This window comes from Vombatus ursinus, unplaced genomic scaffold (assembly GCF_900497805.2).
Source record: "Vombatus ursinus unplaced genomic scaffold, bare-nosed wombat genome assembly UNPS02014797.1, whole genome shotgun sequence".
NCBI lineage: Eukaryota > Metazoa > Chordata > Mammalia > Diprotodontia > Vombatidae > Vombatus > Vombatus ursinus.
In genome coordinates, this window is record NW_020954575.1 from 6,452,593 (window position 1) to 6,524,681 (window position 72,089).

Consider the following 72,089-nt stretch of genomic DNA (forward strand, 5'->3'; position numbering starts at 1 on the left):
CAGCCCTGTATCCTTTTTCCATGTCCCTTCTGCAGTTAAACTCCAAAGAGGGGAAACAAGAAGAAAAATCAGACTGGACTTCTTTCCTCTGCCCCTCTAGTTCTGAGAGGGTTAAGTCCCCGGGCCCCTCAGTGCCAACAAGAGTCGTTTACACTTCCCTGTCCCTCCTGTTTTGCTCACAGCCACCCGGAGGAAGTTGTTTGAACTTGCGAGGGCCTTCTCTGAGAAGACCAAGATGAGGAAGACAAAGAGAAAACAGTTGTTGAAGCACCAGTCGTATCCTTCCCAGCTCCTCCCTGGCCAGGAGAGAGAGAGAGAGAGAGAGAGAGAGAGAGAGAGAGAGAGAGAGAGAGAGAGAGAGAGAGAGAGAGAGAGTGTGTGTGTGTGTGTGTGTGTGTGTGTGTGTGTGTGTGAGCGCTCAAAATAAAGGATATGAATGTGGTTTTTTAAACCAGGTGAGGCACCTAACTGGATTCTCTGTGGCTAGCTACTTCCCCTAGTCATTCTGGGCTCCCGAGCCCCATTTCTCAGTCAGTTTAATTCAGCCTTTGGTTTCTGATTGTCCCTCATTACCAGTAGTTCTCCTTTCATATTGCCTAGCCCCAGTGTTTGAATGGTGGGGAGGTGAGATGAGGACAGGACTCGGGAATGGAGAGGAATGGAGATAAGCCAAGGGACCATCTCACATCTGCTAAGGGAGACTTGAAGCCACCCCACAACCTTTGTACAAACGATCTCATTTTCTTGTTTCACCAATTGAGGTGATTCGTAAACCTCTCCACCTCCTCACTTCAGATACATCAAGCTCAAGCCCCATCTTTTGTCTCATATGCATTAATAAGAGGGTTTTCTTTTATTCCTATCAAGTCCTTGCCTGGGTACAATACAGAGTAGGGACTCTGGAGTTAAAGGAGATAGATGAGCATGCTGAATAAGGAGTGAAGGTCCTTGAGAGTGTTATGAGAAATGGGAGTCACAGATTATAATATGGCAAGAGGAGACATCAGTTACCTCATACCAACCATCATGCTCTGTAGTCAATCTCTCCTTCAAGGAGGAGGAATCAAAGGGGAGAGAGGATAGGATAACTTCAGTAGAGGAACTCTGGGATCTAGACTGGGAGCCGGTGGGTGGAGAGGGCATGGATAGGCAACTAGTAGGTGGTGACTGGAGGGAGCAGAGTGGGATGTTGACAGCAGCACGGGCCAGACAACTGAATGGTTTTCCTGAATGCAAGGGCAGGCTGGGGACTGCAGCATCTACAGCTAATCTCCTGGATGACGTGGAAGGCCATGCCTGTGGTGAGGATTTAACCTGCTGGGACTGAGAAGGAAGGAGGGGCAAAACTTCCAGGAGTGGAGAGCTGATGTTTGGGTTCTTGTCCAACACGGTCAACTCCTTGAAACTGGTCATTCTCAGCCAGGATGCTGGGAGGGTTCTATGCACATTGCAAGGTTGGGGATGCACAGAGAGACTGGAGAAGGAGCTCAAGGAGAGTAATTAGTAGAAGTTTGCCAGCTGGAACCCAGAAGCACTAGATAAACTACCCTGCTCTCCAAAGCTCCAGCCACTAATAAAGCCTCGTGTTGCTTTCACACATCTTCCCTTGAAGCACACAATGACAAAAGAACTAGTAAACTTGAGCTAAGATCAAAGGGTCATAGGCACCTCAGAGGCCATCTAGCCTGTCTCCTTCATTTTACAGTTGAGGAAACTGAGGCCCGGGGGGGGGGTGGTTAAGTGTCTTGCCCAAGTTTACACAGATAGTAAGCATCACAGGCAAGATTTGAACCCAGATACTTTGACTTGAGTCAGTGTTCTTCCCACAGCCATATTGTGTCCAGGGTAGGATAGGTAGGCCATGGACTCTCTCATCTGACCCCAGTAACCTTCAGACTGAGTTAACATGAAAACCTTTGCTGCTGCCCTTGGCTCCAAAACAAACATGATGGTTCACTCAGCTTGAGTTATCCTAAACTTCTGAGGCTTGGGTGGGCTAAAAAGTGCTGCTTCCTCCTAGCCCACAACCTAATCCCAACCTCATGCTTAGGCTACAAAGACAGAGACACCTTGTTTGATGCCTATCCTGGGTGACTGAGAAGTTTAGTCAGTGAACACCTCTAGGAGGCTGCTGTGAGAGAATTGTTTGGATGGTTTTTTTTTTGTTTTGTGGGGTTTTAGCGGGGAAGATAGAGGCCAGGGCTCAGATTTAGGATATAGAAGAGATGTCCTTCATGGAATCACAGAATTTAAAGAGTTGGGAGAAACTCTAGTGGCCAACTGGTTCAAACCATATGTGAATGGAACCCCCATGAGAACATACCCGACAAGCGGTTGTCCAGATGCTGCTTGAAGACCTAAAGACCTGTTGCATTTTAGTTCGGTCAACTCTTAATTATTTGCTTTTATGGAAAGAGATAGTGGTATGGATAGTGGCCATCCATGGCTAATAGAAGAGTCTTATGTGATGTGGAAGGATTTGAATGCTGGAAGGGACCTTAAGATCCTCCAGTTCAGTTTCTCCAGTTTTTAGTTGAGAAAACTGAGGCCCAGAAAAGTAGAAATTACAGCTCTCAGGTCACATGTCTAGTTAGGGGCAGAGCTATGACTAGACCCTAGGTCACTACAAGGTCATAGGACACAGATGATGTCATGGTGTGAGGTTAAGTAATAAGGTCAATATATGTGAAAAGCATGCGGGGGTCGGGTGGGGGGAATGGAGGTATTTCTCTTTCCTAATCTGGGAAGACTTCTTATTGTGGTGGGTCTGTGCCTGGGCTACAAATGATAGGGAAGGGTGAGACCTACCTTTCTTGCCTTTCAGATGAAGACTTCCGGGCAAGGAAGCAGGAAACACTTAAGGAAGAGGAAGCACCCACAGAAGGGCAGTAAGAGGTAAGCCAGGGTGTTGCTGACACAGTTTGAGACTGGAGGGTCTACAGGGCATCCTTCTAAGTCAACCCGTATCATCCCTGAGAGTGCTGAATTTGGAGGCAAACTCCAGCTGAAGTAATGGATCTGTACCTGGGCAAATGATAAGTTTAAATCCCAGTTCTGTTTCCTACTATATATTTTGACTGTGGGCAAGTCTCTTAACCTTTCTGGGTCTCAGTTTCCTCATATGCAAAATAGGGGGTTAGACTAGATGGCCTCAGAGGTCTGTTTTAGAGTCTGTGATTCTCCTTCTCTTCCCAAATAGGTATAACCTTTCTGGGGTCCTAGACTCTGCTTTGGGACCACTTTTGGTCAGCAGCTCACTGATTATCCATTCTCAAACCACATATTTATTTAGCCCTCACTCTGCTCAAGGCTAGTTGCTATGAGAGATAAAAAGATGAAAAAGGCATGGGACCACTGGGTGAAGTGAGCAGAACCAGACAACATTGTATACAGTAACAGCAACATCATGCAATGACCGACTTTGATAGACTTAGCTCTTCTCGGCAATGCAAGGGTCTAAGACAATTCTAAAAGACTCATGATGGAAAATGCTATCCACATCCAGAGAAAGGACTATGGAATATGAATGCAGATCAAAGCATACTATTCTTCCTTTTTTCTCTTGTTTTTTGTTTTTTTTTCTTTCTTGTGGTTTTTCCCTTTTGTTCTGATTCTTTTTTTACAACATGACTAATGTGGGAATATGTTTAATATGACTGTACACGTATATGTAATGACATACATGTACACATATATCAGATTGCATGCTGTCTTGGGGAGGGAGCAGGGGAGGAGAAAAAAATTTGGAATTCAAAATCTTATAAAACTGAATGTTGAAAACTATCTTCACATGTAATTGGAAAATATAAAATACTACTAAATGGGGAAAAAATAAAAAATCTTTTAAAAAGACATGGGACCTACTCCCATGCATCTCATAGTTCAGACCAGATATGTACACAAATAACCACAACACCGAATAGAATGTCAAAGGGCATCTTCACAGGCACAAAATTCCAGGTGAGTCCAAAAGAAGGAGAGATCACTTCCAAGAAGAACCAAAGAAGACTTGATGGAGAAAGAGGTGTCTGAGCCAGGCCCTGAAGGATGGGTAGGCAGGGATTCCAGGCAAAGGGCACAGTGTAGAGAGGGACACAGAAATAAAAAACCAGCACCACCTGAAGACTTTCTTGAAGACTTTGGTGTCCCAAGCCATTCTTTCTCTTCCTCTTACTGTGGCTTTTCTTTTTCCCCTCAATGGAGCTGGCCTTTTGGGTGTGAAAAAGGATGCATTGTTTCTTCCCTTCAGCTAGATTTAAGCACTAGAGACAGAGACAGCAGCAATAGAAGACTAAGCCCTGGGGAGGTTTAAACTCAGCAAGTCACAGAATTTCAGAGTTAGAAGGGATTTTAGCTGCCATGTCATTCGACTCATAATTGAACAAAAATCTCTTCTACAACACACTGAGCCAGTGGTCATCCAGCCTTCACTTAAAGACCTTCAGTGTGGAAGAACCCACTCTCCCAAGCAGCCTATTCCATTTTTGAACAGCTCTCATTGGTAGGAAGTTTACCCTGACATCGAGTCTACATGTTGCTGCTTTGCAATTCCCATGCATTGCTCCTGGAGCCAAACAGTCTAATCTAATCTGAGAGTCTGTTCTGTCCTTAATGTGACAGCCCTTCAAATACTTGAAGACAGCATTCATTTGCCTTAAGCCTTCTCTTTTTCCAGGCTAAACGTCCACAATTCCTTTAACCAACCTCAGTCTACTCAAGAAGAAAAATTATCCAAACTTGAAACATTTAGAGCAAAGGTTCTTCACCTGAGGTCTTTGACCCTATTTAAAAATATTTTGATAACTATTTCAATATAATCAGTTTCCTTGTAATTCTATGGTTTTTATTTTTATGTATTTAAAAACATTTACTCTGAGAAGGGCTCCATAGGCTTCACCAGATTGCCGAAGAGCTCCATGAACAGAAAAAGTTTAGGAACTCCTGGTCTAGAGAACCAATTGAAGGTAGCATTTTGGAGACATCCGTTCTCCCTGGGGCTCTGCTTAGATAAAGTGGGCCTGATCAACCATCTAAGAGAGCCACCTCCACCTGCTCTGTTACAGCTGCTCCTCATTCAGAGCTGTCCCTCTCCATGCCTCAAGATTGGTCTAGTTTCTGGATTGTTGTCACCTTCAGCAAATGGATAGCATAAGTAGATTGTGTAATGTTGGAGCATGTACAGTAGTGTTCTATATGGACATTATGAAGGATGTTCTATCCCTTAACTCAGGGAGCTTATAGGAGAAGAGGTAATAAAATAAACATGCAGAATACTGGGCAAAGACCAGAGATACCTACAGCCTGTCTGTGTGAGCACTGCTCCCTCAGCTGGACCCTCACTGTAGCCCAACAGTCCTTTTAGATGTCTCTTCTTGACTCCCTGTCATACTCCCTGCTCTTCAGTCTCCTTCCCCCAGCAGATAATGTGACCTCCTACTTGTGTGAGATGGATTCATCTAGTGTGAGCTTCCTCTGCAATCCTTTTCCATATTTCACAATATCTCTTATCTTCATGCATCCTCTCCTACTTTCCTCTATTCTCACAGGAAAAGAATCTCTTCTCTTTGCCAAGGCTAACCCTGCCCATTGTATTCTGATCCCATTCTTTGACTGTCTCCTCCAGGATATCTCTCTCTCACTCTCTCTCTCTGTCTCTCTCTGTTTCTCTATCTCTGTCTCTGTCTCTGTCTCTCTCTCTTTCTCATCTTTGTCTCCCTCTGTCTGTCTGTCTCTGTCTTGGATTTTCACTTTCTCCGTCTCAACTGTTTCCTTCCTTCTGAACCACAAACAGTGCTCAGAACTCACCAGTCCTAAAAAAAGCCTTTCTTCATCCTTGCTACTCCTTTTAATTGCTATATTTTATCTTCTAACTTCAGTGCTAAAATTCTCAATAGTCATCAACATTCACTCTTCTTTATGAACTTATTCCATTTATTTATTCCTTTGTTCTATTTGATCCGACTTCTTTCAATTTCCACCTTGATCCAAGTCACTTGTGACCTTCTAATATTTAAATCCAATTGGTTTTCTCAGTCCTTATCCTCCATGACTTCTCTATAGCATTTTACACTACTTGATAACCTTCTTTTCTTGGCTTCACTATATGCACCTGTTCCTTTTTCTGCCTCTTAATCCCTTCTTTCTTTTTTTATTTCTAGTAGCTCTTCTCCTTCCCCTAAAATATGAGTGTTGACAAAGATTCCATCCTTGGTACTCTTCTCTTCTCTTTCCACACTCTCCCACTGCAATTTCATCTACTCCCATGACCTCAATTATCATTTTTATGCCATTACTCCTCAAATTTATATTTCTAGTCTTTCTTTTCTCTCTCCCAAATGTCTCATTTCCAGCAGCCAATTAGACATCTCTTGTAGCTGGTAGATATCTCTACTGAAACTCATCATGCTTAAAAATGAACTTACCATTGCCTTCTCCAAACCACTTCCTCTTCCTAATGGCCCCATCCATATCTATTAATGGAACCACCATTCTACTAGTCACTCATGCTTGAAACCTCAAAATCATCCTTGTTTTTCCCTCTTTTCCCCCATATCCATAAGTCCTGTGGTATTTATTGCTTTTACATGTGCACTTCCAGCCTCATCAAAGCCTACATTGCCTTTAAAAATTAATTTTATTATTTAAAAATATTTTTATGCTTTATTGCTGCCTTTTGTTTTTTCTATTTTGTTTTTTCTACAGTTATTTCTAGCTATTCCCCTCTCCCACTCAGTGAGTCTCCCTTTGTAACAAAGAAAAACCAGCAGACACATCTGACTGCATATGCAATATTCTGCATTCACAGTCTCCTATCTCTCAGGAAAGGAAGGAGGTGCATTTCTTGGGGCCAAGATTAGTCATTACAATTACTCAGCATTCAGCTGTCTTTTAATGTCTTTTTTTTTTCTTTCCCATTTATATTATTGTAGTCATTGTGTTGATTGTTTTCCTGGTATTGCTTACTTCACCTTGTGTTAGTTTATACAAGTTTTCTCATGTTCCTCTGAATTCCACATATTCATTGCTTCTTATTGTCCGATGTAATTGGACAATTATATTCCTAATATTCCATTACATTCGTTAACCACAGTTTGTTCAGCTATTCCATAATTGATGGACACCCACTTAGTTTCTAGTATTTTGCTGCCACAAAAGCTGGTACCAACATTTTGGTAAATAATGGGGCCTTCTCCCCTCTATGTTTGACCTCCTGGGTCAATAGACAGGGATTTTTTAATCACTTTTCCCCTCATATAATTCCGAATTGTTTTCCAGAACAGTTGGACCCTTTATTACCTTTTGCTCAAACTATCAAAATGACCTCATAACCATTCTCCAAACTAGTTTCTTTTCCCTTTCAGTCTACTCTACTCATGGCTACTAGAAGGATACTTCTAAGGAAGCTCTGCTTATGGTTTTCAGTCATGTCCAACTCTTTGTGACCCCATTTTGAGCTTTTCTTGGCAAAGCTACTGGGGTGGTTTGCCATTTCCTTCTCTGGGTCATTTTACAGATAAGGAAACTGAGGCAAATAGGGTTAAGTGACTTGCCCAGGCTCACACAGCTAGTAAGTGTCTGAGGCCACATTTGAACTCATGAAGATGAGTCTTCCTGACTCTAGGCCCAACACTCTATCCACTGTTTAAGTTATTCCCGGACTCAAAAACTTTCAATAGCTCCCTATTATCTACTGAATGAAGTTCAATTTTTTGCTCTTGCCCCCATATACTTAGACTCCAGTCAAGTTGGACTATTCACATGTATCTAATCTACTTGTTCCCTCTACCTAAAAATCCCCCCCCCACCACTGTCATCTTCAGCTGTCAAAACAAAAGCCCAGATCAAATACCACTATTTGCACGTGAAACTCAATAGATGGAAGAACCCCGGGAGCTGGGAGACCATCGAGAACTCTGACAATCTCCAAAGAAGGGTGCTCAAAATCCTTTCCTTGTTAAGTTCTGTCCATGAGTTCTGGGTCTCCTGCCGGTCTAGTGCTCAGGGATACTCACTTAGTAGTGGAAGCCATTTGGAAATCCTTCTCTTTCACCTACTCCAACAAAACCTTTTTTATTTTTTTTCCCCAGGTGCTGGAGTTCACCGGAGATGAAATGTCCTAATGGGGCAGCCCAAATAGTGAAGGCCTGTCCTTAGCTGCCCAGACCTGCTGCAGTGAGACGGAGGGTGTTTGAGCATTGAGGCACCGAGTTTCTCTGCTCCTCCGAAGCCTTGCTTCCAGATGCCTCTTGTCCTTCCCCTCTTGTGCAGGGTTTTGGAACTTTGGTATTGCCATATTGTGATTGGAGGAAGCACCTGGGGCCCCAAGGGCAGCAGCCAATCACAGTCTTCTCTTGTAGCTGTGTTGTTTTAGGGGCAATGAGCAAAGGGGAACTTTCCCCTCCGTTTTTTTTTTTTTAATGTCTCTCTGTAGCCTCTTGGCTTCCCTTTCCTCCCTCCCACCATTCCTCTCCTAAAGGAGCAGGTCCAATCAGTGGGAGGGCTGGACACATAAAGCACAGGCCCAGGTTAATATATGGGCAAGGACAAAATGGAACCTCTTCTTCCTCCCTCAAGTCCCCATCTCTCTCTCAGACTAGTCTAGACTCCACTGAAGAGTCTGAGACATGACCTAATCCTCCCTGCCCCACTCCTGGCACCCTGCTCTCTTCCTTTCCTGGTCCCCTGGCCGCTGTTTTTCAGGACGAGACCCATCTTCCATCCTTGTCCCCTCCCCAGAGATCCCTCAGCCAAGATGAAGGAACAGTATCAGATGGGAAAACCACCCTTGGACTGGGGTAGCCGAAGGGGTTGATGATCTGACACAAGGACCCTAGAGCCACTCGGTGGGAGTGGTACGAGAAAGCCTGCCTGGGAGTAGTTTCCCCAGGGTCTACTCTAAGGTTGCCACTTCTTTCTCAGAGGAAGGGGCATAGAGGGATAGCTTTAGAACCGGAAAGGCCCTTAGAGTCATCCAGTCCAACCCATTCATTTTCCAGATGAAGAAATTGGGGCCCAGAGAAATTAATTGATTCACCGAAGGTTACACAAGTTCTTTGTTTTGTTTTGTTTTTTGGCAGAAATGGGATTTGAACTCAGATTCTGAGTCCAAGCTCAGAGTTCTGTGTTCAGTATTCTTCCCACTGTGCCATAAGCAGAGAAACAGTGTCACGGGGAGAGCTATCTACTGTCACATTGGAGGGTGGTGGCGGTGGTGGTGGTGGTGGTAGGGTACCCTCTATAACAGTCTAGAGTTAGGACAAGGGCAGGTTGGAGCACTTGCTTCCCTTACTCCTGCTGGGAAACAGAATGGAGGCAAGTTGTCCAATGTGGAATCAGTGGAGGCAGAGAGATTTGGGCATGGTGACAGTGCTCTGCTTTGGGATGACTTCTGGGCTAGACGCCTAAGTTTGGGATCCCCTGCCAGGCTAGGCTGGTGTGGGAAAAGTGAAAGGAAGGGAGAGGGGCTCTAGGATAGAATCCTGGAGTCTAGCTGGCAGTGGAGAGGGCGGGTTTCCCCTATCCTCAGGGGAGCACTGGTGTTAAGCTGACTGCTAGGTCCTGAGGGAGGCTCAACGCCCATAAGCAGAAAATGTTAAACTGTGAGACCTTCGGAACTAGAAAGAACAGTAGGGGAACAGCTATTTTTTCATGCGGTGTGCAGGGGCAAGGGGTGGAGTTGCCCTGGTTATCACCCACTTATCCCTGAAAGCTGGCCTCAGAGCAGAGGTGCAGGCTGAGTCCTGTTTGGGGTGGGGAGGAAACCTGTTCTCAGGAGGAAGCTCTCCGGGGGGCCTGCCTACCCACCCACTCGCTTACCTCCTCACTGTCCCAGGGAGTTCACTCTCTTTGCCTCTTCACATTAGTGGGTTGGCACTGGGATGGGGAGAAGCTGATCTGAGGAATCTAGAAGCTAGGAAAAGAAAGAGCTTTGAGGGGAGGGGCTTCCAGCTTCACTAAAGCATTAAATCTCTACTGCCCAGTGTGGAGCCTGGGCTTTGTTGTTAATGGTGGGGTAGTAGGAGGAAGTCTATAGCTGATTTAGGGGGGACCTCTGTTAGCACTAAGCCAAGATAAAGTGATGAGATTATTCTTATAGTATTCTTTCCCCTAGTGAGGAGAGAGAGAGAGACAGAGAGAGAGAGAGAGAGAGAGAGAGAGAGAGAGAGAGAGACTATGTGACTATGGGGGTGGGGAAGGGTTTACAGACTCATGATTTTTCCTGCTCCAAAGTTGCAGTGCTTTCTTCCCCAAACCTTGGTGGGCCCAAAGAAGGAAGGATTCCACAGTGGGCGGCCCCCCTGGCCAGTGGTTGGGCCTGGAATGTGCTCAGGTCTGCTAGCTGGCAGGCCCAGGCCCTGGAATGTGCCTGCAGCTACCAGGGGGAGAGGAACCGCTTATGAAATGTAACCAAGTTTGGAAGAGTGTGCAGAGGTTGCTAGGGGTGAAGCTGGAGTGGGGCCACAGGTAACAGAAGGCGCCTTGGCACAGGAATGAATAATTCACAGCTGAGGAGGGGAAGGCCACCTTTTTTTCCTCCTTTTTCTCCTCCCTCCTTTTTGCTCTTCTCCTCCCTTTCCCTCGCAACTGCCAAGCTCTCCTCCTCACCCAGGTCCCACCAGCAAAAGGATCTGTTCGGTTTTGAGGTTTCCCCCAAGGCTTCCCCATCCCCTTTTGCCTTCCTTCTAGCTCTGCATGGACAAGGAGAAGAGAGCAAGGCTCCAAAGTTGCCAGACCCTTCCATCTAGAGGCCAATGCCCCCACCCCCAGTCAGCCAGAGGGACAGCTCTTGCCCCTTCCACAATAACAATTTGGAACAGGTTAAAGGCCCAAGAGAAATCTGAGGGTCCTCACCCTGGGGCTCCTGGAATCTATTATTCCCCATCAGACAGGGAAAGGACCTGCCTTGGCAATCACATTATCCAAAACTAAATGGAAAACAAAACACCCACCCTGCCCCAGTCTCTCTTGAATCTCACAAGAGAGGGGAGAGAAGGATGCTGAGATGAAAGTAGCCAAAGTAAGCTACATTCAGAGACTCATTTCTCCTGCAATTGAAAAGTTCACTTCTCGCAAAGTCTGTGCAGTGAGGAATATATGAAAATTCTTCAAACAAACAAACCCCCAAGCACTTGGGGAATTCCTAAGGTGGAAACCCCATCTTGAGCTTTGTGAGTGCTGGTTGCTATATTAGGTTTTGTTTCCACACGTGTTGTTGTTGTTGTTTTTTCTTAAAGATGTTTAATAGGAATTCGTATAATAAAGTCATGGTGTACTCTTAACTTCCAGTCCTGGTCTGAGCTGAGTGGGCCCAGCAGGACAGCAGGAGGAAGCCTGGGGACAAGACTGACCTCAAGGGACCTGAGGCCCAGGACATCCACTTCCTTTCTTCTTCATTTCCGGCTTCTTTCCCATTTTCTTGCCCCAGCTTTTTCTCCAGGAAGGTGCATTTCTTTTTTTTTTTTTTTAATTTTTAAGGCTTTTAAAAAAAATTTTTTTAACATGTGTTTTTAAAACTTTAGGTTACAAATTTTCTCCCTCCCTCCCCACCCACCCTCATTGAAAAGGCAAGCATCTTGATACAGGTTATAGATGTATAGTCATGTTGTGAAAAACTAAGTATATTTCCCTTCATCCTATCCTGCCCCCCATTTATTCTATAGGAAGGTGCATTTCTAAGGGATTAAGAGACTCCTTGCACAAGGACGGTGATACCTGTTTCCAGGTTGGTGGACTCCTAATTATCTGCTTGGCTTCTCCCATCACCAAGCACCTTTCCCCAGGCTGTCCTCTTCCTGTCACCCAGCCTGTGTTTGCTTAGGGAAGGTAAACTACTTTTGCTATTAGCTTAAGCAAAACACAAGTGGGAAGTCTGGTCTCTTACAAAAGCATTATATAATTTTATTCCCAAGTCAAACACGAATTTTTTTTTGTTAGATTGGGGTCTTTTGGAACAAAGTCACTACAAGTGCTGGATCACCTAGTACCTGGGTCCACTCAAACACAGGTGTTTGGAACTAAGACAAAAAAAGGCAACAAAGCATGTATTGGTTGTTTACTATGTGCCAGGCACTATACTAAGTGCTGGAGATACAAGTAGAAGCAAAAAAGAAACACAGCCCCTGCCCTCAAGGAGCTTATATACTATGGGGGGAGACAACACAGAAAATGAAACTAAGAAGAAGTGTAGGGTGGAAGGTATTGGTGTGGGGGCACAGTATGGAAGTCTAGAGTCAGAAGGAGAGCTGGGAGGGGGCATGGCTGGCTGGGGTCTCTCCCCAAAATAGAGGGGCCCCCCTTACAAGGAATTCACTAATAGGAGGAGGGGGCAGGCATGCCACAGGGATGAACTAGGGTGAGACAGCAGCTGAGTCATGAAAGTGAAGTTCAGGAGGAGTATAGGCTTTGGAATCAGGTTCTGGGATGAGGTGATTTTTAAGATTTCCTCTATTCCAAGGATTTTTTGACTCCAGAAATCCTTGGCCTTTTCTACTTCTGGGAATGGGGTGATTGCTCCAGTTGTCCCCACTATGGATGACTAGAGCAGCTTCATCTTCCCAAGGGAAGGTCTCTCTTGCTAGCCAGGACAGACGACCAAGTAGGAGAGGGACGGAGGAAAGGGACAGGGGCTGGTTTGGAGATGAAGGAGAATGCTTCGGGCAGAGGGGGCAAAGTGGGAGAAGGCAGCTAGGATGGAGCAGCACTGAACATGCAGAGAAGAAATAGGCAGGTGTCCACAAGGTCATGCTGTGAAATGCAGGACACCTACGCAAAAGCATCTCCCTAGTGGCTGCTTTAGTTTGCCTTTGCCACCATTAGAATTGTTTGAGTCAAGAAACAGGTTCTAAGAGGGGGCCATTAAAATGCAAATGTTAACTAGAATAGTAACATATTAACTGGGCTAATATCTATTATCAGAGGAAAGATTAGTTCCTGTTTTCCAAACTGCTCTGTGGAATTCCGATTCTCTGTGCACCAGAAATAGGGGTTCCACGAGAATATTTCAGTTCATTCTTATTAAGCAACTCCCACGTGTAAGAAGGGCGAGATACAAAGATAAAAGCAGCGTTCCTGTCTTCAAAGAGCTCACCTTCTTGGGGGAAGGGGAGGGGCAAATAAAAAGCATATACAAGTAAATACAGAGCATATGCGAAGTAATTTAAAGAGGGATAGTTGTAATCATAATTTGGATTGGGGAGGGGAGCTGGGGCCAGGAAAGGCCTCACGTTAGAAGGTAATACCTGAGTTGGTCTTGAAGGAAGTGAGGGATTGGTGTCTGGGTAGAGGAGGTGAGGAGACAGTATGTTCTAGACTCCAGAGAAGCCCAAATGCAGGAGATGTAAGGTCATGTACCAGCACCAGCTAACACAACATTTTGACTGTGGCCAAGAGTAGGGAGTAATATGAAATAAGACCAGAAAAGTCGGTCAGAGTCAGATTGTGAAGAACTTTAAATGCCAGACTGAGGATTTTTCATTTTATCCTAATAGCAAAGGGGAGACATGAAAGGTTTTTGAGTAAAGATTTTTTCCCTTCTAAAGTATAAAATGTATACATCAACATTACTCATGTGCAGTAATTTTTGGTATAAAATAGCTTTAATTTCCTCAATTTTGCTTTAACATTTTCCCCACTTCCTCTTCTCTCTGTCATTCTACCTGTGGTCTGCCCTCTCCCCCTGCCCCCCAACCCAGCATTTATGGGTTCCCTAACATTTCAAGCCCATAATTATATTAGGGCTAAATTCATTTGGGAAATGCTGGGTTAGTTTTCTGACTTATCTGAAAATGGGTTAATTTTGATGGGAAGGGAAGGGAATGGAAAAGTGAGTTTGGTGTTTTTTTGGGTGGAGGGGGCAAGTGCTGCCCAGAGTCAAAATGGACCAAAGGAAGGTGCTAAAGACTAAGCGAACTCCCACCAACCACACTTTGGCTAGGGTTGGTTCTGCAGCTAAAACTGAGCCTGTTCCTACCTTCTGTCCCCTGTGCTCCCCATAAGCGCGGAGTGTGTGGAGGACTGTGGACATAGTGGGCGTGTGGGGGGGGGGATAGAGCATGGGAAGGGAGAAGGGGACATCTCAGTTTTCATTTCTGATGGCCACAGGTAGTACAGAGGCCCTGAAGTCCAGCTGGCAGTCAAGATGGCCTTAGGTGGAGGGTGGGAGGGGAGGAAAGTGGTGAACAGAGTCAGTGAGGCTGGGGAGGGGAACCCAAGAGTCTAGAAATGCCTCTTTCAGAACAACAGCCGTTCTTGGAATGTCTCAGAAGTCAAATTCCTGGAAATGCTTTCTCTTGTGAAAAGCCTATTCAATGCCGGAGCGATAGCCTTGGCATTAGCTGCTCTATCTATAAAGAGTTCCTGGGACAGGCCAGCTGCAGAAGAAAGTAAGAAAGTCAAGAGCAGCTGGGAGGATTGACTGCCACCTGGTGGCCGATGATAGAAGCAACAACGCCTGGATGCTCCAAAGGTTGAATCACCCATTTTCCCTACAGTAAGCTAAAGGCATCTAGATTCTAATCTCTTTTTTTCCCCTATGGATCAAAGGCACATAGATTCAGAGGCAGAAAGGACTTCATAGGTTATCTAGTTCAAGCCTCTCATTTTACAGGTAATGAAACTCTGGTCCAGAGAATATCTTGCCCAAGGCCACACAGGTAGGGCCAAAACTTTTAATTCTCTTACAGGTCTAGACTTAGAATTTTGGGACTAGACAAGATCTTAGAGATCATTTAGTCACAGAATATAAATCGGAAGGTTCCTTAGAGGCCAGCTGGTCCAATACATGCTTGACTGAAGATATTCTATTGCCACATACCCAACAAATGACGGTCACCTAGCCTTTCCTGAAGACTCCTGATGATGGGAATTTTTACTACCTACTAAGGCAACTTATTCCACTTTGGGAGAGCTCTAATTGTTAGAAAGTTGCTTTTTTTCTTACAGAAAACCTAAATATTTATTTTTGAAGTTTCCACCTCACTCCTAGTTCTGCCTCTGGGGCCAGGTGGAACAATTCTAATCCCTCTTTCGTGTAACAGTCTTTCAAATGCTTGAATAAAGCTATCATAGCTTCCTTAACTCTCCTCTTTTCCAGGCTAAATATTTTCACTTCCTTAAACTTAAACCATGTGTGCTATGATCTCGAGGACTTTCACCAGACAGCCAGGTGACAAAGTGATGAACCTGGAGTCGGGAAGAGCTGAGTTCAAATCTTACTTCAGTTACTTATTAGTCATGTGACCTCAGACAAGTTACTTAACCTGTCCACCTCAGTTTCCTCATCTGTAAAATGAGGAATAATAATAACAATGCCTTACCACCCAAGCTTGTGAGGGCAAAATAAGATATTTGGAAAATGCTTTGCAAGCTTTAAAGTGCTATATAAATGTTAGTTATTATTGTTATTATTATTCACCGATTTGGCCACACTCTCGGGGATAATTTCCTCTAGTTAATGTAATGAAAGACATTGGTCTTTTCTAAAATATGGCACCAAGATTCGAATAGTATACTCCAGATAATGGGGTCTGACATGGACAGAATATAGTGGGTTATTCCCCTCTTAATGTAGCCAAAGGTCTCTCTTTTTTTTTAAGCTGCCAAATCAATGCTGTTGGCTTGTATTGAACTTTGTTGTATGTGAAAACTCCCAGATCTTTTTCAAATGAACAGCATCTAGTCCAACTACCTCATTTGTACAGAAAGAAACTGAAATGACTTACTCAAGACCACAGAGTTCGTTAATGGCCAAGCTAGAACACAGGCATAGGTCTCTTGGCTCCTGGTACAGTATTTTTGTTTTTGTTTTTTTTGTTTTGTTTTGTTGTTGGCTAGGCAATGGGGTTAAGTGACTTCTCCAGGGTCACACAGCTAGTAAGTGTTATGTGTCTGAGGCCGGATTGGATTTCAGGTCCTCCTGAATCCAGGGCCGGTGCTCTATCCACTGTGCCACCTAGCTGCCCCCTGGTATAGTGTTGTTTAAGTCAGTGCAGTGTAGTGGGAAGAGTATAGGATATGGAATTAGAATTGGGTCTAAATTCCAACACTGACTGGTGCCAAGTCACTTAACTTTTTGGAATCTTTGTTTTGGGGAATTAGGGCCACTCACTGCCCTAATTAGCTGGAAGCTTTTGGTGTGAATTCTTTTGTTCTGTGTCGAAGTTATATCCAAGATCTTTGGATCCTTTGATAGTTAAATCCTCTCTGGGAATGATAATGTGGTAACTCTGAATACACAACGGAGAAGAGAAAAAGGAGGAAGCCTATACACAAGGGGTAGCTACTCCCTGAGTGCTGGGGTCTGGAGTCAGGAAGACCTGAGTTCAAATCCGGCCTCAGGCACTTACTAGCTGTAGCAAGTCACTGGGCAAGTCATTTCACTGTACATGAGACTTCTACGTCCCAAGAAACTTTATTATGGGATGTTCTCTACAGACGACTAAAGATGGCACTGGGACGCTGTGGTCCCCCAAATTTGGATCCAGATTAGGTGGTGGTGTAGAAGCTTCAAAGACAGCTTCCTGCCTTTCTCTTTTTGTACAGTAAAGGTTCCATCTCTGAAATGTTTTAAGAATGCTCTATCCTTTGGGGGGAAGGGTTTCAGGATGGTGATTGGTGGAGAGTTAGATATTCTGTTACCTCAGTTTCCATATGTATGCTTTGAGATCTTTGAGCACACTAATTGGCCAAAGGGAAGAAGATGAGGAATTAGAATGTTTCCCAATTTACTCAAGTTTAGCTAACCAGAGGGATGGAGAGGAAAGGGTTCTCTAGCCCCAGGTGACACAGGACTATTTGGGGCCTGGGTGGACGCTAGGCTACAAGGTTGTGCTTAGGGAAACAAGGAGGGACTTCTCAACCAGTTTTAGGGATGAGAACAAAGGGAGAAACAATTAAAATGATAGATAGTAGCCAATTTATATGGGCATAAATCTTCCCTGGGAGGCCAGCCTCAAAACTGCCTGACCAGCGCTGGAGGGTGCTCTTGGGCTGTTCCTCCAGGAAAGATCAAAGTGCTTATAACTCCCCCCATCTCCCTGGGGATTCTACCTATGAAGGCTAACTCATATTCTCTAGGGCAAGGATTCTTGTCTTTCTGTGTGAGTATCACGGACCCCTCTGGCAGTCTGGTAAAGCCTATGGACTCCTTCTTAGAATAATGTTTAACATTATATTATATATATAATGATATATATAACATTATAATAATTAACAGGAGATATTAAATTTCAGTTAGAATTTAGTGAAAATAAAGACGCTTTTTTTCCATCCAAGTTAATGGATGCCCCCCGAAAGTGATTCATGTACCCCTGGAGGGGGTTTGTGGATGCCAGATTTCTTTGGGAAGAGGGGAACAGACTTCTAAAACACAAGGATCCTAACCGGGAGAGGCATAATGTATCTATCTTTAAATATGTGTATGTATATATGTTTTCTGGCAAGCAATATCAATTCAGTGACATTCCCCAGAGGAAGGATGGCATTTGTGGTTACAATTTCCAAGAAGCAAACCTAGCCTCATACACAACATAAGAACAGTCACGGAAAACACAAACCAGGAGCTCTGAAAAGAATCGCGGCTGCGACCATTTAACAGGCCTGGCAACAAACAGGAATGGTGGTATTTGCGTCCCTTCCCTTGCAGGACTGCAAGGAAAATGCTTTGCAAAAGATGAAGCACATGTTCTGCAGTTGGCTCCTTTACATGCCCCTGGGGAAGATACAAAGGGATACAGAAGGAAGCAACAGTAACCCCTGGCTGAGCTTAGGAGACCATCTCTAGCCTCAATTCAGCTCAGTAAACATTTGTTGTCTGTTAGAGCCAGGGAAGACAAAATCTCTGCCATCAAGGAGTTTACCTTCTAAATGGTATATACACAGATAAGCAGAAGGCAAAGAAACTTAGAAAGCCCTTTCTGACCCCATCTATCTGTTAATGTTCTCTCTCTCCTAAAATTACTCTATATTTACTAATCTTGGTACATAGGCCCAAGGGAAAGAGTGCTGGATTTGAAGTCCGAGGACCTGGGTTCTTCTACATACTACCTTTGTGATCTTTGGCAAGTCATATATCCTCTCAGCCTCAGTTTCCCCATCTGTAAAATCTGATGTTTGGATTAGATGATCTCAAAGTCTTTTCCAATTCAAGCTGTATGATTCAATGACCCTATGGTGTATCCCTTAAGCAGAATGTAAATTGAAGACGGGAATGATTTCATTTTTGTCTTTTTATCCTCATCACCTAGTAAATAATTTTGCTGAACTGAATTTAATGTTGGGTTTGAAATACCTTATGAGGCATTCAGGTACGGGATGTCCATCAGAAAGCTGGCAATTCAAGACTGAGGTTCAAGGGAGAGAGAAAGTACAAGGCTAAGTCTATAGATTTGGGAGTCATTGGCATAGATCCAATATTTGAACCCAAAGGAACCAATGAGGTCACCGAGGGAATATAGAGAGAGCAAAGAAGAGGAACCAGGACACAGCCCTGACGGGATACCCATGCCAAGGGTGTGGGAGGTGAAAAATTATTCAGCAAAGAAAAATGAGGAACCAGGAGGCAGACTGGAGGAGAATGAGGAGAGACCAATGTCAAAGGGGGTGGGGCATGGTTAACAGTGTCCAAAGCTGCAGAGAAGGTGAAGGATTAAGACTGAGAAAAGGCCATAAGAACCCAGTAACCTTGGAGACAGCAGCTGCAATAGAATGTTGGGTTGGGGCTCAGGCTCCAGAAGTCAGATTGCAGTGACTTTGAGGAAGTGGAGGCACTGAATGCTGACTGTTCTTTCTAGGAGTCTGGCAGTAAAAGGAAAGGAAGACATAGGAAGACTGCTTGATATAGATTTGGCAAGATCAAATGAAGGATTTAAAAAAAATTTTTTTTCAATGAATAAAAATCTATTTTTTCTCTCCCTCGCCCACCCCCATTTTTATTTTATCTTTTTTCCACCTCCATTAAAAAAAAAACAAAAGAAAATCTTTGTAACAAATATACATAGTCAAGCAAAACAGATTCTTGTGCTGGTCCCATCCAAAAGCGTATGTCTCAATCTGCACCCTCTCAATTTTCTGCCAGCAGAGCTACATCATTGGTTGTTTGGCCTTTGCATTAATCAGAGTTCTTAAGCCTTTCAAAATTGTTTGCCTCTATAATGTTGTTTTTATTGTAGAAATTGTTTTATTTGTTCAAATGAAGGATTTCTTTAAGGCTGGGGTAGAACTGAGAAAATTTGTGTGCAACAAGAATGGAGCCAGTAGATAGAGAAAGATAGAAGATGAAAAAGGAGAGAAGGGGAAAGATTCATAGGCAAGCTACTGGAGGCATTGGGTGGAGGTGGAACTGAGAGCAACACCAGAGGAAGTGGCCTTGGAAAGAAGAGGACATCTTTAGGAATGAGAACAAAAGAAAGGGACACAGGCATATAGAATAATAACTCATTTTATACGAGCTTAAATCTTCCCTGGGAGGCCAGCCTCAAGATTACTTGGCCAGTGCCAAAGGGTGGCCTTGGATCATTCACTCCTGTAAAGATCAAAGGCTAATGGAGGTGCTGTTTCTTCCTCAGAGGCAGTAATAGAAGAGGAGAAGAGGGGTGAAGGTACGTGGGGGATTTCAGTGTGGAATAGAGAAAATGAGGAAAATTTACCATAGATAGTCTAGATTTTCTCAGTAAAGGACACCCACTGGACATCTACTGAGAGAGAGAAGGATGGTGTTGGAGGCTTGAGGAGAGAAGAAAAGGTTTTTGATAGCTGCTGAGGAGAACAAGAAAGTACCAAATCATTGTTGTGCAGTACTAAGGGCCCAGTTGAGATGGGATGACCCGAATTTCTAGTAGAACTACTCAGCATAATGAAATGAAGATCTGATTTTGAATCCTACCTCACATACTTAGTAGCTATGTGACCCTGGGGAAGTCACTTAACTGGATCCCAGTTTCCTCATCTGAAAAATAAGAGGGTTAGACTCCAAGAACCCTCCCTACTCTAAATCTGTGGTCCTGTGACTTCCTCCAGCACTGTTCAGCACTTTCTGAAGATGAACAAAAGATCTGAAGGTGTGTGTGTGTGTGTGTGTGTGTGTGTGTGTGTGTGTGGTGGAGGGGAGGAGGTGACAGGGGAGGATGATCGAGGACTGAGAATGGAAAAGAATGAATGGTACTAGGAAAAGGGGGCAAGAAGTTAAAGGTGGAGGACAATGTATAATTGAATTGGTTAACTTTGGGCCACGTTAAGGGAGGAAAATGAAGCCAGAGCAAGGATGGCAGACTGGGTGAAGAAGAAGGGATGAGGGGCTGAAGGTTGCGCTAAGGAGAAAGAATAGTTTGGAAGGAATGAGGCTGAGGTGGAAAGTCAGGAGATTATTATCTGAAAGGAATTATTTCAAAATAATAGGAATGGCAGTTATGGGTGATTGTGAGATCTAAGCTATGGTCATCCCATGTGAGTGACTGAGCTACAGGGAAGTGTGTGTGTATCGAGGAGGTGGATGAACTGGGAGTCCAGGGTTCTGGAAGGGGACATCAACACATATATTGAAGTTTCTAGTATGAAGGCAGAGATTGTGGGGTGGAGAGGAAGATTGGGAGCCGGGTACTGAATTCCTAGAGAAAGAAGGGATAATAGCCTCAGAGCTGGTAGCTCACTACAGGAAGAATCTGGATGGGGTGAACCTCAGATGAGAGAGTAGCTGAGTAAGGACGGCTGAAGGAGGCTCCAGAGGGGGCAGTGGGCAGTAAGGAGAATGGTGACTATTCCTCCTGGCCTTTTGGGTGCATAGGGGGTTAGGGAATGAGAGGAGTAACCAGCCTTCAGCATTTCCCCTATCTGTCTCATAGATTCAGAGCTGGAAGGGACCTTAATAGGTATCCAGTCATCACCCTGTTTTACAATTGAGAGAACCAAGGCCCAGATAGTAGAAGTGATTTACCCAAGGTTACATAAGTAATAAATGTCAGTCAGGATTGGAATTCAGGTCCTCTGACTCCAGGCTCCAGGGGTCCTTCCACTGCTCAACCATGCCTTCCTTCTTAGGAGCCTTCCTCCCTTGTCTCCTCATCTAGCTCACTCCCTCATATTCTCTTCCCCTTTCTACTTGGTCCTGTCTTCTAACCTCCTGCATTCTCTCCTTCAATTCTTTTACACAGTTAGGACACAAATATGCAGTGTTTACTAGGCACTAGTGTTTGTTGGGCATTATGGAGATATCCAAATGGTCTGATTTCTGCCCTCAAGGAAACCACTGGGAGGAGGGTGAGAGGGCCAAGAGAACACATTCATTCGACAAACATCTACTAAGTAGTGTGTGTTAGGTCCTGGGGGAGGAACGGGAATAGCCAAAACCAGGACAAGGACCGTAATGGTAGCACAGAGTCACAGCTAAGTGTCAAAGCACGTTCCTGAGGCCACAGACGTTGAGAAGGAGGAAAGATCCACGTAGAGTGATACCTCTATTAATGAAAAGGGTACATATATCCTAGACCTTCTACTTTGTTATCAGTTTCATTATCCTAGGATCCCATGATTTAGAGCCTTCTAAAAGAACTCTAATATAGAGATCATCAAAGTCCATTTTAGAGATGAGAAAACTGAGGCCCAGACAGGATAAATGACTTGCCCGAAGTCACATAAGTAGTAAGAATGGCTTACATGCAGGCCCATCAACTCCATAGGTAATATTTTTTTTCACTATATTATACTGTCTCTCTAATCTGATCACTTAAAAAAAAAAAGTTTACTGAAGCCTTTTAGACAAGTCACTTCCCAACACACTCCCTGACAGAACCCTTATTTGTCTTAAAGGAAAAGTTAAATCAAGCCAGTCCACTCAGAAGCTAGGTCTGACGATGCATGCTTGTGACACACTCTGCACCCTTGGCCCCACATCTTTGGCAAAAGGAGAGAAGCCCTCTGGAAGCAAGACTGGTCATTTGATTGACTCTGAATTCATACTTCCTTTATTTTTGTTTTCATTTACATTCTTGAAGTCACTGTGTATACTGTCGTTCTGTGTCTGCTCATTTCCTTCCAAACCAGTTTATACAAGTTTAGCCACATTTCTCTGAATTCCTCCTATCCATTGTTTCTCAGGTCTCAGTAATAGTTCATTACATCCACATACAGGCAGCTAGGTGGTGACATAGCGCACAGAGCACCAGCCCTGGAGTCAGAAAGACTCATCTTCATGAGTTCAAATTTGACCTCGGACACTTACTAGCTGTGTGACCCTGAGCAAGTCACTTAACCTTGTTTGCCTCCTAAAACAAGCTGAAGAAGGAAATGGCAAACCACTCCAGTATCTTTGCCAAGAAAACCCCAAATGGGGTCATAAAGAATTGGACATCACTGAAATGACACCACTACCACCACCACAATGAATAGCCATATACAATGGCTTGTTCAGTCATTCTGTAATTGGTGGGCACCCATGAAGCTGTCCCTGGAAATACTGAGCTATGTGTTTATCACTGAGCTCCTAGAATAAGAAATAGCATTTATTTTGCAATTTCATTTGATCCTCACAACTCTGGAAGGCGGGTGCTATTATTATCCCCATTTTACATGTGAAGGAACTGAGGCAGACCAGTGTGCCACCTAGTGTGTGTGTGTGTATGTGTGTGTGTGAGAGAGAGAGAGAGCACACTTTCCAAGGGACTTCAATCAATCAATAAACATTTATTAAGTGATTACTTTGGGCCAAGGTACATTGCTGAACACTGGGGATACAAAAGGAGGTAGAATACAATTCCCGCCCTCAAGAAGCTCACAGTCTAATGGCCCTGAGTTGAACCTCAAAGGATGATAAGTAAAATGTGGCTGCCTCAGAACTTACTGCCAGCAAAAGGGTGCATCACAAAGGGTGACCACCAGCAGAAAGATGAACCCTAATCCTGGCTGGGCTTGCCAAAAGACCTGGATCTAGAGGGAATTCTTGGGACACTATGGAGAAGGGTGAAATGTAAAATGCCTATTCAGCAGTCCTGCAAACTGCTCCATGTTCTGGAGTTTCAATCTCAACATCCTGGAAGAGTATAACACTATTTATGTTACTGCTGTGGCTTGTTTAAATTTTGTCAATGCACACTTGTGTGTATTTAGCATTTCTTTTATGTAAAGCAAATCAATTGCTGTCTTATACCTGATTCTGTATTGTATACTGAGTACCCTTTTACTCCCACTTTTTGGGAGGCCCTAGATAGGAACCAAATCTAAGCTTTAAGTAATTTTTCCACGAGCTCCAGGATAGGAATGTAGAAAGATAGAGACAACTAGACCAAAGTGCCTGACCCCTCTCTTTAGAGGGTCTGGATTCCCTAGGAGTGAACCTGGTCCATGTATGGGTCCAGAACCAAGAGGATTCCTTGATTGTAAAGAGAGACAAGGTGAGTGCCCCGGCACCTCTGGGTCAGTCTCTCTCTCTCTCTCTCCCCCCCTTCTCTCTCTCCCTCTTTCCCTCCCTCTCTTTCTCTCCCCCCCTCCCTCTCCTTCCCTCTCAATCTCTCTCTCTCTCTCTCTCTCTCACACACACACACACACACACACACACACACACATACACAGGGCCCCATGATTATTAGTTACATGATAACTATAGAGAAGGGGAAGACTTACATGAGATGATGCAGAGAGAAATGAAGAGAACTAGCAAAATGATATACAATATAGTCCATTTACATTGATTAAACAACAACCTAAAGACCAAAACTGAATGCTGTGGCTTTATGGTGACCACAAATGGCCCCAAATAAGAGATATGGGAATGTGCCTCCCTCCATTTCTTTCGGGGATGGGGACAATGGGTGTGGAATATTGTATGTAATGGATTCAATTGCCATGTGGGTTAGTTTTGATCTTTTTTTATTCTTTGTTACAAGGAACCATACTACAAAAGGCATATCTTGGCAAATAAAGCTATATCAAAACAAAAGATATTGGGGCAGCTAGGTGGCGCAGTAGAGAGAGCACTGGCCCTGAAGTCAAGAGGACCTGAGTTCAAATCTGATTTTAGACCAAACACTTGACACTTATTAGCTGTGTGACCCTGGGCAAGTCACTTAACCCCAATTGCCTTAAAAAAAGATATCAATAAAAATTTTAGTTAAAAAAGTACACATTCTATATACTCCGCTAGTGGGTATCTTCTGGTCACAAATGTTTACTCATTATCCCCGGGTTAGCCTGCTCCCTGGTCAGACAGCCATGGCATTTCTGCAGTGCCTATCAGTTCTGTACCTTCAGACCTACTGGCCTGCAGACTCAGTCTTGACTCCATGGATCAATGGTCTTGTTTCCAGCTCCTAATGAGTCAGGTTCTCTAGGTGACCTCTGTTCCCCTGGGGCCTCCACAACTGGGCTATTATTTAGCCTCTAGATGCAGCCCTATCCAGGCAGGCTACTGCACTTTTCTATTGTGGATACAGTATTTTCTTGCTAAGTATGACCCTACTACTCTGGATACTATTATGACTGAGCAATTCCACCTTTCCTCCCCTATTTTTAAGGTTGTTCAGGTGTCTTGACTTTCCACATCTGTGTTTCAAAGCTAGATCTGTATGGATACATTTATAATAGTCATTCTGACATGGCTTGAGTTGCCTTGCAGGGTGGCCTTAAGTCAGCAGAGATCCTGGGAGTTGTATTTCTTTCCACCTGGGGAAGACACAAAGCTATCTATTGGGGTATCAGAACTGGGGAGTCAAGTGTTTAAAACTATGATGACAATTTAAAATTTTTTTCTGGAGAGAATGTGAGGGATAAAATTGGAGGAGTTCGAGAGGGAGGGAGAGAGAGGGAGGGAGAGAGAGAGAAAGAGAGAGAGAGAGAGAGAGAGGAGAAGAGGTGGGAAAGAGAGACAGAGAGGGAGGGAGGGAAGGAGAAATCACAGAGAAAGAGAGCTAGATAGAGCAGCAGCAGCAGCAGGAAACTGATTATAAGCCTTGTTTGTAGTTGGAGCCTCCCCCCACCCCCCTCACCCCCTTGGTTCACCACCCAGCTTATTAAGAGAGTCCAGGAAGGAGTGAGTGAATTGGAACAATTATGAATTTACACCCCTCTCTGCTTCTCCCTTACATCTTATTGCTGCATGCAAAGGAAGATATAGTTCATTACTAAGTATTTTTCTGCTATTTACAATTTTGCTTACTAATTATTTGCATTTTAAAAAATGGCTTACTAGATAAAGATAAGACAATTTTAGCTGTGTACTGAGTCGGTGTTTTTGCCCTAAGAGGGAAAACCTGTGGATAACTGATTAGTACAAATTCAGCTGGTTGAGGGGCTACCCTCCTGGCTTGTCAATTAGTAGGTTACCTCGGGGCTCAGAATGTTTTATGAATTTTACTTACAATCGGTATTTTTAAGCCTTCTAGGTTGCAGATAAGGGAAGCCAAGTGGAACTTGGATCCTTGCCCCAAGTCTGGGGTGGGGGGCTAGAGATAAGCATGATTAATTCTGCCCATTCCCACTGGAGGAGAGTGAAAAGTGATCTTCATCCAAATGGCCCTCCACAGTGACATCTGCTGGGGTGTTACATTCATTTATCCAAACTGAGAACTGAGGTTTTCTTTTCTGTTGCCTTTTTTTTTTCCTGCATTCTTAAGGCAGAATCTGTTATCTTGGAGATTGGAGTTCCTGCAAGTTCATTGTTCTAGGATTTAACTCTGTTATTTAGAACTTCTTTCTTAACTGTATGTGTAGTCAATTTTAACCATAAGGGCTCTTGTCCTTGTTCAATTGTCATTGAAGAATTACGTCCAGGAGGGTACACATTTTGAGACGTGATCAATTACCAACTTGCAAAAGCTAACCAAAGATGGAAAGAAAGTTAGGGGACCTGAATGTTACTTTGGGTCAAGGCTGAGGCTGTAAGAAAAATGGCTATCTCAGATTCTTATCTGAATAGTTCCTAGAGCTACATAAAACAGGTTAAAATAAACAGAAAAAAAAAAATCACAAGGAGTGGTTATGGTGAGATATCTTAAAGCCATCATCATAAAGTCTTCTGGTCTACCTGGTACAGAGATAATGCTTTCCAAACCTACGACACCCTCAAGCAAGACAAACCAACGCTTCCAGTCATAGGACTGCTCTCTCCAATTTTAAGATTTTAACTTTAACATTCCAAATCTAGCCTCCTTAGCTCTTTTTCAGCTTACACAGGCAAATATAACATTAGTACACTGACAAAAGCAATAAGCTGGGTCAAATCTACACAAGACTATAATTATGCCAGTATCTGGAAACTCAAAAAGATTTTTTTTAAATTTCCTGAGCTATTTAGGAAAATAAATAGATGTATACTTATCTTAAACACATTCTAAGAGTTTCATGAACTTGGGCTCTTTCTGCTTTGGCAACAGGACATCTTGGCAGATTGTGTTCAAAAACTTGTATTGTCACAGGCCTTTCTCTGAAAACAGGAATTAACTTTAGCAAGCATACAGTAATAAGATGTTAATTATGCAGATTGTTAAATTCGTGCCAGAGCAATTCTTTGTAGGAGCACAGATTTAAAGCTAAAAGAGTCCTTGTTAGGAGCCTACTCCAGCTCCCTCTCCCATTTTCAAGTTGAAGAAACTGAGACCTAAGGGGAGTAAATAACTTGTTCAAGATCATATAGGCAGTTGGGACTTGAATCCAGGTCTCTAGTTCAAAATCCAATGCTCCAACCATAATCTAGGTATACATATGCATTTCCTCCCTCACAGGGTTGTTGTAAAAAAAAAAAGTGCTTTATAAACCTTAAATTGTGAGTGTGTGTGTGTGTGTGTGTGCGAGTGTACGCTTGCATGCCTGGAGCTCTCTAAAAAAACTTGTGAGGACTTCAGGGACTTGGTGATTCAATATTTGGGTGAGTCAGAGATGAAAAGTACTGGAGTTGCTTGAACAGTGCAGAGTAAAGGTGAAATATAAAATACCTGGCCAGCAGTCTTGAACACTGCTTTCTGTTAGGATGAGGCTTGAGTATCAGCCTCTCAGCAGATTGTAACATATAGGGAAGTTGTTAACTGAACTGTCTTTTAAATTGTTCTGTCAATGTGCATTATTACTGTTTTAGCTCTACTATTTCTTTGGTATTGCAGAAATAATCCCATACCTGATTTGTGTTGTTCATTCAGCACCACTTTACTCTTCCTTTTTGGGGAGACCATAGACAAAAGCCTAAACCTAGATTTTAAATAATTTATATCTGAGGTGCGGGGGGGGGTAGTGCTTTAAGGAGCCTTTAAAAGGCCAACACTTTTTTTTTTGGCTAGGCAATGGGGTTAAGTGACTTGCCCAGGGTCACACAGCTAGTGAGTGTTATGTGTCTGAGGCCAGATTTGAACTCAGGTCTTCTTAAATCCAGGGCCAGTGCTTTATCCACCGGGCCATCTAGTTGCCCCAAAAGCCAACACTTCTTTAAGAGTGTTAGAAAAGGTGACCTGGTCCACCACTTATTAGATGCAAGGCTCTCTTCGGACAGAATTTGGTCTGACTTGTGCACCTGGGTCTACACAGAGAGCTCTCAGGCAAGTCAGCAAAATGCCCCAGTCCCTTGGGCTAAATAGTGGTTCCTTAATGTTAGACTTGAAAGAAGTGATATGGCCTATCATCAAAGAAATATGGGAGGCAGCATGGTGCAGTAGAGAGTTTTCAGTTTTGGAGTCAGAGGATCTGGGTTTGAATCTTGCCTCTTCCACTTCCTGTGTGACCTTGGGCAAGTTACTCTCTGGGCCTCAGTTTCCTCATCTATAAGTGAAGGAGTTGGTTAAAATGACCTCTAACATCTCTTCCAGTTCTAAGTTTATGATCCTGTATTCAATGATTTCATTGGGGAATTTTTAGCTCAAGGCAAGTATATAAATAATTTTTCATCAGAATGGGAATTAGCCTAATGAGACTGCTACTTTGAAGAAGGAACTTAACCTTTGGGACATCTAATAGCAGTTCATGAACTACCAGAGTCATGCAGAGAAGATAAATACACAGTAGGGAAATGAACAGAACTAAGGTTCTTAAGGAGAAAGGGACACAGAGAGAGAGAGACAGAGAGAGAAAGAGAGACAGAGAGACAGTGAGACAGAGAGACAGAGACAGAAAGAGAGACAGAGTCAGAGACAGAAAAAGAGACAGAGACAGAGAGAGACAGAGAGGGAGAAACAAGGAGAGACAAAATAAACCAACATATAATCATCCTTTCCAAAGATAAGAAGCAGCAACAAGAAAGAGAGGGAAGGGGATAGAGATAACCCTATCCTTAATTCTCTGCCAATTCTGGTTCTAGGAGAGGGAGGAAGGGGAGTAGCACCAGTAATGAATGCTGGGTATATGTACCCAAATTATTCAGTGATTGGATTCTTAACAGTCTCTGATGGAGTACACCCACGCTCACCATAAAGGAAAAAGAACCCATGGAATTCAGTATATATGCAATATGCCATTGATATAAATTTAAGTTACAAACTGATTAAAAAGCTCTACTCAGAATCACATAAAGGCCTAATTTCCCTACTATCATGATTTGTGTCAAATTCACAGTAACAGAATTGTGCCTGCAATAATTTTTCCCCCAGCTATCCTTTTCACCTAGAAGCAGGATTTAGATTTTTTCACACAGATATACTCACATACTAATATACGAAGTCATAAACATTTATGTAATAATCTTATGCTGAATTTCATTCTTGGTTATAAGGATGTAAGTCAGCAACTAATTAATAATTAGAAATTTTATAAACTTTTTAGGTGTATGTTGGTACCAAACTCAAAGAATATTTTCTGTTGCCTGGAGTTTCTAAAAAAAAAATTTTTTTTAAACCAAGTTGTCAACTTCTGCCCATTATCCATAGAATCAGAAACCTGATAATTTTCTTCCCACATTCTTCTGAACTTGGTAGCTTGTTAAAGAAAGGAGCAATGAATGCTTTGAAACCAAATTAATTTTTTTACAACAATGCCTCAAATTTCTATATTCTTTTTCTTATCCATCCTTTATTTGACTGATGATTGTGTTCAGGTTGCTGGGCATATCATCATGGGTTGCATCTTGAGTTCCTTTGAGTTTCAAAATATATTATTCTATTCCCTTCTGCAATTTCCAATGGATGCAGAGTAGTTTTGCATTATTAAAATTTCCTTTTCTTTCTTTCTCCTAGCTGCTTATAGAATTTGTTGTTTGTCTTGGATTTGGTAAATTTAACCACTGTCTTGTAGTTTGAAGAATAGTTTGTTGTTTTTTTTCCTGAAGGAGCTCTACAGATTCTTTCAGTTCGTGCTTTATTTTTCAGAAGATTCAGAAGATCTGAGGTTTTCTTGTATTATTTCCTTACATGAGAATTTCAAGGATTAGAATTCTCCAGTATTAATTCATAAGGCTATTACTTTGTTGGGCTTCTTGCTTTCTTGTCCTATGGATTCAGTGTAATTGTTTTTTACCTCTGACACCCCCACCCTCTTTTTTTGAGACTTACTGAGCACTGGAGAAAACATCTAGCCTGCTGGCTTGTTGGTTACATGACCTGGAAGCTGGTGCATACATTCTAATAGGGGTAGAAAACACATATGCAATTTAACTTTTAAAATGCTAGTGAACACATATTTAAACAGCAAATGAATCACAAATGTCATGACACAACTTGAACATACACATACATACCAGCTTCATCACTGAACCATAAATCCAGCACTAAAAGTTGTTATTTATTTGAGAAAATTAAACTTTAACCAATTTTTAAAAAATTTGCCTCAGTCTTACCCCTAATACTCTGTGACTCAAAGGCTCTGTCTGGGGATGGGGTGGGGTGGGAGTGGGGGTATTTGTTTACCTTTCAGGCATTGCAGGGAAAGTACTGACACAGCTTGATTTTTTTCACTGGGGCTAGTGCCCAAAGTAGGGTTGGAGGGAGTGGTGGAGAAACAGTGCAATAAAGTCTTTACCCCAAGGTTTGTGGCTTCATCATTGTTTCAAAATGAAATGCTCCCTAGCTGGCCTGGCACAGGACATCTGCAAACAGGGTGTGGGGCAGTAGTCTAGGAGAAACTGAACATGCTTTCTCTACCCCTAGTGGGAAAACCAGAAGTTGAAAGAGGCGAAATATTCAGAAAAATAAATTTTAGATATGAATACTTGACTATCACATAGAAGGAAAATAAGAGTCAAATATGATTTAGGCCTTTCAAGTTGATTCACAGAACAATAACATAACTTGTTGTGCAACAGAGTCAAATAAATAGCCCTTTCCTTTGAATACAGAGCACAGGGTTCATATTTCCCATATACCTTTTTCTGCCAGCTTAGGCCATTAAACTTTATTTTGAACCAGCTCTAGAGTTTTCTATTGGCCCAAGTGTCCAAACCCATGGAGTGCTTGAGCTTGGGTAGTATCAACCGTCTTCTTGTACCTTCTGATTAGGGCATACAGTCCCAACTTTTGCCATCCTTTCAACAGTAAAGCACCCTTTTGGTAGTGAAACATGAGTTCCTCAGTTCACATCTTATTTTCTTGGCCTCACTTGGCATCACTTTTCACAGCATCTTACAGATGCCCTTGCCATCAATCATCTAGGGACAAGCAGGACAAGGAGGATTGAATCATCATTAAAATATTTATACCCACTGATGACACACTCCATGGGAGAAGTCTCAGGCTCTCCACTGTACTTCCTTCGGTTAGTAGCCTGGCTACATGCATGCCAAAGATTATCTTCATCCTCCCATAGGTATTATCCAAGAATTCAGTTGGTTAGGTACTGCAATATAGGGCATTTGCATTGACATTAGTCTCTCCTGGTCATTAATACACTATGAACTAATAGTTGGCCAGTGTTGCTAAACCACCAGGGCTGGAAGTATCCAATGTAGCACTTATAAAAAAAATCTGGGGACAGCTAGGTGGCGCAGTGGATAGAGCACCGGCCCTGAAGTCAGGAGGACCTGAGTTCAAATCCGGCCTCAAACCAAACACTTGACACTTACTAGCTATGTGACCCTGGACAAGTCACTTAGCCCCAATTGCCTACAAAACAAAACAAAACATAAAAATGTGTCAGTGGATTATTGTCCATCCATGCTTAGAATGCATACATACATACATATATATATAGTCTCAGAACTTTTCTGTGAGAGCCCACTTCAAAGCCAAGAACTGTAAGTCACAGATGGGATAAAGAGCCTCACTGCCAGTGAGTCTACTTGCAAATGCTATTTGTATTTATCCTTTACTGGCTTCTGCTGTTCATTACTTTCTTTGTAAGAAGCCGCTCCCAAGCACCCCAGGCTCATTCATGGCACACAGGAGTTCCCTGGATCTGCAAAATCAACCCCAGAGCCTGTGTGAGGCAGTTATCCCAAATGGCCCGCTCAGATTTCTCATCCCAATGATGTACAAAATGTGAGACAGAGTTCAGCCTATGTTGCCATTTTTTACCCTTTTGTTTTGAGTTCTTTTCAACCATATACCTATGACCATCAAGATATTTAGCATCAATGATACAGTTTTCACAAATTTTTAATAGTCTGAGTCCTAGAAAATTCTCCAGCTCTGATAAATTTTTGGGACTGGTTAGGTTACACATGTTTTTATCTTCTCAGGTTTAGTATTCACTTCCTACTTAAATATTATACAACCCACATAATTAACAAAGGTTACGTAGAACTAGGCAGAACTGTCAGGTTAGGTGAGCTTTCACCATCAGTGACCTTTCCTCATGCTCTTTCAACATCTTTTTAAATACGATGAGAGCATCCAGACATAATAAGATAAAATAATCAGGTAAAATCTCCAAGAAGTTCATGTCACCAACCACCATTTTCTATGAGTTATTCAAAAGAGACTGGATCCCCAGAAATCCCTCAGCACATGTATTCAAACTGCTAAAATCTCATTAAGCAGATAAAGACCACCTTTTTTTTAAAAAATCTTTCTTTGTCACGAGGATCTTATATTTCCCATCTTGCTTGTCCAACAATGAAAACCACTGACTAGCCAAGCAGATAGGTCAGGATATTTTGAATGTGATCTCCTTAGTTTTTTTTTTTTCCTTCAGAGTTCAATAGTTGACATAATCCATATCTTCTCAATTTTCTTTAATTTTACTACTATGGGTTAGGCACATGAACTATGGAACTCTGTAATGATGCTATTGATGAACAGTTCCTTCAGGTCCTCCATTTTATTGATAGAAATTTTCCAAGGGCTAACCTTTGTTACTGTTGCCACTGGGTCCTTCAACAGCTACTAAGGAGGATATTATCACTGGGTCACTAGTGGGCTGCTAAAAGTGTCTCCCCTACTAGCAGGATTTGTACATTATCTTCAGTGTGTCTTTTAATAACCATGAAGGCTTTGAACCTGCTCACAAACTCTTCCTCAGCAGTAGCAGGTATAGAAACTAACTTCCAACTCTGTTCACTATTCCCTCCCCCCTCCATGTACTTTTTGGGGACTGTGGGAATGCCTCACAATTTCCACTGTAGAAGCACACTGAGCATTCATTTCCTCCCCTCAAACATCCCTCTTTTGGTAATATTTAAAAAATAATATCTTCTCAGTGTCTTTTGCTAAAGTCCTTTGTCTCATATGAAGAGAAACCTTTTCTGTACTTAATTCTGATGAGACAATGTCCTGCAGTGAAATCTTTTTGGCTTCATTCTTATGAAAGTCCTAATCAATTTCTGAATGGAGAGGCCTGATTCACCCAGGAAAGATTACTTCCTGAAATTAATTTAAAAATAAAAAAATAAAATTAAAATAGCTAACATTTATATAGCACTTACTATGTGCCAGGTACTGTACTAAACATTTTACAGTTATTATTTCATTTTATCCTCAAAACAACCTTGTGATGTAGGTGCTATCATTATCCCTATTTTACAGATGAGGAAACTGAGGTTAAGTGACTTGTCCAGGATTACAAGCTAGTAACTATTTGAGGCCAAATCTGAACAAAGGTCTTCCTGACTCCAGGTCCAGTGCTCTATCCACTTAATTAATTAGGGCAATGATCAGACTAGGAGAAGAAGCTCTTTGATTAACCCAATCAGGAGCAATCCCACTTTCCTCAACTGCACAATTTTAGAAAAATAATTCTCCAGGTTCCCTAAAAGTTAAGTATCTTTTATTTGATTTATCAAAACTGCTACCTACACTTAGTACTTCTGTTTCATCTTGAATATGGATTTTGTCTTAGTTATTGAACCCTATAAATTATAACTAAAAAATGGCTTGGGTCAGAGAGATGTGGGCTAGAGGGTCTTTGTCCATTTGAACTTCTCTCTTTGAACAGAGATGTTTAGAATTGTAACTTAATTAATTAATGAATTTGTCTCTGACAGGTTTGTGCCAAAAAATGCAGAGTACTAAAGTCTTTCTTCCACATCAGCAGCTTACACAGTAATCTAATGCTTTGCCTTCCTTCCTGTATATCTTACTTAATATCTAAAGTAAAGTCCTTAGTATTATTAACTGTACAGTCAATAGATGCTTCCAAATCCCACTGTCCTCAATGGGGGTCAAGTTCTAATACTAAGCACCATTCATCCAATAACTAAATAGCTATGGTGAGGCTTCAATTCCACCCCACCTTCATTCACAAATATGAAATACACAATGACAATGTGACAATGTCACTTCAACATCCACAATTATAAAGTATACTTTAGTAGGAGACAAAAACTGTATGACACTTACATACAGTAGTACAATGGTTACTTGAATCAATTTGCCTGGTCTGTAGTAGAATTTGTATAGTAAAGTGCTGTCAGAATGCATCCTAGACCTTGAGAAAGAAAACAAACCTGAAAAAAAAAATCCTTTCAATGTAGCTTACCATTTACAGAGGCTACTAACATAAACAATTTGCTCAATGAAGAGTTATGAGGATGCTGGTCCTAGCAATTTACACCTTGAAATATCATTGTAACCTAGACTCTTCTACTATGAAAATTCTTTAATGTTCCCCTGAAATGGAAATACTACAGCAGGTGATCCTACCTAGTGAGCTATCTGTTGCTACAGAGATTTTTTTTTTTTGAGAGAGAGAGACAGTTCGAAATCAGCCCTGTCTGACATTGAATATGCAGTATTGCACACTTATAGTTTCCTATCTCTGCAAGGAAGAGAAGGCATTGGCCATTATAATCGCACTCAATCTATATGCTTGGTATTGTGAGATCCCAGGTTAAGGGATCAAAGCTAGTTCCACTCCCTCCCTTTTACTGAGGAGGAAACCAAGACCCTGGGAGGTGACCTGCCCAAGGTCACAAGGTAGCAGGTGTGAGAGAAGATAAGCTCATATCCCATCTCTGTCATTTACTACCTAGAGACCTTGGGCAAGTCACTTGACCAAGGCCAGAGACTCAGTTTCCTCATCTATTAAATGAGAAGGTTAGACTAAATAGCCTCTGAGATCCCTTCCAGGATTACATTTATGATTCTATGAAACTGGTTCTGCAAGCTTAACCCTGCATCAAGTCATAGAAGTCTTCCCATACTTCTCTTTATTCCTTAGAGAGCCGTCTTTCCCATTCCATGCAGATACTATAACGTGCTTTAGTTATTCTCCAATCAGCGCCCGTCGGGCTTTTTAAATCTCCCGCCTCCCAGAAGCCTTTTCACCAATCAGAGTCTTTAGCCACTCACTCTGTGGCCTCCTGGGAAATAGAGTCCAAGCAGTTTCTCCCAATGAGTATGCTTCATGGGCTTCCTGGGAAATGAGGTCTTGCAGACTTTCCCTCGTCTCTACATGTAAAACGAGAGAGCTCGGCTTAGGTCGTTCTCTAGTCCAGCGCGGACATTCTACCTTCGAAGCCCTTTCCCCACGTCACACTCGGCGCTGTTCCATTACTTCTGCCTGGCCCAAGCCTTTGGTGGTTCTGGGATCTAGTACTTCTGCCTGAGCGGGAACGGACGCTCCCCCCACCCCCGTTTCTCTGATGGACTCGGCCATCTTTTGCTTTTGCTTGGCAACGTACCCCACTGCGTGCTCGGGTCCGCCCCCTCCCCCTCCCTAGCGACGAGTCGAGGCCGAAGCTGGGATCGGCGCGCGCACCACCTCTGGCCTCTCTTGACCCTTAGCGTCTGTTTCCGTTTCCGGTTCTCCGCTTTATCCGAGCTACACTCGTGCGGTTGGCTGCTGGAGCTGGCTCGGGGAGTCTCTTGTGGGGGTCGTCATGGCGGGAAGCCGGCTGGAGACCATTGGCACTATCTTTACCCGGTGTGTGCGCGGAAAGCGCACGGGGCTCAGTCTGCGGGGGCCAGACCCGGGGCGGGGGTGGGGAGTGGGGTGCCTAGGCTTCCAGAACCCCCCATGGAAAGGAGGGGGGCACCCCCTGGCGCTTCCTGGGCCGGAGTCGGCGGGCACCCTTCTGGGCTGGCAGTGCTCCTTTTCTTGGAGCCGGGGTCCATGGTGTCCGGTCCCCGTTGTGTCACTAGCTAGCCTGTGCGCAGGACCTTGGGCGAGTCACAGCATCTCCCTTGGCCTCTGTTTCCCCATCTGTAAAATGAGCGAGTGGTTGAGAGGCATTATGGTATGGTGGAAAGAATTAGAAGACTTGGCTCCAAATGTTGTCTGGGTCACTTAACACTTTTGACATTGATCTAGTCACTTCACTTCTCGACCTCACTTTACATTTCTCTAGAGAGTGTGTGGGGGGGGGGCGGGGTGTACACTAGATCGAGTTCTTAACCTTTTTTTGTGTGTGTGTCATGGACTCGTTTGAAACCTATGGATCTTTTCTCAAAATAATTTTTTTTTTGAGGCAATCGGGGTTAAGTGACTTGCCCAGGGTTACACAGCTAGTAAGTTTCTGTGTCTGAGACTGGATTTGAACTCAGGTCCTCCTGACTCCAAGACAGAAGCTTTATCCACGCTGCCCCTCAGAATAATTTTTTTTAAAAAATCAGTGAAAGGAATTGTTATATTTCAGTTACAGGTTGGTGAACATAAAGACGTAATTTCTTTTCCCCCATCCAAGTTCACAGTCCCTTTGAGATCTCTCCAAGGACCCTAAGTTAAGAACCCTTAGGCTAGATGATCTCTGAGAGCCCTTCCAGGTCTGTGATTCCTGGGTGAGCTCTTGAGGGCAGGAACTGTTTTTTTCTTTTCTTTGTATCACCATCATTTAGCACAGACTTGACGCACACTGAATGCTTAATAAATGGTTGTTGATTGATCCTCCAAAGTTCTTTTCCAAATCCTATGATCCTGAGAGATGTTTCTTGTACTTCTTACCACGTAGAGAGGTAGAGGGATCAGTTCCCTGACCCATGGACCTTAGGTGAGCCCATGGCTCCCCAGCTATTGGGGCTGGGATGTGTGGTTATTGCTTGTGACAAAAAGTAGCCCCTGGGGTCTTTTCCAAAACCTGCTTTTGGGCAAGCTGGTTCATTCTTTCCCTTAAGGACTCGGGACCTGATGCGGGCTGGGGTGATGAAGGAGAAGCCCCTGTGGTATGATGTGTATGAGGCCTTTCCACCATTGAAGGAGCCTGTGTTCCGGAGGCCCCGCTTGCGCTATGGCAAAGCCAAAGATCTGGTACCTGAGATCCTGTACCAGGAAGATCGGATCAGAGCGTGAGTGATTACACTGCTCACCCAGGGAAAGGAGATGCAAAGCCCAGGAGGGAATCACTGAGTTACTACTTAATGAAACCATTTAAGTAATAGTAGATAGGAACTAGACTTCAGAAAGGAATTGAGGTAGAAATTTGCTGATCCAATCTCAGACTAGGAAATCAGTTTCTTTTTATATAAGAAAGACAGAAGGCCTAGAAAGGAGGATCTAGAATCAAGCAGCTGATAAAGAATTAAATGAGCTCTACCTCCCTTAACACAACAGTTCTAACTAAAGTGCAAAGACATGTTCAGAACCTTTCATTCCATCCTTCCCGAAAAGGGCTTTATGGCCATTGAGTGAACACGTGGCAATTGGGACCTAAACTTAGAGGACTAGGATTGAATTTTTTTGAAGTCTCCTAGCCAATTGGAGAGCTATCAGCAACTGCCTGAAATAACTTCTGGAATAGTGATATGAGACATTTATTGTGACCACATTCACTTCTTTTAATCATGGCTTAGTAGATAGGAATGTTTAACTGGCAGCTTAATGAAAAAACATTTCTCCCTTTTGGAAAATTCCTCGGATCCAGATAGCTCCTTTTCTCAGAAGCACTGTGACCTAAGGTCTTGCCTCAGTGAAACCATTGCAGGACACCTCATTCATATTTCTTATTTCTTTGGTCTAGGAGACAATGACTAATCATTGTACTTTAATTTTATGTGTCATATTTCTTCCACTGATAAGGCATATATATATATATAAAATCTCATCTGTCTTTGAGTCAGAAGAACAGGGATGTTCCATCCCTACTTTGAGAAAATCATAGAAAGGAGCTAGAGAAATTTGGTTTTATTATTTGGGGTTTTAAATAGTTGGGTCTTCAGCATTCTACTGGGTTCCATTGCACTAATTTTTTAATACAATAATATAAAACACATACCTATTGACCAGATATTGTGTGCCAAACACTGCTAGGCACTGGAGGGGAAGCAGTTTTAATTAAGAGTCTCTATGCTTCATTATACATTAAGGGATTTTTGCCTGTTGATTTTGTGGAAGACAAAGGAGCAGGTGACATTTTAGGGGAGTATTGCAGGTAGTCCCTTAGCTCCTGATTTTTACTGAATATCATTGTTAATAATATTAACATCATAATACCTTGCAGTTATGTAGTTCCTTTACATTTTCAAAATGCTCTGTCACGTAGCTGAACACCAAGAAGTGCAAACTGCTAGCATAACTTAAAATGTTTCTTTTGCTGTCTGTAGGAACTGACAGCAACATGTGAGCTGTTTTGTATTATATGCTTCTCAAAGATTGAATGATTATTTTTTCTCATATATCAGTCATTGACATTGACATTGATTTCTAATTAGAGATATAACACCTATTTTTATTCTCTAGGAAATACTATTCAGTTTATGGATCTGGTCCCAGAACTTTTGATCTTTTCAACCCGAACTTTAAATCTTCCTGCCAAAGGTAAGAGACTTGTATGTGTATCAGTTCACATTTAATAAGTCGTTTGGCAGTGCGATGAGCTTATTTGTATGAGTTTCACTTAAGGGAAGAAGAGGTTGGGATGTTTAATAAGTATGCTTGGTGTTCTTTAGTAGCTGAGCAAAGAAAGTATAATTTCCTGGCACAGAAAAACTGAAAAGGTGCATATCTGAGAGGGGACTGCTTGGACTTTCAGATTTGTGGAGAAGTATATTGAACTGCAGAAAAAGGGAGAAACAGATGAAGATAAGCTCTTTGTGGAAACAGGAAAGGCTTTATTGGCAGAAGGCATTATTTTAAGACGAAGAGGAGAAGGAGCGACTGTAAGTATCTCATACTGAGCTTGGGTCAGTCCACTGTCAGAGAAATCAGAGAAGATTTAGACCTCTTCTCCACCTATACTTCACTTTTTTTCCTCCAATTGCTGGTTTCACTTTTAAACTACAGGTCAAATCCTATTACAATGAGTGCTAAGGAATGTATTAGAGTATTATTGTTTTGAATATTGCTTGAAAGATATGGGTCATCAACTGGGGTTGGAATGTAATGAATGATATTTATTTTAATGGGGTTTGACCTCAAATATCAAAGCTTTGATGTGTTGTCTGTGTATTTAAGGCAGCTCTTTTATAAACCTCTACCTCATTAATGTGGGTAAAAATGTTTACATCTGTGACATACTCACATCTGGTGTTGCTAATCTGTCTTTTTAGCATTTAGGGAAGTCAGAAACCTGAAACAAGAACTTCAGATCAGAACTGTATTGGAGGAAAAGTGGCATAACCCCGTATGACCAGCCTTTGGAGTTCACTGAAGAGAAGCTGAAGAATTTGTTTCTTCACCATTGAATTATACTTATTATTATTGTGTACCATCAATGCCTGATCTCATAATAACCATACACAGTAGATCAATGTTGAATTTTTTTTTCACAGTTGAACTGGGGAAATATTTCTTAACTTATAAGTATTTACACTTGAATTTTGTATATTCACCCCTCTTTGGGGGTTTTCATTAAAGCTCAAAACCTGGCAAGCAGTCATGTGAACTTTTATGTTGTAGTACTGCTTAACTATAAAACAGGTTCAACCTGAAACTGTCAATAGTCTGATAAAATCCTCGTATATAGGCTCACACTATTTTTAAATGGATTTTTTTTTACATGCTTGGTTGGATTTCAGTGTTTGTAGATAGAATGAGTTTTGCTCTTTACTGTCTTTTGATCAGTTGATAATCTGTCAGTTAATTGTTCATATGGATTCAGGGTGTTTCCATGACACATTTATCACTCTCCCGAAATGATGCCTGCTGTATTTGTTGCCATAGAGTTAACTGCCTTCTTTGTGGAAGACCAGGCTGACATGCTTTGTAAAGTAATAGCCAGGGAGCTGAGCGCATGGTTGATTGAGGCTGGAGGCTGTAACTTCAGTTCCTGTCCCACGAAAAGGGGTTTGAAGAATACCAGTTAGTCAAAGATTGAATTTAGACAGTGTCTTTGGAAGCAGTCCAGGCAGAGAGAAAGGGACAGACTTGTTTGAAGCATACACACAAACTCCCAGCTCCTAAAAAAGGAAGCATTCCACCCCAGATTTAGCTGTTTTACTGTGCTAAGGATGTGACCTTTGACTGTGAAACTTTAGTCCAAGAAATATGTTTATAAATTTACTTCTTGAACCTCCTCATCTATTTCCCACACCACTTACAAGCAAACAGAATGCTATTTTGAACTTACAGTAATTGCCCTTGTTATCCTATAATGAAATTATTCAGGAACAAATAAAAATATCCCTCATCCTTTTAAAAACCCATCTTAAATTTCGTCTGCATGAAACTTTTCTTGTTAGAGCTTAAGTGAAGGGGAGTGAGGGGAGTGAATTTATTTTCTTCAATAAATAGTTACTATAATAATGCCATAAAAGTACTAATGCCAAGCCAAATATGGAAAGAAATTAATAAGAATGTAGAAAAGATAATCTTTCCCCTCAGGGAACTCGCAGTAAGGAAGAATCAAAACATAGAAGTAATCAGCAGGTACACTTTGTCTAGGATGCAAAGTTTCTGGCTTTCTCTCGTAAAACTTTCTATTGGTGAGTGTCTTGATAAAACAGGCCGGTAGTCTGATGGTGAAAAACCCTCAGGTTTGGGGGAGAGGCTGACCCTGAAAGGCATTCCCATTATCTACAAGACAATTTTGGAAAGAAAAGAAAATAAAGTGTTGGCCCATAGTTTGGTTAACTCTTTGCTGCCAAGGCAAAATTAAAAGGGCAGTTTACCCGGGCAATTCAGTACCATGTATGCAGCCAATTTGGGCAAAATTAATCTGATATTGAGTACCTATTATGGGCTTTAGCACTCCAATGTATGCCACAGAGAACGCTGAAGTGTAAAAGGTCAATCATAAAGTAATAGTCATCAGAGCTACTTAGTAGCTCTGTTTAAAAATTGGGAAAGTAGATCATTGGAACAGACTCAATATGCAAGAATCAATGACAGCTGAACTCAGCATAATCAGTAAGCATGTATTAAGCACTCACTATATGCTAGGCACTGGGCTGAACACTGGGAATATGAAGAAAAGCATAAATATATGATCCCTGCACTCGGGGAGCTCATAGTCTATGGGGGAGTCAACATTCAAACAACTGTATATGCAAGACACATACCATGTGAGTGAGAGATAATCTCAGAGGGAAGGGAGAGAGAGGAAAGGCCTCTTGTGGAAGGTGGGATTTGAGCTGAATCTTGAAGGAAACCAGGACACTTGCAGAGGGAGCACATTCTGGACATTGAGGAATACATCAGTCTTGGCTAAGTCCAAGAACATCAACTCCTTCAGGAGGGATTCCCTGTTTAGGAAAGCTGGAAAGCAATTTGCCAAAAAATGAAAGGTTTTAACCAGTGTCTTACACTACATACAAGTTCCAGATGGATATTTGACCTAATTATAAAAAGTGCTTCATTAAAAAAGGTAGAAAATAAATGGGAGTAACTAACTACAGTGGTCAGCAGGAAAAAAAGGGAGAGAAGAGACCAAACAGTGAACAAGTATTAAGTGTTTATTATGTGCCGGGTATTGTGACAAACATGAGGGATACAAAGAAAAGGCAAATGATCTTTGCCCTAAGGGAGGTTATGTTTAAAAATTTATTTTTTTATGAAACCAGAATTTCTGTGACGATTCCTCTCCCCCATCCCATAGATCCATCCCATATAAATAACAGTCTTTCAAAAAGAAAAACCAAAAATCATCAAAGCTGATCAATACGTTGAAAGAGTCCGAAAGTACAAGCAGTGCACCACACTCGTCGACCTTCCACTTTTACAAAGAAGCAGGGTGAAGGTGTCTCCTCATATGTCTTCTTTGGAACTGAGCTTGTTCTTTGTAATTTTGCAGAATTCCTTTTGATTGCTTTGTGGTTGTTCTATTTACATTGTTTCAGTCTTTTGTGTGTATTGTTATCTTTCCTCTGCATCAGATTGCGTAAGTATTTCTGTGCTTCTCTACATTCATAGTTATCATTTCTTGGTAGTATTCCAAGCACATTAAATTACTGCAGTTTGTGTAGCTATTCTTCAAATTATGGGCCTCTACTTTGCTTTCAATTCATTGGGGAGCTTACATTCTAGTGGAGGAGACAACATGTACGTGAGTAGGTACCCTACAAAGTAAATTATATACAGAGAAGATGAAAGGTAACCTTAGAGGAGAAAACCCCCTACAGAAAGTAAAATAAATTACATGAAATTGAAATGATTTTATTGTATCAAGGATAAGAAAGAAAATTATTGATTGAAATTTTTGTCCTCCATAAATATCTCAAGGGTCTGATGTCCAAAATAAATAGGAAATTAACAGAAATAGATATGAAACCAAAAGCCAGGCCCCCCTAAAAGATAAATGGTCAAAGTATATGAGCAGATTTCAAGTGAATTCTATTGAAGTTAGAGAGCTTAATAATTAAGAGTGCTCCACATTACCAATAAGAAATGCAAATTAGAACATCTCTGATCCTTGATCTCACCCAGAAAATTTGCAAAGATGGCAGAAGAGGGTAAAGGGAATAGGTCAACATTGGAGGAACTGTGAGAAGACAGGCACACTAATACACTGGGAGCTGTGAATTAGGTAAGCAATTCTGGTAAGCAATTTAGAATTATGCTTAAAAAGTGCCTAAGATATCCACATACTTTGACCTAGAGAGATCCCACTGCTAGGCATATATCCCAAAGAGATTAAGAAAAACCACCCCAAAACAGGAAAAATCCCATGTGTGCCAAAATATTTATAGCAGTTTTATTTTATTTTATTTTATCTTATTTTTTGGTGATAGCAAAGACTTGGGGGTGCGGGTGAAGCAAGGTGTCAATTCATTTCAATAAACATTAAGTGTCTATTATGTGCCCAGGCACTGTACTAAGTGCTGGGGATATAAGTAAGAAAAATGCAGTCCGTGCCCTCTAGGAGCAAGGGCATCTTATTCTGGTTGTTCCTGTGTGGTTGAAACCAAGCAGAGCTACAAATGGAAAAGTGGAAGAAGTTGAAAGTCCAAATCCTGCCTTCTATAAAGAAAAGCTTTGGGAGGAGTTTATTGCTATACCCTACAGCCCTGCAATCAGAGGGGAGTAGCTAACAAATCATAGCACGTAAATGCTTCAAAAAGAAATGGCAATGTATAGTCCTTCAAGGTTTATACTGTGCCTTAAAAATATTTCATTTTATCCTCACCACAACCCTGAGAGGTAGGTGTTAGTCTCTCCATTTTTACTGATAAGGAAACTAAAGCAGACAGGTTATGTGACTTGCTGAGTCACAGAGTTAGGAAGTCTCTACCCATTGCGCCACCTACCTGCCTCTGAATGAACAGCTGCATGCAGAATGAAACGAAAACATGTAAACAATGTAGCAATGGAAAATGGAAAGACAATAAAATGAAGTTGAATGTTGTGTAATTGTGAAGTGGTGAGGGACTATGGGTATGGAATGTTGCTTCTGCTGGCTGATGTATTGCTTAGTTTTTCTGAACTGCATTTTTTTTCTCTTCTAATCTCTTTACACAAAAAACTTTCGTGGGGAAGGAAGTGGGGATGGAAAAGATATATTTGGAAGTAAATGTGAAATTTTAAAAAGGCATCAATAAAACAAGCAAAAGTGATGATCTTTTCCCTCAGGAGCCTAGTTCTAGATAGGTACATAGAATACTAACACAAATAATACAATAGAAAATAACATAAGATAGAATAGGCATATAGAGTGTACTTATGATTTCATTGACACAGGGAACCTGCAGGTGAAGACACTCCTACCAGTGCAGGTTGGCACCTTATCTACAACTTAAAGTCTTAAGGATTTGCCCAGAGCACTGAGAAATGACTTGTGCATGTTAGTATAGCCAACATTTGTCAGAGACAGGACTTATATCCATGTCCTCCTGACTTTGAGACTGGCTTTCTAAGCAATATGCCATGTAGGACAGACTAAAGCTATAAGTTTAGGGGGGAGAAAGATCAGAGAAGACTAAGGTAATCAAGGAAGGCTTCATGGAGGGGGTTAGACTTGAACTGGGATTTGAAGAATGGAGAATATTGGAGTACTGCACACAGAAGGGAGAGGGGGGAGGCATACCAGGTAAGAGGAGAATGATAATAAGCAAAGACTTGGAGTTGGAAATTTGTAAGATGTATGTGGGAATTAAATTACCCTAATAGTAGTGAAGGGTAAATGTCAATAATTAGATGTAAGCTTGGAATAGTCGTAGGCTAGGATTTAGGGTTGGAAGAGACAATAGTGGGCATTAGTTCAAAATTCTCATTCTACAGAAAAGGAAACAATTCCGGATGTGAAGTGATGAACACATGAATTCCAGAGTTCTTTCCACTCCACTACCACACATTGACATCCAAGTTGAGCTGGATGATGGAGGCCTTTAGAGCCACATAGATTAGTTGAGACTTAGTGAAAGCCATTAGAAGTTTTTGAAAGGAATATAACAAGATGAAGGCTTTTTTGAAAAAGATGAATCTGACAGTGATATAGAGGATGAACGGAAGGCGGAAAGACTAATTAGAGAGGCTAAATAGGAAACTGTTGTAGTAATCTAGGTGTGATATGAAAACATGAACTAAAGTGCTGGCAGTGGGAATGAAGGACAGATAGAAGAGCCACTTGAAGGAGTAATAGGCAGGATCAGTCTGAATATGGATGAAAATAAAAGGGGATGAAGTGATTTCAGAGTTATGAGTTTGGGTTCCTGGGAGCCTGAAGATGATCACTGACAGCAATTTGGGAAAGGGAACAGGTCTTAACAGAAGAATGAATGGATTTAGTTTTGGACATGTTGAGTATGAGGTGATGTCAACACTTGCCTTTGGTACTTTGATGGATCTGTGATCTCATCAATGTGAGCATCCTTCCAATAGTGCTGATCACAGGCCATCCATGCCTCCTTATCCTGCACAGCTCATCTGTGCCCTCTTAGAAATCCTCCACAGGGGTCTGCCCTACATATTGAGAACTCTTTCAAGTTTTCTTGAATTAAATGAATACCAGTGGAGGAAGAGGATTCTTCATCCCTTGCTTTTATGACATAAAATTAACCTACTTCCTTTTAGAAAGATAAAATGCTAGACTTGGAGACAGGAAGATTATTTCCTAATGTGTTGCATGCTATTCATGCCCACCTTGCATCTCTTCATTGTCCTTTGTGTGACTCGTACTTTTAATTCATTGAATCAATGAATAATCACTAATTAAGCACCTACTATGTGCTGAGCACTGTGCTAGGAGCTGGGGATACAAATAGGAAAAAAAAATTAAATAGTCCCTACTCCCTAGGTAACATATATGTTTGAGTTTTCTCACCCAATAGAATGTAGGCTCCTAGGGCCCTGGGAGCTTACGTTCTATTGGGTGATAGAACTCAAATATACATAAGTACATGCAGACTAAATCCAAAATAAATACAAGGTAGTTAGATCCAAGGTAGTCAGCCAACTAGGGCATTAAGAGTTGGGGAGTAGGGGAATCAGGCTTTGTGTAGAAGGTGGTATTTGAACTGTGTCTTGAAGAAAGAGGGATTCTATGAGGTGGAGGTCAGGAGAGAGTGCATTCCAGGCATGAGGAACATCCAGTGCAAACATGGAGATGGAGTACCATATACGAGGAACAGAAGGCCAACTTGGCTGGACTGTGGAGCATGGAAGAGGAGCAATATAGAAAAAAGCTACAAAAGATAGGATGGATCCAGGTTATGAAGGACTTTGAAAGCCAAACAGAAGAATTTAGATTTTATCCTCGAGGCAATAGGGAGCCACTGGTTTATTGAATTGGGGAGTAACAAAATCATATCGGTACTTTAGGGAAATCAAATCACTGGCAGCTGTGTGGAAAATGTATTAGAGTGGAGAGAGACGAGGCACAGAAACCAATTACAAGGTTGTTGCAATGGTCTAGACAGTAGGTGAGGGGGGCCCCAAACTAGGTTCAGGATCATGGGAGTAGAGAAAAGGGGTCAGAAGTGAGAGATGTTGAAGATGTAGAAATGACAAGATTTGGCTACTGATGTCTTGTGGGTTGTGAGAGGAATTGAAAGTAATACTGAGCTTATGAGCTTGGGAGACTGATAGAATGATGATGCCTTCAACAGAAACAGGGAATTTTGGAAAAGGGCTGAGATTTGGAGAAAAGTTAAGAGTTCTAGTTTGAAACAGTTGAGTTTGAGGTATCTTTAGGACAACCAGTTTGAAATATCCAATAGGTAGCCAGGTATGAAGGACTGAAGCTCAAGGGAGGACCTAGATCTGAGTGTTATTTTATGGTTTGCGGCCAGTGAGAGTCACCAAAAAGACTGTTATGTTGCAAAGACAGACCTTTGTTTCAGGGAGGAAGATTGAGGTCATTAAAAGTACTATGCCTAAAGTCCCAAAGACTATTCTATTAATTTCTGGATCCATTCCAATGTTTGTTTACAGTGTCTGCCCCAAGATAAGGACACCGATAGACCAGCTAAAGGGGTCTGCTAAATGCTTAACCAAATATCAATAGATGTGTAAAAAGCTTTGAAAAAATACAACACTCATTCCTATTTAAAAAAAAAAAGCACTAGAAAGCACAATAATCAATAGAACTTTTCTTAAAATGTTAAGTAATGTCTATCTAAAACCAAGCATAAGCATTATCTGCAATGGGGATGAGCTAGAAGCCTTCCCAATTTGATCAGGGGTGAAGCAGGATGTGCATTATCGTCACTATCATGCAATATCGTACTAGAAATGCTAGCTGTAGCAATAAGACAAGAAAAAGAAAAAGGAAGGAATAAGGATAGACAATGAGGAACCAAAACTACTGCCCTTTTCATATAATAGACTTATACTTAGAGAACCCTAGAGAATGAACTAAAAAGCTAGTTGAAACAATTAACAACTTTGGTAAAGTTGCAGGATATAAAATAAACCCACATAAGTCATCACCATTTCTATATACTGCCAACAAAGCCCTGCAGGAAGACAGAGAACAAGAAATTCCATTTAAAATATCTGCAGGTAGCATAAATTATTTGAAAGTTTGAAAGACAAAACAAAAAAGACAAACCCAGGGAATATATAAACACAATTACAAAACCCTTTTCACAGAAATAAAAACAGATCAAAACAACGCGAGAAACATTATTTGCTCATGGATAGACTGAGCTAATATAATAAAAATGACAATTATACATAAATTAATTTATTTAAGTGCCATACCAATCAAACTACCAAAAAATTATTTTATAGACCTAGAAAAAATAGTATTTAGAACAACAAAAGATCAAGAATGTCAAATGAATCAATGAAAAGGAAAATATGAAGGAAGATGACCTAGCAGTACCAGATTTCAAACTATGTTACAAAGCAGTAATCATCAAAACAATCTGGTACTGTCTAAGAAATAGAGTGGTGGATCAGTGGAATAGCTTAGGTATACAATATATAGTAGTAAATGTCCATCGTAAGCTAGTGTTTGATAAGTAGCTCCCAGTTATCAGGGCAAGAACTCACTAACAAAAACTGGGAAAACTGGAAAGCAGCCTGGCAGAAATTAGGCATAGACTGACATCTCTCACTGTATACCAAGATAATGTCAAAATGGGTATATGAATTAGACATAAAGGGGGATATCAAAAGCAAATTAGGGGAGCATGGAACATTTTTCCTGTCAGTTCTATGGATAAAGGAAGAGCTTATGATCAAATGAGATAAAAAGGATCATGCGATGTAAAATGGATAATTTTGAGGACATTAAATTAAAAAGTTTTTGCACAAACAAAACCAATTAGCAAGTTTCTCTGAGAAAAGCCTCATTTCCCAAATATATAGGGAACTGAGCCAAATTGATAAAGATAAGGGCCATTCTCCAATTGATAAATGGTCAAAGGATATGAACAAATGGTTTTCAGAAGAAGAAACCAGGGGCAGCTAGGTGGCCTAGTGGATAGAGCACTGGCCCTGGATTCAGGAGGACCTAAGTTCAAATCCAGCCTCAGACACATAACACTTACTAGCTATGTGACCCTAGGCAAGTCATTTAACCCCATTGCCAAAACAAAAAACAAAACAAACAAAACAAACAAACAAACAAAAACAGAGGAAGAAACCAAAGCTATCAATAGTCAAGTGAAAAAATGCTCTAAATCACTAATAATTAGAGATATGCAAATTAAAACAACTCTGAGGTACCACCTTATACCTATCAGAAACAGAAAAGGAAAATAACATGCTGGAGGGGATATGGGAAAAATAGGTACACTAATGCACTATTGGTGGAGTTGTGAATTGCTCCAATTCTAGGCAACGATTTGGAACTATCCCCCAAGGACTATAAAACTGTGCAGACCCTTTGACTCAATAACAATACTGCTACTAGGGCTATATCCCAAGTAGATCAAACAAAAAGGAAAAGCACACATATGGACAAAAATATTTATATAAGCTCTTTTTGTGATGGCAAAGAATTGGAAACTGAGAGGATGCCCATCAGTTGGGGAATGACTGAATGAGTGATATAGGATTGTGATGGAATACTATTGTGCTATGAGAAATGTTGAAGGGAATGGCTTCAGAAAAACCTGGGAAGACTTGTATTAATTGATGCAAAGTGAAGTGAGCAGAACCAGGAGAACATTGGGTACAAAAACAATATTGTAATGATGATCAACAGTAAAAGACTTATCTGATCAGTACAATGATGTAAGATGGTTCCAAAGGATTCAAGAAAAATACTATCTGCCTCCAGTGAGAGAAATGATGAACTCCAAATGAAAAATTGAAGCATATTGGTTTTCACTTTATTTTTCTTGCCTTTTTTTTTTTTTTTTGCAACATGGCTAATATGGAAATGTTTTTCATGACTTCACACGTATAATGGGGATCACATTTCTTGTCTTCTCAATGGTAGGGGAGGGGCTGGAAGGAGGGAGAAAATTTGGAACTCAAAATTTTTAAAAATGCATGTTAAAATTAAAATATGATTAACCCCACCCCCAATAAAACCTCCCAAAAACATTCATCCCAAAATATGGTAAACATTTAGAAACACTCCACTGAACTGAAAGAGAAGGCCAAAGATGATGTTGATAATAATAAGTGCTTACAGGTTTTTAAGGTGTTTTACATTCACTCCCTCTTTTGATTAATAAATCAAAATAATAAATCACTAGCCAAGGGTTAATTGTTTAGTTCTAAGAATGGTTGAGTTTTCTGACAGAGTATGAAGAGAAAGAAAAGTAGAAGGCTGAGGACTGAGTCTTGAGTTTCACCCACACTTAAAGGGCAGAAGGAGGAAGGTGAGCCAATGAAGAAAATAAAAATTTAATCTCTTCTCTTCCATGTGGAAGAGAATTCTAAAATTCTTGGAAATGTTGATCCTTAATACACTAGGTCATTATGCAGATTTCTCTTGTTAATCTGACTTGGCCTTTGAATGGAAGCTCCTAGGAAGCCAGGCCAAATAATTTTTAAAAAATGTGTTCTGAATAATGTCAAGCTTTTTAATGTTGGCATTGGCAATCATGATCAATTCATATCCCTAAAGGTTTCCTGAATTATGTAAAATAATGACCTTTTCTCCCTCCCCTCCCCTAATGACAGCTTGTCAATAAAAAAATAATGGCTCAAATCCTTCTATCCTCCATCAATGTTCCTCCCCACAAAATTCCATTCAGACTGGGAACTAGATTTTCCTTACAGATGTCATAGCAGCCTGTCCCTGTCATCTGGAAACCAAAATATGGTGGGCTGTCGTTTTCCTGTCTAATATATCCTTCCCAGCTTTCAGCTTTGGCAGACTAGATTCGGAAGTGAGCTGGCAGCTTTGTTGACAACCCATAAGTTCAGGTAGATGACTGTGTGTGCTACTGACAGTGGGAAAAGTTGGCACTGTGCCCCTCCTAGAGAAACAGGGAATTGGAGGCATGATCAGATGAACTGCTCAATGTGGCAATAGGGCTATTTCTTTGCCTCTATTCTTGAGTTAAATTTCATTTTTGCAGGGATATACCAGACTGATTCTGCTGGGGTCCATAAACAGGGATAAACCTATGACCAATAGTTGATGAGGTCAGTAATGCCTAAGCAGGGGTGCGGTGAGCTGCCTGGTTGAAGATCACCTTGGCTCAGCAAGAAAGGACACTTAGCCTCCTGGATGAGAAACAGGAAGTGACTCTTATGTCACTGTCAGAGAACTCTCTAAGTTCACTCCTGATTGGTGGAGCTCAGCATTGAGGCAGTCCCTGCCCTGGGATGCTGTGGCCAAACTCCTGCAGTAGGCTCCAGGAATGGAAAGATTTCCATACAGGAGGCTAGCAACATGCATACTCTATCACCAAAAGACAGGAAGTCAAATATTTTGTCTGCCCCAAGAAAACAAAAACAAAAGCCCACCCACAATTCGGGGAGGATCTGTCTTTGGTGGGGGTTGGGGGTCAGATTACTCTATTTTCCAGACCAGATTTCCAGTTGGGTGATGCCTCTGCTGGACTGCTACCTCAAAAGTCAGTCTGCATGACCTTCTGGTGGCTCAGCTATTTTAATTAAAGGATGGTTCTAAGTCTAGCCCAGCAGTGGGCTATATATTATTTATCCAGCATTTCCCTTCCAACAGCTAGAGAAAGGTCAGGGGCTTCAACAGCTGCTTTATTTTGGGTTAGCAGTTTAGATGAAAAAAGAGAGACAATCAATCCCTGCTTCCCTCCCATTTGGGTAAAGGCAGGACATTGTTTAATAGTCATTGTGGCATTTAGGATCCTTGGCCCCAAACCAGTGTGCCTGTGTGTGTGTGTGTGTGTGTGTGTGTGTGTGTGTGTGTGTATCCTTTGCTGTTATACTTTACCCTAAGCAAACATCAGGTTGTGATGATGGATAATGATGAGATATGGATTTATTTGCAAAGGTCATGGCCAAAGTCTGAGGGTGTGGGCACACATGAAGACCACGAGATGGCGCTGTGTCCTCATATTGGTCCACTACAACCCATTCAGCTGCCCTGGCGCCTTGTAGAATTCCAGACCTGACGAGGTTGGGGTGTGCCCTTATACCATCATGTTTTGGCTAAAAGTTAAGGAGCAGAGGTCCTAGAGTGGAATTGGGAGTGGGAGGGGAGTAGGACAGGGGACAATGAGACCTCTGTCTAGGGGCCTGTGAAGTCACTGACAGTCTGTCCTTTTTTGAAGGGCAGGACGGGGAGTAGCAATGTGCCCAACCCTAGGAAACTGGTCCAGGTTACTGTTTCTTATCCTTATTATGTCTATGACTAACATGTACAACTTGATGGGAAGGGGCAAAGTGAGAGATCAACACTAGGATAGACTTGTTGTTTAATTGTTTTTCTATCATTGTCTGACTCTTGTGACCCCATTTGGGATTTTCTTAGTAAAGATCCTGGAATGGGTGGCCATTTCCTTCTCCAGATCATTTTACACATGAGGAAACTGAGGAAAACTGGGTTAAATGACTTGTGTAGGGTCACACAGCTAGTAAGTGTCTGAGATCAGATTTGAACCCAAGAAGATGAGTCTTCCTGACTCCAGGCCATACACACTCTTCTGTGGCACCTAGCTGCCCAGGGTAGACTTGGGGAAGAGTAAAGAAGGCAGAGTAAATAATAGGGATTTTCCCTTTCCAGCTAATTAGCTGGCAATCTACCTATACCTTTTGTACTTTGGGCCTCAGTTTCCTCATCTGTGAAATGGGGATAATAGTACTTGCCCTACCTACTTCCCAGGGTAGTTGTGAGGAAAGCACTTTGAAAACTCAAAATCTCTATAGAAATGTGAGTTACTATTATCATTCACGATTTCTTTTTTCCCTTTTCCACAAACCACAGATGTGGCCATTGCTTAAGACCCTAACCTCAAGACACTGTTGCCTCAGATGGGGTCAACAGTTTCCCTGATCCATCTTCTTCAAGGCTGGATCCTTTCAAGAGATGATGCTTTGAATATGCTCCATATGAAATTCAGAGGGAAGCGGTCCTTTTGGCTCTAAATCTGCCGGTGGAGGGGGAAGGAGGGAGAGAAAAAGGGAAAAGAAGAAAAGGAGGGAAGAGGAGAAGGAGGAAGGAGAGGGAGAAGAGGAAGGGGAAAAAGAGGAGAAGAGAGGCATTGTGGCATAATGGAGAGAATTGTCTCTAGACTCAAGAGATCTGGGTTCAGATCCCATCCCCGATGATTACTATTTCCATGACCCTAGACAAATCACTCAGCTTCCTCGGGTCTCAGTTTTCTCATTTGTAAAATGAGGTTTGGACTAGGTAGCCTGTGAGAACCCCTTCAGCTTTGTACCTGTGATCCTAGTACTAGTGAGCCTCTCCAGATGGAGCTGGGGTCGGGCTGAGGGTAGTGAGGGGCCCTGCTGGAGGCAGGGGTCTGAACTTCCAAGAGAATTCATTCTCCTTCCCTTCCATCTCAACTCCTCCATTTTAAGCTGCCTCTTAGACTTCAAGTGTTCCATGTAAACTATGTCCCTTCTGGGTGGCCTCTTGTTCTTTGCCCCGGGCTGGAGGGAGAAGGAAGGTGGGCCCCTCCTAACTGTATCAAGAGCCAAGTATGCCACGGGGCAATTGACGTCACTGCAGAATTTGGCCCAGATATCTGAGGACTATGAAATCATGGGAAGGGTAGCAGGATAAGGGTAGATGAGTGGAAAAGTTTAGTCTTCTGGTCCTGCAATTGAATCTGAGACTTTTCAAAAGGACGCACCAGTTGTTCTTCAGATCCCCTCTCAGTGCTCTCAGCTTGAAAGCCAAGGATGCTTGAGGTCATCTCTTGAATATTAAAAAGGAAGCCAGGCGGCTTTTGGGCTTTATCACCCAGCTTCTCTTTCCTTCCACCAGCCGAGATGCAATGGCCCTTTTCCATCACCCCAGCAGGAGTCACAGCCTCCTAGTTCCTAAAGGACCTTCTCTAAGTCATCACATTTCTCATGCCTGGCTACCCACCAAGAACCATCTTCCCGTACTGCCAAATCTTTCATTTTTGGTGTTAACAGAGACAGATTCTAAAGGTTTCCAGCCATCTAGGGGTAAAGCCAGACACATGGTGGGATGTCAGGGACAATATATGGAGTGCCTATCTGGGGTCCTATTATGTGGGAAACTCAATCCCATTTAATAATGATGATGGTGATGATAGCACCACCACCACCACCACCACCACCAGTACCATTACCCCCCTGACATTTATATAGCACTTCAACATTTGCAAAGTGTTTTATGTACTTTATATCATTTTAGCTTCACAACAAGTGTGTGAGGTTATTAATACTACAGATATGATTGTCCTTGAGTTACAGATAAGGGACCCGAGGCGAGGAGGTAATCTCACAGTCAACCAATGTGATTAGTGGAGTTTCCATTTTTAAAGCAGGAAAATCAAGACCCATAATGTCTTGATATTTGATGTGAGGTCATTTAGTCGAATTGATTCAAGACCCTTGACTCCCAGTTTTCTCGCTTACCTGAGGGGTTTACAGATAGATGCTTTCGGTGGAAGGAGCAGTGCACAGCTGAGGCCAGAACATGAATGCATTAATATTGTAATAAAAATCACAAGTTGGGGAAGCTGGCTTTGAATGAATGAAAAAAAAAATTAAGTACCTGCCATATACTAAGCACTGTACTAAACAATGGACATTCAAATACAAAAGCTAGACTGTCCCTGCCCTCAAGAAAGCTTTGGGCAGCACACATAGGGAAAAGATGTCCAAGGAAGAGAGTTTTGGTTTAAGGAGTCGTAGGGATGGTGAGTGGAGTCACAGGGCAGTAGATTGTCACATTATTTCCAAAAGCAACAGTAGTGTGAATTTCACTACTGTTCCTAGAGCAAGAGATAGAAGGTAGGGATTAGGGAATTTCTGTATGTGGTTGGCAGTGCAGATAGCAAGGTGCCCAAGGTGGATGGCTGGATAGGATGTGAAAAGCTTGGTCTGGGGCTGGCTAGATTTAGTGAGTTAGATGAATTTGCATTCACTTAACAATCAGGATAGCTCAGCCCCAGGGTGGGCTTCCAAAAACCAGGTGGATATCCTTGGTGGGGTGGGAGTGGGGAATGATCTCCAGTCATCTGCAAGTTACAACCAGCTCTTCACCTTTTGACATCCTTTTCATCCCACTAGGGCCTTGGTAGCAAGAAGACAGAGCAGGCCAAAGTTTGGCATATATTAATGTTCTAGGTAAGGCATTCTTAGGAGGTCTGTAAACCTGGATGTGAAAAAAACTACATCTTTCTTTCAATATAATGAGTTCTCTTTGTAATTCCACTTGTTTGATTGTATGCATTTAGAAACATGATTCAGAGAAGGGGTCCATAGGCTTCACCAGACTGCCAAAAGGGGTCCATGACACACAAAAATGCAGAAAAGGTGTCAAGTCTAAAGAAATAGACTCATAGGATCTTAGAGGTGGAAGGGTCCTCAGAGGACCCTTTACCAGAATCATTAATCCTGTCTGTGGAATTTTTAATAAGTGGTCATTCAGCTTCCCATCAGCTTCAAAGACTTTCCATGATGTGGAGCCCAGGACCTCCAGAGCCAGTTAACTCTACTTTTTGAGTAGCTCTAATTGTTAGGAACTTTTTTCTTCATACTGAATCAAAGTCTGCCTCTCTCTAACTTCTACCCATTGTCCCTAGTTCTACCTTCTGGAACCTTGAAGGTAGCTATCATGTCATAAGGTCATAGGATGTTAGGAGCACAGGGTTTAGAGATGGAAGGAAGCTTAGAGACTATTCCAGTTTATTCATTTTACAGACTCTTTCCTAAGTCTTATCTCCTGCAGGTTGAAAATTCCTGGTTCTTCAACTGGTCCATGGATGGAATCAATCTATGGTGGCTGTTGTCCTTTGTTCTTGAAGAGACCAAAATGACACCACTATGCTGGGGTTGAGGTACAGTGTGTCTGACTGTGGCTGATCAGCTTACAATGCAGCTTAGAAGGAATCAATCAGTCAATCAATTAATCAATCAACAAGCATTTTTCATGGTCTAGGCATGGTACCAGGCACTGGAATAGTTCTGAGTCTCTTCCTCTTCTTTGTTGCCCAGAGTGTCAGCATCCTTTCAAAAATTGTTGCCTAGAACTGAGCTGAACCTCAGTGTCCTATGTAACAGCAACTTGATTTGAGAAATGAATAGATGCTAATAGGAAAATAGTTGTTAATGACAGCATGATTTCCCACTCAGGTAACACATGTGCATTTTGCAGTCACAGGACCTAAATTCACATGTGGTAAAAATCAAGTACCAGAACAGGTCCAAAGAAAAGGTAATTTTGAGCAGAAGAACTTTCAACTTGCTCTGAAAATTATGGAACATAGCTAGCCACCTACACTGTGGATGGAGCCAGTTGGGAATCTGAGAAAGAGCTTCTCAGACTTGTTATAGGAGGTCATGGAATCTCTCCCAGAGATCTTAAAGAACAGGACAGCTAGACCTCTGTCTGGCCTGGCTCAGATGAAGACAGGAAGGAGGCCATGGACTAGATGACTTTTTGAATGTCCCTTCAATTCTGAGAGTCTATGAGGTAGCCAAGATCATGTTTTATTCATGATGGGCCTAAGGATGGAGGTAGTATGGTATAGTGGCTAGAGAGATAGCATTAGAGGGGAAGGTCTGGGTTTGACACATATTGGCTGTGTGGCTTTGGGCAAGTCACTTATCCTCTTAGTAACCCCAGGCTCTTAGACTTTAAATTACAGAACGATCGCCCATTTGCATTGTTGGAGGGAGTTTCCATACCAAGGAGCTCCCTATGCCAATGAAATTGCAGGTCAGTGGGAGAAACAGAGAGATAGAGATATGGATGGACAGACAGAGACAGAGAGAGACAGAGACAGGTGACAGAGAGAGGCTCATGAAAATAGGCACACACATTTATATAGGAAGAGAGAGCCCAGCATGTTACATGTGAGCCGACATCTACCATATAAGGGCACTTCCTCTGTCAGTGAACCTGTCTTTCTCTTCTGGCCACCACAGACTTATTGAGTAATATATTATAAGTGTGTCTCATTCTGATGATGTGTTATGGGTAAATCATTAAGGAGGCAGCTCACTGCAGTGAAATATTGGTATAATAGATCATCAGAGTGAAATCTTCTACAGATGTACAGTCTTGCTCAAAGGGTGGTATCATTCAGGAAAGAATTAGCCCAGCAGCTTATCTGGTTTAATTACAGGATAAAAGGTATGTGAATGATAGGTCAGGTCTTTGGCACCGGCATTTTGATTCACAATATAAGAATATAATTGGGCTTCCTGAGAGAATTTCTGATTATTTTCAAACAGCCTTCTTCCTTATCATAGTAATACAACTTGTCATGTGGTTACCATTGTACCTTTTATCCAGGCATCTCCAGCCCCTTTCTCCGCTGGAATTGTTTTTCTCTTTTCACAATTCTAGGTCCCAGAGTGAATCAAGTGGGATAAACTCCAAGGGGCCTGCCTCTCAGGCCCTCTGAATAATCTCCTTAGTGTAGAAATATTGCCATATATTAAAGGATTTCTGATTCCATCATTGCCCACTCTCCACTTATGGAGATCACAATCATTCTGCCCCTCAGTAGATGGTCTTTATGAATTATTGTGGCCAAAAAATTCATTACCATGTGGCCAACTGGTTGCTGCTGAGACTCTCCAAATTTAACTGGGTTGGTCCTTGGATGGAAGATACTGACAGGCTATTATTGGACCTGGCCTTGAAGCCTTTTTCAGCTTGAGCTGTGCTGGCATGGCCTAGGAGAACCTAGGAGCATGTCTATGCCAAGAGTTGGAGTAGTGTGTGAGTGTATGTATACTACAAAAGGTTCTAAAAATACAATTAAAAAATTTAAGCAATAAGTCATCTGGAATTAAGTGATTTAATCCAATCAACATATAACTACTGATCCTACAAATGACAGGCCTCATGCTGACAATCCCAGAAGACCCCTTTATTGGAAAACTTACTGTCCATCATTTTGTTTCCAGTCAGAGACCTAATGTGCAAAGCAAACTTAAATTGCATCATGGTGCCTATTATTATAGAATCAAATTCAGTCAAAATGATTCAGCTCCTTGAAAAGTTATAAATAGATAGACAGTAAAATGGCTGGTGTGAATTTGATTCATTTCACACAGCCCCTGGTATTAGTCAGAGTACCAAAAATACATGCTTCCTGCCCTCAGGACGGTTATGTGTGATAGGGCTTTAGCCTGCTATAACTTTTCTTAATGTTGGCAGTAGGGCTATGCCCCACAGGACAGGTCTGTTTGTTAGAAATAGGCAGATTTTCCACCTCTTTTCTGTTTCAAAGAAGGAATGAAAGCTCCATGAAAGAGGTGGGATTCAAAGCTTAAGTTATTTTATTGCCCAGTTGTAATAGACAAGTTTTTGGGGGATTGGCTCAAAGCTGTTTCAGGCTTGGACATAGGATAATAGATTTAGAGCTGGAAAAAGCCACTAAATCCAATTCCCTCATTTTATAGATGAAGAAACTGAGGCATAGAAAGGCTTAATGATTTGCACAGGGTTACACAGCTAAGAGGTATCTAAGGCAGGATGTGAACCCAGGTTTTCATACCCATTCAACCATGTTGCCCTTTGGAGAGAGCTCCTTGTGAAAGAATTTGCTTGACTGCCTTTGGAAACCACAGTAAAAGGAGAGCTTTAGAACAGAAGAGCCTCCCATCCGTTAAAAGGGTACAGATACTAGTAAGATAAAGTCTTCACTCCTTTTGTTACTATTCTGTCATGCCTGACTTTTCATGACCCTAGCTGAAGTTTTTCTTGGCAAAGACACTAGAGTGGTTTGCCATTTCCTTCTCCAGCTCATTTTACAGATAAGGAACTGAGGCAAACAGGGTTAAGTGACTTGTCCAGGGTCACACAACTAGTAAGTGTCTGAGGTCAGATTTGAACTCAGGGAGATGAATCTTCCTCACTTCAGGCCTAGCATTCGATCCACTGTGCCACCTACCTGTTCTTCATTCTTATGCTGAGGTATTTACTAAGGATTTCCAGATTTAAAAGCTAGGTTAGATGTCAAGAAATCAGACATGTTCCCTCTATTTGTTCCTGAGCAGTGCACTAGCAATGTCTCCTCCCCTTTAAGTAATATCAGGCCCCACAGCAGAATGTAAGTATCTTGAGGGCAGATGTTGTCTTTTATTTTGTCAATCATGGAAGACATTTTTAGTTTATTAGAAGCTGTCCTATCTATTTTTATTTTGTTAGGAGGACAGGTGGAGGACATAAAGTCATTCTGAGCTTGAGTTTCTGGGAGGGTTTTGGAGCACTCAGTAGGTGCTTTATAAATGTCTGTTGGATTGAATAAGACTCTCTATTGGCTTTTAAAACATTAAGCAGTCTAGGATAGGGGAAAATGACCATGAGCTAGGGAAAATGATCACAGGCCCTCACCGTGTCCTAATATTGATTTTCATGAAGTCATGATTTAGGGCTGGGTGGAGAGTGCGAGTTGATGACAGGGTGTGGCTACCAACCAAATTTTCCTTTCTGTGCAAGTCTCCAAGAGCCGAGAGCTAATCCAGGATTTTCCCCAAACCTTTTGATGCACACCTGTGGCTCCAATGGAAGAGGCATGGTGGCAGCAAATGCCTAAGGTTTTGTGATTGACTGTTAGATAACCATTGACTTGTTGGGGACTCTTATTCTAGGGAGATTTATCAACATAATTTTATTATTTCATGGATTACAGTTGAAGTTAAATACCTATGGGCAGCCCATAGGAACTGTCCAATATCAGTAAATGTTTCTTCAGTTTGTAATTCTCCAATTTTGGTGGTCCTCAATTTTTTTTTGCAATATCTGTATATTTTCTGTAATTTTTACAGACTTGATTCATTCTATTTCTATTTGCTTCAACATCGGTACTCATGGACATTGTAATCATTTACAGGAACAATGGGAAAAGTATTTGAAATTGGGACAGTTCTTGAATATCTGGGAAGCATTGTTGACAAAACTATGGAAGACTTTTTTTTTTTTTTTTTTTTTTAGTGTACTGGAAACTGCCCTACATATTTTTATTTTGCAAGGAGGGATACAGAATAGGTGAAAGAGATAGAGCTATTATGGGCCTGAGTTTTTGGGAGGGTTCTAGAGAGAATATTTTTTTTTCTGTAGAGAATATTTGGTGATTTGTCATTTCACTTTTTTCTCCCCACTTAATAATATTTTATTTTTTCTAATTACATGTAAAGATAGTTTTCAACATTCACTTTTATAAGATGTTGAATTCCAAACTTTTTTCTCTCTCCTTCCCTCCTCTCCCCCCTCCTCAAGATGGCAAGCCATCTGATGTAGATTATACATGTACAATCATATTAAACATATTCTATATTAGTCATGTTGTGAAAGAATCAGAACAAAAGGGAAAACTATGAGAAAGAAAAAACAAAAAACAAAAAAAGAGAAAATAGTATGCTTCGATCTGCATTCATACTCCATAGTTTCTCTGAATGTGGTTAGCATTTTCTATCATGAGTCTTTTGGAATTGTCTTACAGGCATTATCATTGTATTGCTGAGAAAAGCTGCCTATCAAAGTTGGTCATCGTACAATGTTGCTGTTACTATTTACAATGTTCTCCTGATTCTGCTCATTTCACTCAGCATCAGTTCATGTAAGTCTTTCCAGGTTTTTCTGAAATCTGCCTGCTCATTATTTTTTTTATAGGACATTGGTATTCCACTACATTCATATACCACAACTTGTTCAGCTATTTCCCAATTGATGGGTATCCCCTTAATTTCCAATTCTTTGCCACCACAAAAAGAGCTGCTATAAATATTTTTATACATGTGGGTCCTTTCCCTTTTTTTTATGATCTCTTTGGGATACAGACCTAGTAGTGTTATGCTGAATCAAAGTGTATGCACAGTTTTATAGCCCTTTGAGCATAGTTCCAAATTGCTCTCCAGAATGGTTGGATCAGTGTCATTTCACTTTTAGTGGGTTTGGAGAGCAAGGAGGATTTTTAGGTGACCTTCACAGAGTATACAGTGTTTGTATTGGTCACAGTAAAATGACCATTGTCTATGTTAAAGGTGTAGGTTGTTTTCTCTCCTAGAAGAGGATTTAAAGGTACTAGAACCACACTTTTCTAGGGAAAATGAGTTGTTCCTTTAAAAAAATCATCAATGACAACAACAATAACAACAAAAAAACCACAAAAGAAGAGCTTCAGTGTAAAAGCAAAGGAGAAAAAGGGCCTGAACAAGCAGGATTTTGGATGGTGGAAGAATGTGATGCTGAGGAAAAAGGGAAGGAGGACCACTGAACACTTGGAGTTAATAACAGCCATTAGGCTCTTTCTGAAGAGGTGGGCACTGTCCTTTCTTAGGAAGAAGCAGCTGCTTATCCTCCCAGGAATGATGAAATGGATCTAATGCAGCTGCCAGATCAGACAGCATGTAGCAAGGGTCAAAAGAGATGTTGCGTATTGGCTGGCCACTCCTTGCTAAAAGATATTGAGGCAGCTATTTGTTGACTTGATAAAAACAGAGAAAGGGCTGCTGCCTTCTGTAGCCTTTGTCCAGGAAGTAAGAGATAACTCCCCCTCAAGCATTATCAAACCAGATGACTATTACCCACTTCTCGTGATTGATATATGATAATGCTAGAACAGAGGTCCTTAATCTGGAGGACTCAATGGGCTAGATGGATTCATTCAGGAGGTCTGTGAACTTGGATGGGAAAAAATGGCATCTTTATTTTCACTAACCTCTGACTGAAATTTAGCACTTTCTTCAATCATGAATGTAGGCAACAAAATGTCATCCTGATTTCAACAGGTTGTCAAAGAGGTCCATGGCAAGATGACGATGGTGAAAGATGAAGATCCCCTGCGCCAGAAGGAATCTATTTTTTCTTATTTTATTTTTATTTATAGAATAAAACAAGCATTTCTATAACATAGAACAGGAGTGGGAAACCTGCAGCCTCGAGGTCACCTGTGGCCCTCTAGGTCCTCAAGTGAAGCCCTTTGACTGAATCCAAACTTCACAGAACAAATCCCCTTAATAAAATGATTTGTTCTGTATGTAAAACTTGAACTTAGTCAAAAAGCCACACCCAAGAACCTAGAAGGCCACATGTGGCCTCAGGGTTGCAGGTTTCCCAACCCTGACACAGTACAATAAAAAGATGATTGTATGTGAAACTGCAAATCTACTATGCACATCTTGCTATTCCTTTCAAATATACAATAAAACCATCATGTAAATTTCTTTTTTTCTTCTCTCCCCTCCCCTCACCCTAAAGAGGGCTACCATTAGACACAAATATATATATATATATATATATATATATGTAAAATTATTCCATCCTTACTTCTATTTATCAGTTTTTTTCCCTGGATGCAGATAATGAATCTATTTTTAAAATTTTCCTTATTATGAAAGTCATCAACAAACATGAAGATTTCAACATGCAAAGAATAGAAAAGAAGATTCTATATGAAACTCTGAATTTGTTATATAGTTTAAAAATAAGTGCATTCAACATGATAGTAATAAAATGATCCTGTTGTCTATTTCCCCTTTTGAACTTATTTCTGCCAGAAAATGGTTTAGAAAGCATTTCTAAAAATTCTGAAGTATTGGGCAAGAAACTGAAGACCTTGGAGGCATACATAGTATTTTCCTCACAGTTTCTGATTGAAGGTATGAGTATCAGAAGAGAAAAGCAAATTTGGTAAGTGAATAATTAGTTAAGAAGGTGGTATCTGGGAATGGGATTTGGACTTCTGGAACACACGTTAAAATATAGGGATGACAGGCTCCTGGTTAGGGATGAAGTATGCCTCATAAAAGCTGGTAAGGACATATTTGCCTGGAATCTTGAAAAAATAAACAAAAAGGATTAAACTAAAAAGGTGAAAACTGCCTACATATAGCCACCAAGTTTATTACTACACACAGTAGCTATAACACAGGAAGCAAAATAGCCCTGGAGTTGTCCAGTAAGGAGCCAGTAATAAAATCCCTGCTTCAGATGTTTATACACAAACGCACAAAGCATGATTAAAAAGTCAAATGAATGAGGGATCCCAACTCATGATTTCATAGGTGTCACTGATACCAGGTGAGATGAGCCCAAGAATAGAATATGGTTCCATGGAAAGGTATTACTTACTCCTAATGGCAGAGGATTATTATTCCCACTTTACATATGAGAAATTGGAGGCTAAGAAAAGGTAAATAACTTGTCCAGGGGTCACACAGCTAGTCAATGTTTGAATTCATGTCTTCCTGACTGCAAGTCAGCACCCTTTCCACTCTGCCACCTAGCTGCCTAAGTGAAAAGGAGAAGAAATTTGGCATAGATTAGACCTGGCTTGAGCAGAGTTTAAGAGGTAGAGAGGTAGAGGGAGAGATCTTCTTTGCTCATTAAAGGGGCAGCTAGGTGGTACAATGGATAAAGCACTGGCTCTACAGTCAGAAGGACTTGAGTTCAAATCCAGCTTCAGACACTTGACACTTACTAGCTGTGTGATCCCAGGCAGGTCACTTAACCCCAATTGCCTCCCTCCTCAAAAAAAAAAAATCCCATTGGAATAAAATTTTACAGGGGAAAATAACCCAGGAGAGATGGGAAGTATTTAACCATCAAATACTAGGATACAAAAGAAAAATTATGATGGGAGAAAAGGAGAACATTATCTAGAGAGACCTGTATGAATGCTTAGCAAACAAACGAACCCATTTAGATTTAAGAAGACAAATGCAGAATATGGAAGCGAAGTCAGGTAATGGAGGAGACACAAAAGCTAGGAGTACTGATGATTAAGTACCAGAATGATCTGATGCTGGTAATGAAAATGAAGGATAACCAAAAGGGTTTTGAAAGCGCTTTTAGATATACCGGGGGAAAGAAGAGGACTAATGAAGGGATAGGTGAATCAGTGGACAGAGACTGGAGTCATGAAGACCTGAGTTCAAATCCAGCCTCAGACATTTACAAGCTGTCATTTAACCTTGTTTGCCTCAGTTTCCTCATCTGTAAAATGAACTAGAGAAGGAAATGGCAAACCACTGCAGTATCTTTGCCAAGAAAACCCTAAATGAGGTCATGAAGAGTTGGATACGACTGAAAAAATGACTGAACAACAACAAACAACAATGAAAGGATAAAACTGCTGTGCAGTGTGGATGGGACAATGATGATGGATAATGAAGGGAGGACAGACCTACTCAATTCTTATTTTCTCTGTTGGTTTTTTTTTTTCCTGGCAAAGAGAATGATCTTTTGTGTAGAAGAAACAGAACCAAAAGAGGTAATGGGGAACTGAAATTCAAAACAACATCTATAGCAGCTGCTCTTGCTGAGTTCAAGATGCCAGGCTCCAATGAACTTCATTCTCTGGAGAGGAAAAAACTAGCACAGGTACTGCAGGACTGGAAGAGGGCAAATGTTCACTTGATTTTTTTTAAAAGGCCCCAGAATGGAGTCTGCAGAAATGGCCAATGAGCTTAAATTCAATTCCTAGCAAATGTCTAGAATGTATCATTAAAGGGATTGTTAATGAACAATTAGAAAAGGAAGCAGTAAAAACAGAAAACTGGCATGGCTTCATCAAGAACAGGTCATGCCAGACTAATTTTATTCCCATTTTTTGGGCAGCAGTACTAAACTGGTAACTCAAGGGAATGCTGTAGATATAGTTTATCTAGATTTTAGCAAAGTATTTGATGAAGTCTCTCATGCTACTCTGAAGAGAGTTGGCTAGTAATAGTATAATTAGACGATTTTGGAATTGGCTGAATGGCCATACTCAAAGAGTAGTAGCTATTGCTTCAATGTCAATTTGTTATCTCCAGTGGAGTGTCCGGTGATCTGTGTCAGGCCCTATACTGTTTATCAGTGACTCAGATAAAAGCACTTTTAACATATTTGCTGGTGACATAAAGCTGGGAGGGAGAGCTAACACACTGGATGACAAAGTCAGGATTAGAAAACATCTCAACAGGCTAGAGCACTGAGCTGAATCTAAAAATGCCATAACAGTTACACTGCCTTTATTGATTATTTCAAAGCCTTTTACTTAGTTCCACACTCATGTACTACAAATATATAAGACAGACCTAAGTATAGGAAGAATGCTAGTATATTATATACCCACATAAAAAATTGTTCTCTTAAACATGCCACCAACATAGTAACATAAAAAATAATTGAGGGGCAGCTAGGTGGTGCAGTGGATAGCTCACTGGCCCTGGAGTCAGGAGGACCCGAGTTCAAAACTGGCCTTAGACACATAACATTCACTAGCTGTGTGACTCTGGGCAATTGCCTCACCAAAAAAAAAATTGGTATAACATTGTGCACAGTAACAACATAACAACAACAATAACATTGTACACAGTAACATTGCACATTGTAACACAGCCACACTGTGCAATGACTGACTTTGATAGACTTGTCTCTTCTCAGCAATGCAAGGTTCTAAGACAACTTCAAGACTCACGATGGAAAATGCTATCCACATCCAGAGAAAGAACTATGGAGTCTGAATGCAGATGGAAGCATACTATTTGCTCTCCTTTTCCTTTGTTGTTTTGTTTTATTGCTTCATTCTCATGGTTCCTCCTATTAGTTGTAATTGTTCTTTACATCATGACTAATGGGAAAATATGCTTAATTTGAATGTATCGGTAGAGCCTATATCAGATTGCACACTGTCTTGGGGAGTAAGGAAAGGGAGGAGAAGAAAATTTAAAAACTCAAAATCTTATGGAAGTGAATGTTGAAAACTAAAGATAAATAAATAAATTATTGAAAAAAATAATTGATATAAAAAGTGACATTTTTTGTAGTTAAATCTCATTATGGTTCTATCTAGTCTTAAATACGCAATCATCTCTCCTAAATAAAATTAAGTATAGCTTCCAAGTTCTGGGAGTAATAATGGTCACTAATCTAGTTGGAGCCAACTGTAGTTATACTAGAAAGTCCATGCCATGTAAGCTAATTAAATTTTTTTTTCTTAAAAAGGCAAGACTCAATTGATCTAGGCCTCTAAGGCTTAAACCATTGGTATGACTTCCCACTTGCCTCAAGGTTAAAACCCAGTGCCCAAATAATTGGCACTCCTTAGACTTGATAGATGTCTCAATGTTGTTTTAGGCAACATACCCTTCTAACTGCGAAGGCAACCACAGCAAATGTGGAAGTAAGGGAAACTGTGTCCAGCTGAATTAACTATATATCTTTGCTAAATTCCCTTTCCCATGCTATTGTGAGGCATGTTTCTTATGTTAAATGTTATTCAGTCTATGAGCATCATATTTTATTCCTATCCTGAACCTGAATCACCTGACTGTCCTGAGTCAGGCCTGGCCCAGGACACAAGTTAAAAATGAAGTGATGCCGAATCATCTTATTAGACATTTGTTATGGATGAAATCAAACTACATGGCCCAACTCAAAAAACACACGAAACAGCTCCTTCGTCTCACAAAATCTTTCTCCAGTGACAGTAAAATGTCATTTAATCTCAATGAGGATATATCTACCATTTCCTCACATAATCTACATTGATCACGAAGTCAGGGTTGTTGAAGGATAATCCTTATGTAATGTCAGGTGGCGATGACCTGGCACTGAGTTGAAGAAATTGATAACCTCGTACTGAGAAGAAAGCCTTCTGTTTACACAAACAAATCTGCATGACTCAGGCCTTTGCTTGACACTTTTTTTTTTGGTGAGGCAGTCGGGGTTAAGTGAGTTGCCCAGGGTCACATGGCTAGTAAATGTCAAATGTGTTTGAGGCCGGATTTGAACTCAGGTTCTCCTGACTCCAAGGCCAGAGCTCTATCAACTATGCCACCTAGCTGTCCCCTGCTTGATACTTCTTTAAAGAGATCTTGTTGACAAAGTTTATGAGGATGTCACCCACAGAGGGCCTTTTGATTCTACCCTTGGATCCAAAGGCTCCACCTGCAACTCACTTAAGGGTATGTACATTTGGCAAACCCAGTGGCATAGACCTGTCACCAGCCTTTACTATTTCCCAGTCAGTTGATGTCTGCTTGTTCTAAAAGTATTTCTGTGGGTGTTTGATGTGTCATGTGCTCTAAGAATATTTATCAATCCTCGTCCTCTGTTATGGCTTGGAAGGGTTGTTCCTTTTCAGTACCCTGAGCTGCCTTGGGGAGATGGGCTCTGTGTGTGTTAATATTTTGTGGGGTTTTGTTAGTATACTTTCCAAATCTGTCACAATCTACTTTACCATTCTGAGAGTATACATTAAGAATAGCATTGCTTCCAAAAGACTCATGATGGAAAATGTTATCCACATCCAGAGAAAGAACTATGGCGTCTGAATGCAGATTGAAGCATACTACTTTCTCTCTTTTTTTTTCTTTCTCACGGTTTTTCCCTTTTGTTCTGATTCCTCTTTCACAACATGACTAATGTGAAAATATGTTTAATATGATTGTACATGTATAGCCTATATCAGATTGCATGCAGTCTTAGGGAGGGGGAAGGAGAGGAAGAGGGAAAATTATGGAACTCAGAACCTTATAAAAATGAATGTTGAAAACTAAAAATAAATTTAAGAAATTAAAAAAAGAATCCTATTGCCTAAGTGTTAATTGCTTTAAATATGTTCTTCCCATTGAGCTTTGATTTCAGGATACCAATAAATTTCTTATTGCATTCAGGCACAGCCTTCTCCTTGATATCTTTGTGGTAAATGTCTTGACTGGAGAAGAGTAAGGTATTTTTTAAGCTAAAAATTTATTTATTTAATAGCAATAATAACTTAAAATTATGAAAATCCTTTCTGTTGTAGAACATTCAAAAGGGAGGTTATAAAGAAAAACAAGATGATGATGGAGGGGACAGCTGAGGGAGAAGTGGACAGCTCACACATTGGGTGACAATGGCATGCTCTACCTGGCCAAGGTGGCCTTCCCCCTGGGAGCATTAAGACCAAGGTATTTTTAGGTATCACCCTCATATATCAATTCATTGTGACGTCCAGATTCAAGCTTGAAACATTTAGCTTCTCCATCCTAGGAATATATTAAGAATTTCTTGTCTATTAAATGCAATTGATACTTTGCTATCAGATTCATTGAGTTGAAGGAACTGTTTGATTTGTTTACTGGTAAAGCCCATATACTTTGTTGTCATTCATGTGCATTGACTGATTAATAAGAAGTTTTGATTTGATTCCTTCTTTAACCTGGAAGTCATATTAGCCATATATAGGAGATATGACAATGGATTTAATTAAGTCAGGGCTAGTTCTTACCATGGCAATGTATGTCATATGAACTACTGTGTACAGATCCTGAAAGGCTTTTATGCTTTCTGTCAAATACTGTGGGAGGATGTGCTTATGTTTGATGGTTATAGCAGATAAAAACTTTTAAAAAATCACTCTCTTTTTGTATAATTGGTCTGATTGGTGATTTCATGCCATCAGACTGAAAAAGAACTTTTTGGAATTCCATTCTATGTATGTCTGTTTCCATTTCAAAATCTTTTGAGACTTTGGTGATGTTTCTGTTATCCATTACATTATTAGGTATATTTTCTGGTGTTTGTATTAAATTAAGAACCTGTCCTCAGGTTCTTTAACTTTTCCCTCTTCAGATTTTAGCAGCTCCTCAATTTCATCTCTTATGTTATCTAACCTAGCCTTAGTGATGAAGTTTTTTTTTTTTCATTTAATATTGCCCAGCACTGGTGAGCAATGTGACTTGGAGCTGAGAGTTCTTTTGACAAAAAGCAGTATGAAACCCATGCCTAGAGCTGGTGAGTTCTATTTCCAATTTTGTTACAACATAGTATTGATTTTTAATTAAATTATTTGGGCCTTTAGTTCATTTTATGTTCATTTGTTTTTTGCCTATTCTATTTATTTATTTATTATTTGATTTATGTTTTGACTATTTGAAATTTATATGTATATATATGCACACACACATTTTATTTTTCTCCCCAATTACATACTAAAACAATTTTTAACATTTTAAAAAAAGTTTTGAGTTTCAAATTCTATCCCTCCCTCCTCCTCCCCCCATACATATGCAAGCATATAAAACATTTCCGTATTAGTCATTTTGTACAAGAAGACTTGAACAAAAGAAAAAGAATGAAAGAAAGTGAAAAATAGCATGCTTCAGTCTCTATTCAAGCAGTATCAGGTCTTTCTCTGGGGGCATATAGTGTGCTTCATCATTAGTCCTTTGGGATTGTCTTGGATCATTGTATTGCCAAGAATAGCTAAGTCATTCACAGTTCTTCATCAAATTGTGTACTGTGTACAATGTTCTCCTGGTTCTGTTCACTTCATTTTGCATCAGTTCATGTAAGTCTTTCCAGGTTTTTCTGAAATCATCCTGCTTGTCATTTCTTATAGCACAATAATATTCTATCAGAATTATATACCATAGCTTGTTTAGCCATTCCCCATTTGATGGATATCCCTTTAATTTCCAATTCTTAGCCACCACAAAACAGCTGCTATAAATATTTTTGTACAAATAAGACCTTTTCCCTTTTTTATGTCTTTGGGATATGGACTTAGCATTGGTATTGCTGGATCAAAGGGTATGCATAGTTTTATAGCCCTTTGACCATAGTTCCAAATTGCTCTCCAAAATAGCTGGATCAATTCACAACTCCACCAACAGTGAATTGGTGTCCCAATTTTCCTACATCCTTTCCAACATCCATAATTTTCCCTTTTTTTTTTACATATTAGCCAATCTGATGGGTGTGAGTTGGTAACTCAGAGTTGTTTTAATTTATATTTCTCTAATAAATAGTGCTTTAGAACATTTTTTATGTGACTATAGTTTTGATTTCTTTGTCTGAAAATTGCTTGTTCATATCCTTTGACCATTTATCAATTGGGGAATGACTTGTATTTTTATAAGTTTGACTCAGTTCTCTATATATTTGAGAAATGAAGCCTTTATCAGAAATACTTGTTGTTTTTTGCCCATTTTAATGGTAAGCACCATCTGCATTGAAGCATCCTCAGCAGATGGATTATTGGTATTTCTGATTTGCCTTCTTATGAATCCTTAACATGAAGGAGTGCCATTCTTTTTGCTATCCTTTATGTCAAACTGTTGATAAGCTGATGGCTTTGAATAGGGCCAGCCAGCAACCCTATGTCATACCATCTATTTCTTTGACTCTTAAGGGTAGTGCTAACTCTTGGGGTGCTAAACCAATCAGTAGTGTCTACAGAGTCCAGTTTTACAGAATTTCAGGTTTCCTGCCAAGACTTCACAACTATCATAATGATTTTAGGACGCATGTATCCCCTGGTTGACATCCTTCTATTTTGCAATTATCTTCCCTGTCATGGCATCAATGATGGGTTGGACTTTGAGAGATTGATTGAGGATGATAATTGTTATTTCATTTATTTGATAGAGGTCATATAAAAATGGTCCTTAGACAAGAGTTTTGTCAGAGATTATTGTCTTCCACACTTGAACTAGAAAAAAAGGAAAGAGGGGCCTCAATGATCTCATTAGCACCTTTTGTAAGCATTCTTGTTTCTGGCTTAGCAGTCATTCAAAAGGCTCCTCATCTTCATCTGGTCATCAGATTAGAAATTATACCTGGGAATGCCCCAAAGTCCACATAGGATCTCATCAGGCAGAGCTCACAGCATCTGCTGATGAGGACTGGGATCTTGGCCAATCCCATTCCTCCTTTACTAATAGCAGGGAGCAAAGCCAAGCAGTGATTACTGCCCCACAGACTAGGCACCCAGCAATCTTCACAATTCTAGCCTTAACATCAGTTTTATGTAGTTTCAGAAATGTGAGTTTTCCCTCCATGCATTTGTCCTGGCCTTGTATATGTCCTCTGTATAAGTGTTTCTCATGTGTGATCCATGCAGATGTCCACTCTTCTTACTGATAGTATATATGTTTTGGGAGAGTGTGCCCTAGGTATATGGGGAAATGTTCCAATGTGACTTTAAAAACATTGTTCTATTTCATTAAATGCATTTGTTTTGAAATAATTGTGTTCTCTGGTGGATGATAAAAAATGCAGATACACCAGAAAGGGGGTTTATGAGCTGTGGTTTTGAGTGGATATGGACATACAGAATACCTTGACCTTGGATAGTTATACTAGGCGCCCTCTGTGTGAGAGGAGAATGAAGACACTGAATAGATGAAAAGTGATTGAGAGTGGGAAATCCTTAGGTTGATATGATTAGAGACTCCTGTGAATTTTAGTCGTAGAAATAATGAAGTCAGCAAGAGAAGCTTTGGGGGGAGAGATAAGAAATGTGATTACTCTGATACTATGAGGGAACTGCCATTTTACTGATATGGGTGCACCTTCTAATAGTATGGATTGCAGCCTAGCCACACTTTCTCACACAGTAATGCTGTGTGGTTACAAGTCATTGAATACTATAGTCACTGATGAATGAAAGTTGTGGGTCATCCAAAGAGGGTAAGTAGGTTGCTGGATATTGCTCTTACAGAATTATGCAGAAAAAATAGCATATGGATATCAAAAAGAACAGAAAAAGAGATGAGTCAGTCATGTGGCAAAAGGCAGAGGATAGTTGATATGAGTCCATTTGCTCAAATGGTATTGACACAATGTTAAGAGATCTAGGAGAATCTAGCACATTGGGTGCATCCCCTATGGAGGAATTATGGGGAGGCTGTAAGAGACTCAAGAATGAAAAATACTTGGTTATTATTAAAAATTTGGTCTCATGTTGGATAATTATATGTATGTTTAAATAAACTGGACAGGTGGAAGATTAGCAAGCTATACATAGTAGTGAACATATGCAGTTGCCTAAGTGAGCCTGAGACTGAATGTCAATACCCTAACTGCCTCTTCTGCTTTGTATTTTCCCTGAGCAAAGGTGATTGAAAAGCAATTCTGAGATGAATGTTTCTAGCCTTGGTGGCTATCCCATGAGCTTGGTAGATCTAATATACTTGAATCAGGACTGATTGCCCAACTGTAGGTAATTCCTTCCACTTTACCCTTCTTGAAAGAGAATACCTTTAAACAGTGAGTATTTTTCTAGAAAAGAGGCTGTTATGACACAAGTCATACCTATACCTTGTTTAAAGAAATTTTCCCCTGGAGTTTTGCTCTATGGTAAGAGTGTAATAAGCCACAGAGTATAAGAAAAGTTTGTTTTCCATCTCTTTGAAAGTCAGGCCTACTCCTAGGAGAATTCAGAACTTGAGTCCTTTGTGGGAGAAGGGTGCCCTCTGGTAATGAGTAACCCATTGGTAATATGCTGCAGGCATATTAGGTGGCACAGTGTATAGAGTGCCGAGCCTGGAGACAGGAAGACTCATCTCCTTGAGTTCAAATCTGGTCTCAGACACTTAATAGCTATGTGACCTTGGGCAAGTCACTTAACCCTGTTTGCCTGAGTTTCTTCATCTGTAAAATGAGCTAGAGAAGAAAATGGCAAACCACTCCAGTATCTTTGCCAAGTAAACCCTAAATGAGGTCACAAAGAGACAGATATGACTGAAACAACTGAACAACAACCATATGCTGCAGTCTTTTTTCACCTACCACACATTTCTCCATTGTCTTCAGAGGTTATAGTGTTCTATGATTTCCAAACATGCAGCATTGGCAGAATATTGACAATGCTATATAGTTTATAGTCTCCCTCATAGAATATAAGTTCTTTGATGGCAAGAATTATTTTTCATTTTGGTCTTTCATTTACAGTTATTTTCTCAGCTGCTCATTGTGGCAAGAAGTAACCCCAAGTTTCCAAAGGCTCTGTCAGTATAGCATAAGCTCTTGTACTTCTCATTAAGGTTTTAAGTGTAGGCCTGCAGATAGACTATGTCTCTCCTTTCAAGCAGTAGCCCGGCTAAGTGCAGAGAGTCTGATCACCAAGGCACTGGGCCCCTGGGAGATGGACTCTTTTTTTTTTTTTTTTTTTGTAATACAACTCATAAAATCTAAAAGTTTTGTGATCTTTGTCACATGGATGAAATAGCATATCTTTCCAACAATGGTTAGATTGCAAGCTCTTTGAAGGCAGGGATTGTCTTTTCCCTCTTTTTATATCCCCAGCATTTAGCACAGTGCCTGGCACACAGTAGGAGCTTAACAAATGTTGAATGATTGATTGGTTCACAGATATCGGCCTGCTCTGCTGTGCTGTGGTTGCTTCTGTGGCACCCTCCCAACGTGACATAACTCCCACCCTGGGGTCCTGCTGCCCTGATTGGGGGATCTCACCATATCTAGGCTGCCCCAATCACCAACCATTTTGCCACTATGCCACCATATAACTTGTGTGCTCCCTTTCTACCTCTTGCTCTGGGAACTCTAATAAAATCAATACTATTAGTGCTTCTGGGCAGCTAGGTGGTATAGTGGATAGAGCGCTGGGCCTGAAATCGAGAAGACTCATCTTCCTGAGTTCAAACCCAGCCTTAGACACTTATTAGCTGTATGACTCTGGACGAGTCACTTAACCCTTTTCGCCTTAGTCTCCTCATCTGTAAAATGAGCTGGAGAAGGAAATGGCAAA

At 41.1% G+C, this 72,089-nt stretch overlaps 2 protein-coding genes across 2 annotated transcripts in view; both read left to right on the forward strand.

Annotated features, from left to right (window-relative positions):
• Positions 1-11,279, forward strand: part of CUEDC1 (CUE domain containing 1) — a 33,097-nt gene extending 21,818 nt beyond the window's left edge. The window contains exons 7-10 of the mRNA XM_027870501.1: positions 183-276; positions 1,243-1,301; positions 2,825-2,895; positions 8,088-11,279. Of these exons, the coding sequence (XP_027726302.1) occupies positions 183-276; positions 1,243-1,301; positions 2,825-2,892 (221 nt within the window). The 3' untranslated portion in view covers positions 2,893-2,895; positions 8,088-11,279. The remainder of the gene's footprint in view (positions 1-182; positions 277-1,242; positions 1,302-2,824; positions 2,896-8,087) is intronic.
• Positions 11,280-35,005: 23,726 nt separating this feature from the next.
• MRPS23 (mitochondrial ribosomal protein S23) lies at positions 35,006-39,072 on the forward strand. Its single transcript, XM_027870469.1, has 5 exons — positions 35,006-35,190; positions 36,378-36,548; positions 37,939-38,016; positions 38,231-38,357; positions 38,748-39,072. Exons 1-5 carry the CDS (start codon positions 35,147-35,149, stop codon positions 38,769-38,771), a joined length of 444 nt encoding a protein of 147 aa, XP_027726270.1. The 5' UTR covers positions 35,006-35,146; the 3' UTR covers positions 38,772-39,072.
• Positions 39,073-72,089: the final 33,017 nt, after the last annotated feature.

What these genes read in the sequence shown, in the direction of transcription:
- MRPS23 (XM_027870469.1), top strand. Translation starts at nt 35,147, where the DNA reads ATGGCGGGAAGCCGGCTGGAGACCATTGGCACTATCTTTACCCG. An exon ending in ATTGGCACTATCTTTACCCG is followed by an intron (nt 35,191 to 36,377) that starts GTGTGTGCGCGG and finishes CTTTCCCTTAAG; the next exon opens with GACTCGGGACCTGATGCGGG. An exon ending in TTTAAATCTTCCTGCCAAAG is followed by an intron (nt 38,017 to 38,230) that starts GTAAGAGACTTG and finishes TTGGACTTTCAG; the next exon opens with ATTTGTGGAGAAGTATATTG.